Raw genomic sequence first — 72,089 nt, 5'->3', positions numbered from 1 at the left:
TCACCAGGCTCTTATCCCGTGCAGGGAGGAGACCCCCGCGGTGGTCTGCACGTTGTTCAGCTCTCCGAAGCTCATGTAGTTGTTGCTGGGGGTTGTAGCTGTTGAGTGGTGAATGGAGCCCATGCTCGCACCGGCGGCTGTGCTGTAATTGCACGCGTAGCTCGCGCCGCCCGGGCTCGGGAAGCCGCCGAAAGCCGGGTACGCTCCATATGAGAAGGGACTCACGCCCACACCACACGAGCTTGCGTCCGCGAGGCACGGCGTACCGTCGCGCACGAGCACGGGCACCGGCACGGAGACGGGCACGCGGCCGCCACCGCCTCCCATGCCTCCACCGCACGCGCTCAGGCCCGCCGCCTGCAGCGCGCGCTCCTGCCGCTGCCGCTTGCTCTTGTACCTGCGGTTCTGGAACCAGATCTTCACCTGCGTGCAGGTGAGGCGCAGCGCGCGGGCCAGCTGCTCGCGCTCGGCGGCGGAGAGGTAGCGCTGCTGCGCGAAGCGGCGCTCCAGCTCGCACACCTGCGCCTGAGAGAAAAGCACGCGCGGCTTTCTGCGCCTCCGCACGCCGCGCGCAGCAGCGGCAGCGCGAGACGCTCCGGGGCCCGGTGCTCCACAAGCTTCATTATCAGCGGCCAAGGCTGGAGAGAGAGAGAGAGAGAAAGAGAGAGAGAGAGAGAGAGAGAGGGATTTTATGTATTTTATATATTGGAATATATTGGAATGAGTTTTACATTAATAAACTAGTTATTGGCTGTTGTTGTGGTGGTGGTCGTTATGGTAAAATGAGTCGTACGCACTCATCAACAGAGACATATTTTGCTGTGCTTAATTTAACCCAAGAATGTATCTGACGTAGAGCGCAGTTAGGTATTCTGCGTATGGAGGAGCATCGTTTACGGTTAACTAACAAACGTGTTTTTAAGCCAAGGTTATTATTATTATTAGCTGTTAATGCAAGTAATGTCCAGAAGTGTTGTTGTTGTTGTTTTGTATTTTTTAATCCTCAGGGCCCCGTGTTTCTCAGCGCTGGCTCTTTGGGGTTTTTCAGCACTGTACTCATATTTTATTAGAAAACCCCAATGAACACAGAGAGTGAGTGTTGACGAGTGTTAATTTAACGCTAATTATGTTGATTTAACGCTAGTGGACTTTCTGTATATTCATTGAAGTTAATGACTGAGGCATTAATCCACTTTTAGTCTCTTAGCCTATTATTTGTAATGGTACACTATTAAACAGTAGTTTCGCAGTGTGTCGCAGGATTGATCATGATTTCGGTTAATCCTGTTTAATTAAAAAAATAGAACTATTATTATGAATAAGATTATTATATTCCTGTTTATTTATTTGTTTGTTTATATTTTTAGTATCATTTAATACATGATGTCGTGTATTTTTCATAAAAGAACGTTTTTTCAATAATAATGTCAATGTCTTTTTTAATAAATGAATACGATCTATTTATATATTAATGTCTTAGTAATTTTAAAGAACGTTTAACGAGTGTTCGGGTCACATTTGAGGCTCTCGGGGTCCCTGTTTTGTAGTAATTATATACAGCTAAAACAATGACTTGTTAAAACCATTGCTATTCAATGAGCACATTCCGTTGAAATAAATAGTATATATTTCTTTAAAAAAGGGTACAGTGTTAAACAACAGCAGAAAATGAAATAAAAATTGGATTCAAGATGTCACCTGTTTCTTTACTGTCTGTGACCTCGTTTGTTAGCTTCGTTATTCATTACAGAGGATTATATTCTCTAAATACATGTTTCAGGCTGCACTGTGTTCCCATAACGTTCTTAGCATCTTATACGTTGTTCAGAGGTTAATACGAAATAAACGTTTCACTGGTCACGTGGACAACCGGTCACTTTCTTTAAGAGAGAGTCGTTTTCCTCTGTTCCCCCTTAAAAGCTTCAGCAGTGTGTTAAACTGGAGAAGTGATTTATGAAGGCGTGTCCTCTCAAGCTTTAGAGGATCCAGTGCCATTAGCCCTACAGTGTGTGAGCATTTATCACAGAGTCAGTTTCTGTCAGGATTAACGCAGCTCTGACCTAAAGCGATTATCACTGTTATAAACACGTGTTCGTACCGTCCACCGTCCTCAAAAATGTTAGTAAAGAATAATAAACCTAGCGCTATATGCCCTTACCTCCTTCGATGCAGTGCCACTACATTCCATCACATTACAGCTCATTGTTTAATGACGTGAACGTGTACAATTCCCTCTAAATACATTTGTGCACTGCTGTACACACGCCCATTATATTCAGTAAGTTACACACTGTTCAAAATACACCCTGTATAATTCTACACACTGTGTATCATAGGCCCTGCATTCAACTGGATCCTAAGCCCGCTCACACGTGTGTACAATAACGCCAGGTGTATGTTTATCTGTTTATTATATTTTAATAAATACGCATTTTATTAACTGAGCCGTGTCTTGTTAATCTTACAATCAGCAAGACAACGTCCTGTAACATGTTTTTGAATCTGTGTGTTGATACATTTTTTTAAATAAAGTGTATTAAATAGGTTTAGTTTAAGACGGTTCGATAGTTTCATTGTCACACACCGTATAAAATACCGGAACCAAAAATAAACAAACATTACCGGAACAAAAGAGCACAAATAAATATATTGTTGTTTCATAATAATGTTACAAATATTCAGTTTAATATTAAGTTTTGTTACTTTAAAGCATGGGTCAAACAGGTTTTAATTTAACATAAAATCTTATTAAAAAACAAAAAACAAATAAACGTGTAACAAAAACGTTTTCTGAAAAATTACCAGGTAGAATCAACGTTCTGAGTTTTTCTTCTTGACCTCAGTCAGATCCCAGTAAACAAGGAACGTCCCTGGACGTTCAAAATAAGTCTAAAAGTAGTCTGTCCGTCACGGACATATTTTAAAAATGGACGTCCAAAATCCATCTTAATAAGTTAGTTAAGTGGTGACCAATCGATAACGTTAGTGAACGTCCAAAACGCGTTTTATACAAGTAATTTATTTCAGGACCAATTAATAACGTCAATGGTCCAAAATACGTCTAATAATCGTCTTTTCAATGTCTGTGTTTGGGCGTCTTTTCAACTTTCATTTTCAACCTTAAGAGAACGTTGATTAGACGGCAGTCATTACGTTATTTCAACGTTGAATCAACGGCTAAATGTTTACTGGGATAATCCATGACCATGGTTGAGTCTCTCTGTTCTCATGATCCGAACAGACTACGGTGAGTTATGTGTTCGTCAGACGCCTTAGTTTGGATAGATTTTATAAACACAAATTCATTTGTACATTATCTTGTGTCAACAGTTCATTACACACATGCACTGCAAGCACTGACCGCCTGTAAATTAATGCCAGAATATACAGGCATTAGTTTAATTATACGTCTGTGAGTGTGAAAGCTCGGTACACACTCTCTCTAAAGTACTGTTAAATCCGCTATCGGTATTCAAGTTGCAATTATTATTATTATTATTATTATTATTTCTTCATATATAATAATACAGCAAACACACACAAATAACAAATGAAATACATTAAATACAACTTTATTAAAAATATATAATGCCTGTTAAATAGAATATATGTTCTATGTAAATATTTGTATTTCTCGTACTTGACACTGGTCTGAGTCTAAGAGAGTTTTCAGTCATGGCAAAAACATATTTATAACCGCTTAAACCGTGCTATGTTTCTGTCTCAGTCCAAAATGCTTTGTGTTCATTTGAAACTATTCTTGAATCTGAACAGAAATCAGTTGATGGTTAAATGACATATTTTTATAATTTCTCGAATGCTCATTGGTGTTAATCAACATATAGCATTAATATATTCAGTATGGTTAAGCCCACTATTAAGAGCTTGTATATTGACAAAAACAACATTTCATAAAGAGGCGTATAATGCGCTTTGGAAAGGAAAAGACTTTTACTTGTTTTTAAAGGAATGTACACTTTAAAATAACTGTACGTTTAAGGAGGATTCTTCGAGGGCTCTATTTCCCGCGGTTCTATGTCGAGCCTATGCTTACCATGGTGGAGTGGTTCTTCATTCACATGGAGCTTCTTTAGTCTTCTATATAGAACCTTTATCAGAGATTCGTCCCCGTGGAATTATACAGACTCTGTCTGCGTTCGGAGTCGTTCTGAGGTGTTGATCTTCAAAGACTTAAGGTAGATTTTGGAAGTGTAACCAGAAAAAGGCTAAGCTTTTTAAAAGCACCTTTAAAAGTCAAAACACTTTAAAAAAAAACCGTCACTTTTCAAACGAATGTTGTGTAAAATAAGAAAACGTGAAGGTTTGGCAAAGAATGACCATTTATAATTCCAAGGGGAAGAATGGTTATAGCGCCTTCCTCTGTGGATGTAAAGTTGTAAGAGTTGGTACTAGAACTGTGTTCAACGTGTTCTCCATCAATTTAAAGAACCATTTCACAGAAATCAACAGAACATGTGTTTTTTTTTTATAGAGAGCTCTAAACCGAACGTTTTTAAAGAGGGTATACATCTTTTCCCTCTTTGTACGGCTCTCCTCTGCTAACTGTCGGATCGTGTACGTTCGCTCACCTTTGGTGTCTTTGTCGTGCTGCGCGTGCTCGCTCTTGTCCGCTTTGTGCGCGGGCTCGCCGTTGATGAACTCTTTGCTGTAGAGAGACTGCGGCTCGTAGCACAGCCCAGTGTGGCGCGCGCCCTCCTGCTGCTCGTGCTGCTGTTGCTCGTGAAGGTCAGCTGTTGTGTCCGCGTGCTGCAGCTCGGTGAAGGCGGAGAGCACGCAGCACGCGCTGCTGTGGGCCTGCTCCGCGCTCAGGATGTCCCTCACCGAGAACGGAGTGCACGAGAACACGGCCATGACGAGCTGCTCTGTTCAGCGCGTGCCACTCAACACCGCGCGGGGCATCCGCGAGAGGGTCTTCTACAAATGTAACTGGCAGTAATAATAATAGTAATAACAATAATAAAAATAATAACCCCTCAACAACAAGTAAACAACAACAACAATCACACGCTGTCAGTGCATGGACACACTGTGGACCACCCGCTTCCTTCTTGAGCCCTCAGTCCTTATTCCGGGGGTCTCCTGAACAGCGAAGAGGGCCTGCTGACTCTGTGTCCGAGTGTGTGTGTGTGTTGAGAGAGTGTGTGTGTGAGAGTGCCTGTAGGTGAGGAGGGGCCAATGGGAAGTAGTTTGTACACCCCTCTGCAGTGGATAAATCCGGCTGAACCGTAGTAGACAAATCCTCCGCTGATGTCTATAGACAGATAGTTTACGTGACGTGTGAAGGAGACGTGTTTACGTTAATGGATCAATTATTTATTTTCACCTACTTTGGAGTGTTACTGTTGGCCCATTTATCATCATTTCAACACGACGTAAAGAGTTGTTTAAAACTGTGGTACCCCCCCCCCCCACACCCAGGCACACACACACACACACACACACACACACACACACACACACCTATTAATACACACATCAGTGCTATCGTCCAAATATAATATTGTATCTCAATTTTTTATTGTTTTATTGTTGTTAACTCGTTTTCTGCACAACATTAATTTAATCAAAAGTTGATGGTGTTCATTTCATGTCTCAGTCTCTGATTCTGACTGAACTTCGAATTATACGTTAAAGGAGAAGTCTTCTATCTGCTACACTATTTTTACTGTGTTATAACTGTGTTGTTACATTAATCGAAGCTTATTAGTTTGTTCTACATTTCCAAATCAAACCATTTATACTTTTTAAAAAATCCTTTGTATCATCGGCAGTGCATTATTTTTGAAATTTACATAATTGCTTAATAATTAATTACTATTACTGCTAGTACTGATAATAATAATAATAATAATAATAATAATAATAGTTCGTAACCCTAATTTCAACAACAAACAGTATTTAGGAGCCTAGAAGCAGTTGTCTTTATAAATGATTCTGAAGAGGCATAAAAGATCCTGATACATTATCCTGATACACTTTTGAACAGTGAATCGCATAATTTTATTAAATTATTAAAAACCCACATCACTGCCAACTTTTACAAACCCAGTTTCCAGAAAAAAACGTTCTAAAGTGTTATTAAAAACTATGATCTGATTTGTTCATTCTCTTGAACATTTATTTAAAAGTTCAAAGCAAAGACTGCCAATGTTTGTACTCGTCTTTTGCAAACATAAACGCTTTAACCGTAACACACGCTACAAAGTTGGGTCAGAAGCATGTTTACCACTGAGTTACCCCTCTTTTCCTTTTAAATTACACATTATAATCCTTTGGAAACAGAGGATAATTATAATTGCTGCTTTGCAAGTGGTTCTTGCCATGGTCGTTAGACCTGTTTTAGGGGAGATGTAGCCCCCAAATTCTTTCATTTTCAGCAACGGTTCCCTCGGTCTCCATATTAACAAAGACAGTGGGGTGCACTAGGACCTGGGGGAGCTGCTGCTGTTTGACGCCGTTGACTATCGGTCTGTATTTCTTTCTTGACAGAATACGTAGTGTTGCCAACATCTAACATACGAAATCGTCCGGTATTTGGACACTAAAAAACGCCTTTTGTTCCGTGTTTTTGAGGTCACACTGTTACGGCGATGGTTTGAGACCGAAACACGCAGCTCTCTCAGACGGAGCGCTTTTCATTGGCCGCCTTTATGTAGCCAATCAGCAACCAGAGTGATCTGTCCATATTTCAGTGCTGCAGCCAATGGAGTCACAGTCCCTCCTACAGGGGGTTGTTTTAAGGCGGAACTGAGAGCAGCAGGTCAGAGGTGAAACACTTGAAACTGCAGCTCTGCTTTAGATAGAACGTGTCCTGGAGAAACTACATTATATTCTCCCTCAACACATCACAGGTAGATTACACAAAAATCACATTAGATAATTGAATTTCATATAGATTAACAAATAACATTAACAAACTATTATTAATGAGGACTAAGATTCTCTCACGTCAGATCTTATTGCAGTTAATAAACAATTTAAAATAATACTGTTATTTTAAACTGGTAATACAGTATTTACAAAATACATGGACAGACTCTGCTTTGACATTGTTCATAAAGGCTACTGACAGGCGCTGACAGTCCCAATGGCAGTTGGCTTAAGAAACGTCTGACAACAAAAATGTTTGATCTGATTGACTACAGTCAAAAAGGATTTACAAGTGCAGACTAGTCCCCCGGCCTCTGCGTTCCTTATTTAGATTTCAGAAAGTTGGCAACCTTACGCACGCAGTGTATGCTGGGAGAAGGTGTAGTGAGTTTCCTGACGGTGAGTGTCATTTCAAGACAAAAATAAAGAAAATTAACTTTATGCCTGTTACAATCATTAATTAACCAAATTGAAAAGCCACTGATGCAGCAGCTGAAATAGCGTTACGCAGCAGAGGAAACCTGATTATTGATGAAGGTGAAGTAAACCTAATGAAAAAGCCAGTTAAAATGTTCCTGCATTAAACACTGCAGTATTTATGGGCAGACTGAACTGACGTTTATGTTCTTTCCTGACGTCATGACTGTGTATTCTACAGATAGCTGTATATAACGAGTTAATAGTTGTTCACAACTCAGTTTTGTGTTTCTATCTGTAGATTGATATTCAGTTTTTATTTTTTTATTTTTTGTAAATACAGCAATGTGGCACTTACCCCAGACCCCTCTGGTTAACACTTAGCCCCCCTAATCATTCATCTCTAGTGACGTTCCTGGTTATAGCTGGTTCACCTCAGTCTGTGGTCCCCATTGTCTGACCATTCTCTCCATGGTGTGCCACAAGAGTGAGACACTGCCTTGATGACAGTATAATTCGCTTTAAAATCTCAGCATATGGCTCTACAACCAATGAAACCTTCACACACCCAGTTTACCAGTGTCAGTGATTAGGATGTAAGTGCTGCATTATAATTGTGAGTTATTAACAGAACAGAATATAAAGTGTAAACCTATTATTACAGCCACAGCAACCTTAGTGTTGAGGTGTGTAGGATTTAACAGTAATTTTGGTGGCTGCAGGTAGGAGGAGAGTGTGGTGGGCCCTAGGTGAAGCTCTAATGGATTGGCATAGGATATTTAACATCTTATCCTGTGTTTAATTATAATTACTCTTTCAGTTAACTCTAACCAACAAAATACTCAATTAATCACATGGAAATGCCATATTTATCTGTGTGCTTTTCAGAAATATGCCCAAAATTATGTGGACACCACTCCTAATGATTGACTTTTCTGCACACCTATTGGACACCAGACTTTAAATCCAGCAAATAGCATTCCAATGTCTTTAAACTAACACTGACAGTATAATGGGCTTGTACTAAAGGTCTCAATGATTTTAAATGGGGCCCTGCCATTGGTTGCTAACTTGGACTGTGTGTGTGTGTGTGTGTGTGTGTGTGTGTGTGTGTGTATGTTCTAGCCAGACTGGTTCCCCTTGCCTACCTCGCTGACTCCTCTGAGGAAAGAGGAGCGAGGGGCAGTAATTAGTGCTGTGGGTGGAGGGGGAGACAGTATTATCATGGGTTTTTATCAGTCAGAGGATGTGTGTGTGTGTGTGAGAGAGAGAGAGGGAGAGCACGCTGCAGGGGAAATGGCCCTGTGTCTCCATGGTGGAGTGTTTATAGTGATGGAAGGGACGGAGTGATCTGATGGATGAGTGCACAGACAACACTGCCGCCTCCAGTCCTCCACCAGCCACAAAGTAAACTCAGAGTCTCCACATTACCACAACGGCTTTTATCCACAAGGGACACAAGAGAGATGACGTACTGCTGCAGCACCTCTTCTGTTCATCAGCTCCTCCACTACTACTGTCCTCCTTCTCCATTCATTTACTCCTCTCTTCTTCCTTGATGCATAGGTTCTGCTTCTTCTCTGTTCCACACCTCCTTTTGCTCCTATGCTCCACTCAACTCCTACACTCTTCTTTCCTTTATTTATCCCCCAATACTCTTCTATTCATCTACTCCTCCTTTCTTCCACTCTCCTCCTATTCTTCTGCTCTACTGTTCTATAAAAATAAAAATAATAAACACATTAAAATAAAATAAAATATATAAAACTAGAGCTAGATTTTGGCAAATTTCCAGAGACATTGAGTTGTGAAAAGCACCTATAAAATCAACTATATAAAGTCCTGCATCATTAAGGGAATGTATAAAATTAATATGTCAACAAAAGCCACACACACCAAATTCCCCCCGTTTAAATTTCCAGTCAAAGACATGCTTTACATTTGTCATAAAGCGGGTAACTCGGCTGTAAACATAACTGTTTACAGTGTAAGTGCTGATGAAAGCAGTCTGATTCCTGTCAGTCTGAGGTGGGTAGTGAACGGCAGACTGAGCTATGGTTCGTAGGAAGGTGTGAAAGGTGGAAGCTATTGGGCTGAGCTCCCGCAGCCATTGAGATAAAGCACACGGAGCCATTTCTGCTCTCAGACTGATAATCTCCTGTCCAGGTCACCCAGAGGAAGTGGTCAAGCGCTCTTATCCTCTCCTTTATCTGCTGAAAGGTCTCTGCTGAAAGACAGAGACTCACACACAGGAGCTCCTCAGCTTTACTTCACGGCCTCCACCATGTGCTTTACATACAGAAGGGGCTCATACCGAACCGCTCCAATAATCCACAGAGCTCTGAGAATCATTACATTTACATTCACAGCATTTAGCAGACTCTTATCCGGAGCCCCTTACAAAAGTGCTTTGTCATCTACTCAGAGGCTGCTCTCAGCCAGTGCAAATAGGTTAGCGTTTAAAATATCCTTCATTTAATGATACTGCTAGATACAGAAGCCACAGCTGATACCTACATAGAGACAAATACAAAATAAATCTCAGACAGTCTAACAACAACAATCAGTGCTGACTGACAGTGGCGAGTCACGACTTCTCATCTGTCGCACAAAGCCATCTCAGGCATCTCAGGAAAGATGAAACACTGTGAAAAACTGTTTAAAAAAGTTATTAAAAGTTAACTCATCTTCTTTTATTTATTTATTTATTTATTTATTTATTTATTTGTTTATTTTTTGGGTAAGTGTTGTTGCAAAACAAGCACCTATTTATTTATTTATTTATTTATTTATTTCAGTTACACAAATGTTTGACTTATTTATTTGTCCATTTTAGATGAAATAACTTTTATTTCATTTGTTTATTTTTTTAGTTATTAATTAGAAACTTTAAAAACCCCTATTTACTCGGTTTTAAAGACTTAAACATTTGGCCACTTCTACGTTTGTTATTACTTTCAAACAGACCTCTTTATTTATTTATTTACTTAAGTTTTTTTTAGTTAATCATGAATTTTTGTAAATATTTATTGACTTATTATCTGTGTATTTACATTCAATTGTTTGTTTTGTATTTCACGGATGTTTCTGTTTATTTAGCTATTTGGTTAAAATAATAACATCATGTTATAACACAATGATCATGTTATAACAAAATCTTGTACTTATTTACGCTACTAAAGAGTATCTTTATTAATTACATATGTAAACTAATTAAATGTATATATATATATATATTTAATATATATATATTATATCAAAATTCAAATCACTAATGATGGCCTTCAGAGTATTCACTGGTTCTGCTCCCATCTACCTCAATAGACTCTTAAAACCATACGTTAGCGCCCGCCCTCTGCGTTCCTCAAAGGAGCGCCTACTAACACGACCAACAGGTCAGTCGAGGCTGTTCTCATCTCTGGTACCACGCTGGTGGAACGAGCTTCCAAGCACTATCAGAGCAACAGAAACCCTCTCTGCATTCAAGAAATCATTGAAAACCCAGCTCTTCCGAGAGTATCTTTTGCACTGAATGTCTTTCTTAATAATGCACTTATTACTTCCTGGCATACTGCACTTAATGTAAGGTATTTTGCATAATTTGTGCTGTAGTTCGAATGTTAGCTCCTCTTTTGTAAGTCGCTTTGGATAAAAGCGTCTGCCAAATGCATAAATGTAAATGTAAATGTAAAATATATACAAAATATATATGTACCAGGACATAGTGTATTTGCATTACATCCCAAGTGTCTCTTTACAGAGAGCATGAAAATCTTTTTTTATATTTTTATATTAACTTATTTATATTCAATTTATTCAGTACATATCAGATTATTCAGTGCATTCATTGTTATAACAGCAGGCTACTCCAACACACCTGTTACTCTTAAAAAAAAAAAAAAATCAAAACAAAAGAGCTTCATTAGTGAACTCCCAAACATCCATCACATGCTCATTCTCAGAGTGTCAAGGACAGTCTCGATGCCCACCCAGCTTCCTGATTCACTGATATCATGCTAATACTTTTTATATTCAGTCATTTTTATGTGATTGTCACCAGCCTTGGCCTGCACTATTTCTGCAAGAGCCATTTACCTTGAAAATAGTTTCACAGTAAATCCCCACGAGACCTAAGAGGTTCACTTACTGAATATAAATAAAAATGATTTTTTTTACATTTTTACTGCTTTCTGAGTTTTCTTTACCCACCAGAATGAAACACACTACTTTTAGTCTGCATTTAAAACTAAATATTTAAATGAGCTTTTTCTCAAAAGGGGGTTTAAAGCAACACTAGATAAGATGTGATATTTTTGCTCCTGGGCTCCCCCTACAGTTGAAGAGAGTAATTCACTGTCCTGAAATCAAGGTGGAGGGAGGGGTTGCTTTCCTACACTGTTAGAATATTTGTAACTGTGGTGGTACCTTTCGCTGTGTCTGTGCCCTCAAGGGGACACATTTGTACCTTTAATTAGGGAACATAATTGTATCTTATTCTATTTTAATTGTACATTTTAAAGCAGGTAGGGGTTCAAGTCACCGCTCCGGGTGACTGTCTGTGAGGAGTTTGGTGTGTTCTCCCTGTGTCTGCGTGGGTTTCCTCCGGGTGACTGTCTGTGAGGAGTTTGGTGTGTTCTCGCAGTGTCCGCGTGGGTTTCCTCCGGGTGACTGTCTGTGAGAAGTTTAGTGTGTTCTCCCAGTGTCCACGTGGGTTTCCTCCGGGTGCTCCGGTTTCCTCCCACAGTCCAAAAACAAACATTGGTAGGTGGATTGGTGACTTAAAAGTGTTCATAGGTGTGAGTGTGTGTGTGTGTGTGTGTGTGTGGCCTTGTGAAGGACTGACGCCCCTCCAGGGTGTGTTCTCTTCTTGCGCCCAATGAATAAATGATTTCATAGACCGATTTCATCTCCAGGACTTATATTATGTTTTTATTTATTTATTTATTTATTTATTTATTTTACACAGTTCCATAACTTAACAATATTCACCTCTCCTTCTGTAGAAGAGAATGTAATGTACCTTTAGGGAGCACAACTGGACTTTTTTTTAACACTGTTATACCTTTTAAGGTACATTTACAGTCTTTGTACCTTTAGTGACCAATAATGTAACTCTGTCGTACCTTTTTTTTCTGAGAGTGGACACACCTCCAAAAGTTACACTGTGTGGTTTCTGCAGTCCTGAGCCCTGAGTAGCAATGACAGAGGCTTTGTTCTCCATGTTACAGGTCAGTGAAGAATCACAGTGATTTTAAAGCTGTACATTTTTGGTGCTACTAAAAATTCTTTGGGCGATGCCATAGAAGAACCACTATAACCATTTTTGCTAATACATTTAAAAGAATAAAAAACATTAAGATCGAGTGAAGAACCCTTTGTGGTACATTTATTTTTATGAGTGTGTTCTTTTAAAGTGTCTAAAATGTTACTTGCTGTTGATGTGGTGTATCAGGTCATTGCTGGAATGTTGCTTTGTGTTTGCTAGAGCCCAGGTGGTTGCCATTTGCATTTTTCATTTTTTTTTTTACATTTATACTTAACATTTCCAATACGTCGGTGTGTCATCACAGTCAGCAACACGTCTCAGAAGAAAATTAGAAAAAGTGTGTGTGTATATATTTAATGTTAAAATTTATCTTAATATATTATTTCTGACCAGAGTCCTCACTCAGATACTCATTCAGAATCATTACCTGTATCCTAGCAATGTATAGCTGCCTTTGGAATGTGTCTGAAATGTGATTCGATTGCATGAGACAGCGTGGGCGCCAAGACATCATGATAACTTCCTTCTTGTTTTAAACAGTGTCCCGGGTGGTTGCTATTTTCTATGTTTAAAACTGTGTAAGCTTTATCAAGGCAACATAATGATTAATTTTTAATAAACTGCATAAAATGGACTAGCCAACACAATGGACCACAGAACGCATTACATTAAGATGCCATTAAAAATGAGAAACAATCAGAGTGAATTTGAACCGAGTCTTTTGTCATCACACAATTTGTTCTCCATTTGTCAGGGGATGGTTGTTTTTGTCACTGGTTCATGTTCAGATGTTTGGCAGTAGATTACAGGGTCTATTAATGGGCAGAGAGTGACATGGTGGCTCCCACTGGGAGTTAGATGACCTGTTCTCTGTTAGATGTCAGGAAATAGTTTTGACTGCTTGCTCACATTCGACTGATGTTCAGCTTCTCCTGTTTCCAAACAGGCACAAAGGCCTTGCACCTAGAGCCTATTAATCATAATTAGCTGATAGGGGATCCTGCGGGGATTTTTTTTGCTCGTGGAGCGCATGAACTTGCAGATGGTGTTTTCTTGACGGGTCTCAATTTTTTTTTTGGGGGACCATTGCTTTAAAGTTGGCATATAAATGCAGCAGTTGTGTCCATGAAATATTACAATGCAGTTTCATGGAGACTGGACACTGGAGGAGAGGCCTTGGTGGGGCTCTTTAAGGATCTGTCAGAGACAGGATACATTTCTCCCCCAGTGGACACTTCCCTGTGCAGACACTGGAGACAGCAGCATGGTGGAAAATTCAGCCTTGGAAGGTATATATAGTTATGAACAAATCTGGGTTCAGGGGCAGCCGTGGCCTGGTGGTTAGGGAACTGGGCTTGTAACCGGAAGGTTGCCGGTTTGATCCCCAGAGCTGTTAGGTCATTACTGAAGTACCTTTGAGCAAGGCACCTTACTGCCCCCCAGGCATGGTGGCTATGGCTGCCCACTGCTCCGAGCATGTGTGCTCACTGCTATCTACGTGTGTGTAAATGTGTGTTTCACTGATTCAACACTGTGGGTCTGAAAGCATGTGGAGCAGTCAAGACCTTTTTACTAAGAAAAAGAAGAACATCTGGTAATCAATCAAACAAAGAAGCAGCTAGTTTTATCAGATCAATGGAATGGCCACCCTAGAGCTCATATTTCTACATGCAGAAATGCAACTGAATTCTAAGACTGAACAATGGAGCACTGGAAAAATATACATTCATTCACTGTCTGTAAGCGCTTGTTCAGGGTTGTGGTGGGTCCAGAGCCTACCCACTGGGCGCAAGGCAGGAACACACCTTGGAGGAGGCGCCAGTCCTTCACAGGGTGACACACACTCACACATTCACACTTATGGACACTTTAGAGTCGCCAATCCACCTACCCACGTGTGTTTTTGGACTGTGGGAGGAAACCCACGCAGACACTGGGATAACACACCAAACTCGTCACAGACAGTCACCCAGGTGCAGGACTCAAACCCACAACCTCCTGGTCCCTGGAGCTGTGTGACTGCGACCCTACCTGCTGCACCACTGTGCCGTAAGTTGATTTAAATAAAAATGTATAAAACTGAAAACAAGTTCTAAAATGAATGGAATAGTGGGTTATGATTCAGAAAGAAATGTGAACACAAAAACTTCATGTTGATTTTTTTTTCTGTAAATGTGTTTTCTGCTATTTTCCTGACTGTGAAAAATCAATTGCTTATTCGTAAATTCTGATTTGGCTTGAGATAAATTAAAGTGTGGTCAGTGACTTTCACCCAGTAGTGTACTACCTTGCCATAGACCTATATTTTCATAATATCATTTATCATGATAATTCTATAGGTGTAAAATTGTTAATGCACATTTACATTATCGTCCAAGGCTAACCTAAGAGAAACGAGAACGAAACCTGGACTTTAGAGCAACAGGATAAAGTCACCTCTTAATCTTTAATTTAACATTTAATCTAGACATTTTAATGTGAAGGGTGACTCATTTCAAGCAATGCAAAGACAGCCCAGCATCATTGAATTTAACAATTGTATGTTCAACTGTTTGGAATTTCACTTATAAAACTGTATATAGAGGGTCAGACAGGCGCTAACACACTTCCACGTCCTCTCCAAAGTGCCGTGCAGTGTTTGACCGGGAGTGTGAGGAACATCAGCGCACTGTCCATCACCCGGCCGTGTGTTTAGTTTGTGTCTCCCCTCTCTGGAGCCTCTGCTGTCTCTTTTTATATCCACCAAGTTGTGTCTGATGTCAGCAGGGGCTCTGGAGTCGCAAGTGTAAAAATCATCAGAAGCTCTTCACTGGCTTGTGTGAGCTGCCGGTGGTCTGTGTCTTATGGGCTGATTTTAATGTATTAAGATCTTTGGGGATTGGCTGGATGTAAGTTTTGACGAAAAGGTAAGAATAGAAACATCACCATACTTTCACAGTCCATGATGTGATTCATTCATTATCTGTAAGCATTTATCCAGTTCAGGGTCGCAGTGGGTCCAGAGCCTACCTGGAATCATTGGGCACAAGGCAGGAACACACCCTTGAGGGGGCACCTGTCCTTCACAGGGCAACACACACTCACACCTACGGACACTTTTGAGTCGCCAATCCACCTACCACCTACCAACAGTGTTTTTGGACTGTGGGAGGAAACCGGAGCACTCAGAGGAAACCCACGCAGACACAGGGAGAACACACCACACTCCTCTCAGACAGTCACCCGGAGCGGGACTTGAACCCACAATCTCACAAAAAAACAATAGTCCACATTTAAATAGACCATGATAAACTAGGAACACAATTACTGAACTGTTTGAATGGGTTCTTTTTTTATTGTCTTCCTCTATAAAGTTACAATATTGAAGATGCATATTTGTCTTTGGATAGCGACGATATGTAACAGAGAAGTTTAGGTATTTGGTTGTATAGATTATTTTGTTGCCAATTTCTATCCTGGTGAAAGAAATGTCTGTGTCCTCTTAACTGGGGGAGAGAGTGTTTAATTGAAGCTCGTCCCACTGTTTAACAGTGACCCTAATTCTACGAAGTCTTAGGGAGACCCAGCTCCTAGTCTTTTCTTATCTGCTAAATACACTGCCAACTTTCATCACAGTCCTTGATGCTGAGGTTTCAAATTAATCTGACAACCATATGACCCTTCTTCAGAGAAACGCACCTCTTCAGAAGAAAATATTTCCCACATCATTACTAATTAGATTAATAATATAATATTTTTAAATGTGTGTATCCAGACGCATGCCTTCTGAATGGCCTATAATTTTGTCAACAGGCCAGAACACTCACCAAAGCATGAATGTTTAAAGTCCACACAAGGATCTTGACCTGCAGTGGAAGACGAATGGCACTGACCTGCTTTGTCTGTTAGAGACAGTATGATAGTATAGAGTAGTATGAAGGAAAAATGACTAGTGCCAAAGGGGTTTGCATATGGACCCAGGGATACATGGACCCTGGAGGAAATACAGCCATTAAACATCTAAAGCAAACCTTACATTGATCCATTAAATAAAATGTATGTGATTTCCTCACATTTTAAAGAACTTCAACAATATCCCCTCTTCTGAAACACGGTCCAGTAACTACACAGGCCAGTGTCTGGCTTCCACATGGAGTGCACTGCACTGAATAAAGCCTTTTCCACAGCTCTGTCCAAGCATTTACACAGAGGTATTCACACCAAAAACCTTTACATATTTACAACTGGATCACCATCAGGTCACACTATATGACCAAAGGTTTATTTTGAAATCAAGGGGCGTTAATACAGAGTATGTCTCCTGCTTCAGTACTTACTCACCCACCACAACCAACTCTTTCCATCCATCTGTCCATTACTTAATGAATTCATTTGTTCATTCATTCGTCTCCATCTCAGTGCATCACATCACGGGCTTTTTTACACAGTCAATCCAACTACCAACAGTTTTTTTTTTGTTTGTTTTTTTTTCTGTTTGGTCCGTTGAAGGAAACCAGCAAGTGGAAACCCACACAGGCACAGGGAAAACACAGCAAAGTCACAGAATGTGACTTGAGGTGGGGATTGAACCCACAAGCCCAGGATCCTGGTGCTAAACAGCACTTTATTATCCAAATAACTATATTCATAGTGGAAGTCCTTTATGTCCAGGGTTTTTCTCTTTGGAAATATATGAAAGTAAAGTAGAAATTGAAGTAAACAGGGTGAGAAAATACCATTTTCAGCCACGTATTGAAATGCCCACTAGGGTGCAGTATGGTATCGTTGTTCTTCCGGCACCGTTGCTCATCTTTAAGATTGGGTATAGCAGTGGTTCTCAAGATCAGTCTTAAAGTGTTTGATGTTACCTTTTGCTTGTTGTATAGAGCTGATTATGCTTTATAATTGTTTAGTACGTTCCAACAGTCATTTTCATAACAGGTAAAACACTAAGAATTACTAATAGGGCAACAGGACCACAACCCACCCATGTTTACATACACTCTCCCAAATTAATCTTACGCCTCACATCTGTGTGTCACAGGCTTGCTGCAAAATATTGCTGGTCTTATTTTGCGTACTGTTTGCTTTTATCAGTATGACTGTTATAAGAGGAGTATGTATGAGGACAGAGTCATAGTTTCTGTTATAATAACATTTATTGTGTCCTCTCTCTTCAAGGTATCCCTCTAAATTCCAAGAAAATTAACTCTAAATAACTTATGTTGACTGCGCTGGGTTTGATTCTTGCCTCAGTTCACTCAGAGTCCAAAAACATGTTGTTAGGTGGGCTGACTGTGTGACACTGTCCACAGGTGTGAGTGTGTAAGTGAATGGATGGGTGTGTGATGCCCTTCTCCAGAGTGTGTTTCTCTTTGCACCTAATGATTCTGCCTAGTCACTTGACACACAGCTTCTTGGATCAGAATGAAGCATTTACAGAACATGAATACATGATTGTGAGATGCAATTAGCACTCAAGGGCAGCAGGTAGTGTGTCAGTCACACAGCTCCAGGGACCTGGAGGTTGTGGGTTCGAGTCCCGCTCCGGGTGACTGACTGTGAGAAGTGTGGTGTGTTCTCCCTGTGTCTGTGTGGGTTTCCTCCGGGTGCTCTGATTTCCTCCCATGGTCCAAAAACACGTTGGTAGGTGGATTGGTGACTCAAAAGTGTCCGTGTGTGTGTGTGTGTGTGTGTTGCCCTGTGAAGGATTGGCGCCCCCTCCAGGGCGCTTACAGATAATGAATGAATGAATGAATGAATTAGCACTCAAAATCCAAAGTCCCTAATTGTTTAAACAATAAAAAATAAATTACACCCATTTTACAAATTCAGACTTCTTCACAGTGGTATACTCTGGATGCTCCAGTTTCCTCCAAAAACACAAAGTGTGAATGTGTGTGTGTGTGTGTGTGTGTGTGTGTGTGTGTGTGTGAGTGAGTGTATGTGGCCCTGCAAAGTACTGGCACCCCCTCCAGGGTGTGCTTCTGCCTTGTGCCCAGTGTTTCCAGACAGACTCCAGACACACTGGGACTGGAGAAGCAGTTACAGACAATAAATGAATGAATGAATGTTTGCTCCTTAGCCTTGTGCCCAGTGATTCTGGGTAGACTCTGGACCCACTGCAAATCTGTACTATGCAGAAATCATTTTAAAAAAATCAGTGTTCGTATAAAAAATTTGTTGTGTTTGAAAAGGTCCTTAATTTTTTTTATTACATCATACACTGACACATAGAAAGTAAGATACATTGTGTGTATCTTACAGTCCCAGCTTGTGACATGTTGGTGTAGTTCAAAGGTTCTCAACCCTTGTCTTGGGAACCACTGTCCAGCACTTTTAAGGTATTCCAATGCTCCTAAAACATCTGATGTACCTAATAACCTGAAGTAGGTGAGATGGAGCGAGGAGAAACCTATAACATGCAGTACAGAGGCCCAACAGGACCATAATAGAGAACCACTAGTGTAGTGTGATTTAGGAGGTACAGCTATGCAACAGTTTCTTCTAAGAACTGCACAGAGTCTTCAGTATGACATCCCGGCTAAAAAAAAAAGGCTGTGGTGTTGCTGTAATGTGACGTAAGGGTGTTTATCCTGACCTGCTCGACGCTCTGCAGAGAAAGGACTCCAAGGCCTAATGGAAACCTGTGTGTGCGTCTTTTGACTGGCCTGACCAGATCACCCACACCTCCAGCCCAGTAAACTCAGCAGCTCTCAGAAAGACTACTTTGTTGCGGAGCTGGACCGTCATATTTCAGGTGCAGCACCCCTGGCTGAAGGAGCATCTGGAGCTCTGCAGAGCTGTGCCCACCATGGCCTTGTAAAGCCTGTTTATAGATCTCCGGCCCTGTCACGGCAGATTCCAGCCAAAGTGTAGGGGAGATATTTTATGGCGAGACGTAGAGAGAGTGAACATTTCTCAGGCCTGAGAACCTCTAGTCTTAGCCGCAGATGATTTATATTGTACAGTTATATGCAAAATTTTGGGCAACCCTGGACAAATTACATATTTTTTGTTTATATTTAAGTGAACATAATGAAACGCCCTCTGCAGAGAACACATTTTAGTACTGGTTAATGCATGTTTACTGTTTATATGCTACATTTAAACATGGTTAACAGAAAATGCAGATTTGCAATTAAATGTGGCCTTTTCCCAATGTGTTTATTTCACCAAATAAACACAATGTGTGCTTTAAATACAATGTAAGAGAATGTTATGTTCAAAATTATTCCTGTAGAGAAAGTTTTAATGCATTTTCCCAGAGAACATCCAAAAAAGACTGTAATTTGACGATTGGTTTCCCAACATTTGTGTAACACTGTATTTACAGGATATTGTAAGCTAATTACAATACATATTCACACACATAACAACTTAAAAGAGTGCTAGCCTCAATGCCTGCACTCTGGGAGAAGTTGTTATACCCTCAATGGCTGTCTGCACTGCTGTGTGTACATACTTTCATGGGCTGTATTTTATTAAGCCAATTGGGGAAAAAAAACCTTTTAGCTAAAATCTAGTCACCTGCTCTACACATTTAAACCAAAGTTAGACAGGTTACCTCCAAGTGGTCCTATTACACAAACAGAACTACACTTATATACAAGAAAAAAAAGTTAAAATCAAGACTCAGAAATATATATAGCTTCCTGTGAGGCTTTTGTGCAACTACATGAGCTATAAATGGTTAAAAAGTACACATATTCATGTATTTTTTTAAATGGTAATATTTTTAAATAAGTTTTCATCACATCTGCAGTAGACTGAAATGTGTCAAATGTTTTGTTTTGGCAGAGAAGTGATAATTATCCACTGAAAACACAGGCTGAATCCAAAATAACTCTCTGCTTCATATTTAGTAATCTATATGGGTCATGAACTTATATACTGTATTCTATCCAGCATTTATGTTCAGCCATATGCTTCAGAAATCCTTATTTAGATTTTAGTGCACCTTTTGACGTTAGAAATGACTATGGCACAAATTACTTAAAAGTAAGTACGTTGAGCTTGTTACAAATTGCACGGGCCAAACATTTCTGCAGCTGAATATAAAAAAAAATCATTAAACCAGAAATCATGACAGTCTTTAATGGGCTGCTAATTGTTTTTCAGTCAGTTAGACAAATTCTTTAAATTTGAAATGCAGCAGAGAGCTCTTGCTATAAGTAATAAGGGAACACCTTACTGCCATCCTTAAATCATAAATAACACTGGCTTCTAGTTGCTGTAGATCTGATTTCAAAATAATATTACCAGTCGGATTGCTGAACTGGTCCAGAACCAGTCTTCCTACATATATTTAAATTTTATAATACTAGTTTTATTCCCGCCTTGCGCCCAATGATTCCAGGTAGGCTCTGGACCCACCGCGACCCTGAACTGGATAAGCGCTTACAGATAACGAATGAATGAATGAATGAATACTAGTTTTTAATATTTTAATGTGTCTTAAACAAAAAACAAACACACAAACAACAACAACAATAAGTTTACTTACTAAATTGTAAAGCATGTTAAATGATATTTATATATGAAAGGTGCTGTTGCCTTGCCGTTCTAAGAATGGGCTTGAACCAATCAGATTCCAGTATTTTAAAATTATGTTAATGAGTTTACCGTTACAGTTGGACCTGGGCTTGACCGAGAAGACGGAACTTGTGCCGTTGGTAGTTCGATAAAACGGGAAAAAAATGTTAGCTACCAACGTTAAAGTGGTTTACTTGAAGCGCCAGTTAAACTGAAACGGTTCAGCTGTTTTAAAAAAAAAACTTCTGGTAAATTTATGGTGGAACAGAAAATTCCTACAAGTCACCGTGTAATTTTTTGATTTTTTGTCCCAGCTCCTGCCGTTTTCATCCACTTTTTTTGCAGACAAATGGATAAATTTTGGGTACAGTTAAAATATTAATTAAAAATCGACATTTCCATAACGTATCACTTTAATGTTGTATAAGTTTTAAACTGGGATATTTTAGGTGAAACGAATAACTCTATTTCGAAGCTGGCCTATGTTATGACTGTTCGTCTTTTAAGGTGGAACCGAATACTCCAGAACCCAGACCCTTCCAGGTAAGTTTATTTGTGAGTGTTTTAATGTGGGTTTAACTGCGAACAGAAAGAGTAGGCTGGCTTATTTGCATTTCCTTCTTTATTTTAAATGCTAGCTACATATTTTTACGTTTTGTTTAAGGTGGAAATGAAAATGTTTACTTAACAGCTGTGGCTGTTAAAAAAAAGCACCACCCGTTGCAGTTCTACACTTATTGTCCATTTTCTGAGCTCCACTTATCATACAGACTGTTTGTAGTTCTACAACTACAGTAGCTATCACTATGTCTCTTAGTTCTGTATACGCTTTGCTTGCTTTCCCTGTTCTTTAACAGTCATTGCGGTACAGTGACACTGACGTGTTGGGTGGTAAAGGTGGATCAGACACAGCAGTGCTTCTGGTGTTTTTGATGCCACTGTCGCTTCTGCGAAAAGAGGACCTGGAATCCTGTACAGCCGCTTTGTGACAAGGCCAGCTTTAAGAAAAAATGCTTTTTAAATAACATTTTCTTATGAAGCAAAAGTAAAATCCTTTCCAGAATTTCGTTCCAACTTTATTTAAAATTCTTATTTACATCCTCAACCTGAACGTGCCAGCTCTGTCTAATCTGATGCAGGATCTGTTCAGGTAATAGATACATTTATTTATGTATAGCACTGCATATTTGTGAACACACTTTATGGAGCATTTTTATTGGTCCTTTTCTCATAAATGTTTTGTGCAATGTAAAGGACATCTGTGTTTAAATTATGAAGGAAAATAAAATAGAAAATTAGGCATGTTTTTTTGGATAGCGACAATATGTGGAATTTCAGACAGAGAGATTGAATATGAAGAAAAATGGCTCTGTAATCAACTGTCCCAACACATTTTGCCAAAACAAGTTTTCCCTGTCAGTCAAACAGCCCCTTCTTGTCAAAGTAGTTGGTTCTTGGACATGATGAACAACAAAACCCACCACAGAGCTTGGTGAAAGTCTGAAGGCTGGCGAGTGTAGAGAGCTTTTGCTGCAGTCTGCTTCTGCTACTTCTGCAGCTGCCACAGAAGAGCCTGGCGCCAAGGCTGTGCCACACACACCCTGACAGCTTTATGTGCCAGTTTAGAGGAAAGCTCTTCAGATCATGGCCTGCTGGCTCCTGCTGATCCTGAGCAACACTCTCTTTTTCCTGTTAGGGAGAATGGATTCTTAGAATCCGCGGCTGCTTGGACCCCACTGTAGCATGATTAATGTCTGTGTACTCTCTGGTGTGGAATAATCACCTCTGGTGTGTAAATCAAGACGCTGTGGAGTGTGTGGTGGGTGGATAACATACAGACTGCCTTGCTTGGTAAATACAGAAAAACGTATTTTCAGAAATGCGAGTTTAAAATTAATTGGGGTGTCTAGCACCATTTGATAAAGTTTTGTTCTATGATGTGATTTTATATCATAGAACAAAACTTTACATGGATAGTACCAGTCAAACTTTGGACGTCCCATTCAGTGTTTTTTCTTGTTGTTTTTTTTCTACGTTGTAAATGAATACGGAAGACATTAAAACAATAAAGGAACACATATGGAATTATGTAATAAACAAAAAAGTGTGAAACAAACCAGAATATTTAATACTTTAGATTCATCAAAGTAGCCCCCTTTTGTTTTGATGACAGCTTCGCACACTCTCACCGTTCTCTCAATCAGCTTCATGAGGTCGTCATCTGGAATGGTTTTCAGTGAACAGCTGTGGCCTCGTCAAGAGTCAATTTGTAGAACTGCTCACCGCCTTAATGTGTTTGAGGCCATAACATGGTTTGTGTAGAGGTAGGGGCTGGTACATAGTTCTGTACAGTGAATAGCCCTATCCCACCAATGACTAATGAGAATATGTTTCCAAACTTATCTATCAGTATGATCCAAATACGGATGAACAGGGCTATACAATATTCAGTGCCTCTGCTGATTGGAGCTGGACAGCACAAGAAGTTCCACTGCAGTTCTGTAAGTTACTCAATACTTAAGTAGTTTTTTTTTACCTGTTAGTTCTGTTCTTTTGCCAAAGCTATTTTTGTGAAGTTATTACAGCATTTTGCTCAAGTAACAGCACTGTTTTATGTAAGTGTTCCGCTCTCTTCTCTTTTTAGACATCAATAGCAAACATCTATTTATTCTCTAAACTGTTCAATTTGCTCCTCTAAATGTTTTAATAAAGCCAAGTCTAGTCAAAGCTGCTGTGGCCTATTCTCAAACGTATTATCAGTAATAGCTTTTTCTTCTTTTGTGAGTTTAACCCAGTTTCTGGCTCTAACACCAGTTTACTATGGCTCCAACAAATGCCTCTTTTGAGAGAGAGAGAGAGAGAACGAGAACGAGAACTGCTATTTTTTAACTTGGAACCAGCACGGCTGTCTGAAGAGTTGGCAGAAATACAAGAAGCCTGGCTTTCCATGACACTCTGTGAGCTGCTGCGTTCCTGTGTCAAACTAATGTGTTTGGGGTTAAGTCCCAAGCTGTGCATAAGTGACACATTAGTGATATAATCATATGCACTTCATCATTCTGTGATTTGAGAGTGACTGTGATTGCTCCATGGTAAATGCAGTTTGGTGTATGACTATACAATTAAAATGTTCCCTTGAAGACCCCTCAGTTCTTACATACAAGTTCAAGATTGACTCACTGGGGGTCATGCTTATTAACAGATGCATAAAACATTAGTTGTTTGCCTGTTAGATCTTTTACTAGCCAAATAAAAATGGCCTCTTTGGCTGAAAGATGAAAGCAATTTTATTACAATGCTTGTATATACTCAATATAGTGATTACAAACGCTCTTTGTTTCTTGTGTCCTTCATTGTTGAGCAGGATAAAATCTAATCACAGTATAAAATCTAACCCCCACCCTAAATGCACAGAACACAGCAAAATTTTACAATGACAAGAAGTGACAAATGACAGTGACAGAGTGGAAAGCTTGAACAATAAATAACTCAGCTAAGATGAGAGTATATTTACCACCTTTGTATTCAGATATTATGATGCACCTAAAAGTGTGCAGCAGTTACATTCTTGCCTAGGTGCAATATAACTGCTATAACACTGGAAAAGACACTTGTATTAAGAAGCTTAGATGCCAGAATGCTGGACTTTTCAATATGACAAAAAATTCATTTCTATATACTGTGTAGGTAATTTCATATCAAGATAACTGCACATTACAATGCAGCACATTTTCACTAAATTCAATGAACAAAAATGTATTTAAACTGACCACATAGACATGTGTTAGAAATACAACAGTCAAAAGGTACTTACTCATACTTGATCATTTTTCCCTTTATTTATATACTTGGTACACATTTTCAGTTAAACATATTACAAAATATAAAATTATAATTATATTTATATAACATAAGAAGACTAAATAAAAGTTACTCCAGTTGTTGCAGTGGTCAGAAATATCATTTTAGGCCTCACATAAACATTGATATTAAATATGTTTAATATCAACCAATCCACATTTGACTGTTGTATTTCTTTAATATCAAAATGTAAACATGAAACACATTCAAGTTTATAGTCACTCACAATATTAATACAGAACGTTTAAGTAAACAAAGCAATATAGCAAACAATATAGATATTTGGCAACAGTGCATGCAAATGTGTGCCTTGTTTTGCTCAATCACAGGAATAAAAGCTTTTCAGTTAATGACATCTAATATGTCATAGTTTTACTACTGAACGCCAACTCTGATGGGGTACATGTGACAGAGATGCACAAATATTTCTTTGTTGGCTTCACCACTAGTGGGGAATGTGCACCATACTGCCTCCACATTCCACTGGGATTGTGCCTGGACCTACCTTTACAATTAATAGGTACAGGTTGGGCTCCTTTTCAGTTTACTTTCTGCTTGACTGATGGACTGTTTGGCTTTTCTTTTGCCACTTAGCAGAAAACTCTGGTTCTTCTCTAGTAGCTGTAGCTGATGGAAGGGGCTGCCTCCACTGACAGTGCCTCTCCAGTTTTGCAATATCTCTTGCCTTTATGTACTCCAGCCCCTTTTGTATATAGTGGTTTGAACCGAGAGTCAACAAGAGAAGCTGTGTCAGACAGATCTTTAGTGGTCAGGTCATCACACTTTTCATTTGAGTAGTTTAGAATGGCTTCAGTTGTCTTGCTGAGACAAATGCCATTGTGATGAGACTTGTGTGAAAAAACTGAGTACCAGTTTTAAGTATGAAACAGTATTGCACTTCTTCCCAGACAAGGCATCTGTAAACTCAATGGTAGGACTGACGTTAGTGTTGTCACAATACTAAAATTATGACTTTCGATACGATACCTGCCTAAGTATCTTGATACCAATACCGACACTATACCATGGCAAAATAAATAAAAAAAACATCAGGAGAAGTAATGTACTTTCTCTACAAGCTTAGGGCAGTTGGCAAAATCGCTGGTATCAGCCTGTTAAGTGTGACGCCACATGTGACCTTTCACCATTTCTGGATCCAATTGCACCTTCGTTCCTGTAATGTATATTCATAAGAGGTGTTTACTGTTTAAATAAAGCTGAATGCCTCAATCAATTATGATCTCAGTTCAGAAGTTCATAAAAAGGAATAAATTCAACATTAAATTAAGCAAATGTGTCTTTGGCAGCACATTTTTGCACATTCGCAGCTCATTCTTGTTTGTGTGAGCTGCCGTTTGGGCCAGCGGTGCTGCTCTGTCTCTGGAGCAGACAAGCCGCGTCCAGAGAACTGTCTCTTCTGCTCATGGTCAGTCCCGGTGTTCTAGGTGCTAGGTAATTTTTTTTATTTATTTAATTTTTTTTAAATAGCGCTAGAAGGTCTGAAAAGTTGCAGAAACTACCGGCAAAAAAAAGGGGGAGTTGGCAAAGCACTGCGGGCACAAACTGCCCCTCTGTGGTACTCATTGGAAATATTGTCACTCCTGTTAAAGTATCCATACTAATTATATGGGGTATTGTACTGTTTTTAATTAAAAAGTATTGAGATACTTTTCTTGTATTGGTATACCATGGAACACTAACTGACACTATGCCTACTGTTAGAATTCCAGAATGTCCAAAACCTGCCAAGTTTGGACCAGATGTCCTGTTTTCTTGTTGATGCAAAAGTGAGCTTTCTCTTGCTGCATGACACTTTCTGTTATTTGTTGCAGAGATCCCCACCTGGTAGGCGTGTCTGTGATCTGAATTTAAACAGGCAAACTCAGTTCTGCTTGAGCCTTGGCCAGTGCATGTCTTCTCTTTCATGTATTAGAGAAGGCACTCTCTATATTTTTGCAGATAACTGCTAGTTCCACTTAGGTTAAATTCATACTTTGCTGTTTGAAAATAAATGTATCATCACTGCCACACAGATCCAGCATCCTGAGGTTTTTGGTTTCATCCCCACCTCGGGTTACTGGAAGGAGTTTGTATTCTCCCATGTATGTGTGTACATTTCTTCCAGGCGCAGTGGTTCCCTTCCACCAACCATGATAGTATGTGGATTGGCTGTGTCACATTGTCCATAGGTGTGAGTGGACTGTCGCCCTGTCCTGTGTTCCTTGCACCCAGTGATTCCAGGTAGACGCCAGACACTTCACAACCCTGAACAGGATGAAGAGATTGCTGGAGATGAATGAATAATTTATTGGTACTTTATGGAGGTGTGCACTGGGGGTCTAAATAATCATACATTTTAATATTGGTTACAGAGTCAGGGGTGGTATCATGGATTTAAAGCTTTTAAATAGGCATTTAATATTCAGAAGCTGAGTGGCAGGCTTATATTTCCATTTTCGTCTTTTACTATAAAAGCTTATAGGTGGGAGTGGGGGTTAAAAAAATGGGGGGGGGGGCAAACAAAAACAAAATAAAAAACATGCTATTTGGGTTTCAAATTATATTCTATGGTTGTATTATACGGGTAGACTGAGATTTGTGGTGAGTTTTAGCAGCTTAGAAAAACTGCAGCATGATTTGTTTGGTAGCAGAACAGGATTTACTTAAATTTCACCCCATTCATCAAGATTTTAACATGGATGTAACAAAATAACAAATGGCACATTCAAGGCAGTATGAGGTATACCATATGGTTTATTATTACTGAAATATGTTATATATTTTACATTGTTTTAGACACTCATCAGTGGCTAAGTGAAGATGGTGGCCAAAGCACTCTAAACATGTTCAGTCATTTAGTTGAAGTACAAGGATGTTTTTATGGCCTTATCCATGTTGACACAGACTACATGATATTCATGCAGTTCCCAAAACTCAAGAGTTTCCCTGAGACAGCTGACTATGATTTCTTTTGTGTGGTTGTCAGGAAAATATCCTGTCAATAAACACCAACTGCAGAGTCTTGGAAACCATGCATCATTAGGTTCATATAGGGATTTGTGTCTGTCTCACCTACATATCTGTTGTTTTAGTAGAGTAAAATACCTAGAGCATTTCGTCCTCTTTTGTAGCATGTCACTCCTGATATAAATTTGGAAACTCGAAGAAAGTGTTCTTGGCTTGACATTGTGTACCTTGGTTTTGAGTGTTAGCAGCAACTCAAAAAACCTCCGTTGTGTAAATTGGAGCCATGTTTTTGCAGATGTTAAGTTGTAGTGGCAGTTGTTATCTCTTTCCATCTTTGTGATTCTTTGCCATATAGTGTGCTGCAAGCAAAAGCTTCTTGCAACCTCTGAGGCTGGGGATTGTTTTTAGCACTCAACTACTTTTTCTGGCTATCCTCCGTAGATTATCTCTATGCTGTGTGAGATGATACTTGTGTAGGTGGTAAAAGAGGTTAGTGGTGTTCTCTGTGGTGGGAATCGTTCTGCAACATAATTTGTAAAGTAGTGTTTTCATTTAAAAAAAAATAAAGGTGCATGGAATAACAGTAGCCTTTTAGGTAAGGGTCATCTTTTTTTGTCTGTTCTGTGTTGTGGTCCCTTTCTACCATGTTTGTATGTGTTGTTTTAAGATGTTTTGGTAGTGACATGATACTTATTGAAATATCACACAGTCTATATGAAAGACTGTGGAGGATCAGTGTGAAATATAGAGTGAGATTTTTGTGGGGGTCAATATTTTCTCCAGGTTGTAAGGACCCAGTATATCACGTGTGTGCTTCAGTAAGCCGAAGTCTTATGGTCCTTTGCTGATGTTGGCATTAAGAAGGCAATAAAGGGGGTAGACAGTTACTAGTCTCAGCCATAGACACTGACAGAGTATGATATTTTCAGTGTGTTAAGTTGCCCCTCACTGTCAGGATTCTGCAATTTGCATTCTGATTGGCTTTCAGCCTCCTTCTGCACGTTATGCCAACTTATTAGATTTGTAAATGGTCCTTTTGCATGTCAGTCATATTTCCTTCTGTAGTGGGCCGTTCTTGGCTACATTTAAGTGGTGAAAGCCATGATAGCAGCAGATTGAAAGTTCAACACATTTTTGCCTTTGTGAAATTCAGCTTAGATCCAAAAATCCTAATACGGGCATTAAGCTAACTGTAGAATGAGAACACAAACATGTCATGTATGGCTCTTGGACAACTAAAACACAACCAGTTAATATAACTATCAGGAGTTACCTCTACATTTCTTTTGACGCACTCAACTCAGAAAGTCAAATTGTTAATAAAAAAACATTCTCTTGGTAATTATTTTTCTGACATGATTTGTAGGCAGCGTAAATGCTAGTCTCATTTAAGTTCTGTTAAATAAAGTTCTACAACAAATGTAGGATGTCCTTGGAGAGTAGAATGTCAGAAATATATTCCTTGTCAGGTGCAGGACTGGACTTTACTGTACATATTGTATTTAATCAACAAATATTTAAAATTGCAATTAACACATTTCCAAATTTGAAACCAACAAAAAAAAAAATATGTTACATATCTACAGTTTGATTGTAGTAGGTGCATTAATGTGACAGATACAACAAGCATTCTATATTTAGTATATATACTATAATACATATAGTATATCTGTACTGCATACGAAGACTATATTTATACATGTTTATATAAATATAGATATACATGGATTTATATTACATTGCATAAAGAATAAAATAAATAACAAAATATCCAATCTTACAGATGGTATGATTTGAGAAACAGAAATGCTATGTTAGAGCTGAACCATAACCACTGCCATGTAGACAACAAAATAACTATCCAACATATGAAATCTGCAGTATCAAAATGAGCTACATCACAAATACCCTGCAAAAAATGTACAGTCTGGTAGTGCTGGAATGACTGGTAAAGGAGAAGGGAGAGGAGGAGAGCTTCACTGTGTGAGCACTGCACTGAAAAAGCACAGTGTGTTGAGTTAACTTCATTCATATGTCTACGTTAGTTTCCCCATGAATAAAATTAGTAACTGGCTCAATGTGTTTTATTATTACAGTCTTTAGTTTTGGGCCACTTATTAGTCCAAACATCACGAAACGTTCACATTTGCAGAATGTTTTGCAAATGACCCATTCATTTTATCCCAATATGGTAAACCCTGTTTATTTGTTTTTGTAACATTTTAAATTCAGCAAATAAACTGTAATTGTGAATAAAAGTGTTCAGAAATGTGTTTTCTATAGAAAATATTTTAACTTATTTTCACTTGGAAAATCATCAGAATGTCTAATGACCAGATGTGCCTTAACTTTCTATATCACTATAAAGTGCACTATGGTGTCACTGAATGCTTGTGATATGATTACATTTTATTCATGTGGAACAGAAGTATGCATTTGAATCAAGTAAGTTCAAAGCACTTTTTTTTTTTCTTTTTTAGTTGCGCCCTTTGTTTTCATTGCAAAGTCTATGCTGGGAACAACCAGGGTGATGATGTCATGGGCAGGACTGTAGTTTCCTGTCCCTTCACCTCCGGATGTCAGTGGTCTCAGGGTCCTCTTGCTCAGCCATGGCAGCGTCCAGACTAACCCTCCGAGAACCCTGGCCGCGGCCCCTAGGATGGGCTCCGGAGCCCCCTTTTCCAGGCTTCTCTTTATCTCCTTGCCGCGGGCCTCTGGGGTGATCATGTTCGGGATGCGATGGTCCAGCTGGACGTCGTTCAGGACTGCCCGCTGGTGGTGCTGAGGGGCAGAAGCTGAGACTGTTGCACAGTGCACCCCAGTGCTGCTCACACTGTGCTCGCACACTGCGACCAATGGCCTCCTTCACTTCTTCTCCACAGCCCAGTAAAATATTCACCAACTCCACGTATGGCCTGAGGGCAACCAGAGCTATAGTCATATTATTGAAAAAATGGCGGTCAGAATACCATATATTATCTATACATACATGTTAATACCATAAACCTTGGTAACTATCATGTTATTAGATAACTGTGCTCTTAATTGACTAATGTTCCTACATTTTACAATTATGTTGGCTTCTACTGAGATGCTACACACACAAGTTGATATCGGTCTAATTAACTGTTACCAACTTTTGTAACACAACCCTATTTGAGCTGGACTTTGACTGGGCAACCAGGAACTTTCTCATCACAGTTCACTACACCTGAGTCAAGGAATTTCACTGTGGAAGTGGAGTTGACCGGGCGTAAACCTGATCACTTTTCACCATGGTGACAGTGTTTGACTAGGCCTGAGCCTAGTCGGTCGTGTCTGACCAGGCCTGATTTTTTTTAACCACAGATGTGCAGTTAAATGGCCCATGAGCTGGGGAATTTCTCACTGCAGTAGCGGTGTTGACCAAACCTAAGTTGGGGACTTTCTCACCATGACTGTAGAGTATGCCTGGCCCCAGGGATGAAACCTATAAATCAGTCCCTGATAGGCGGGGAGTTAAGTATGTCTTGTTTGTTGTTGATATCTAAAGTATTCATGAGTTGAGAATGATTTTATAAAAGTTTACAATTATTAACATACTATAATTATGATTTATGTGCTACCGATTCACTCGCCAAAATATTTGAGTGTAGGGGTAGAAATTTCAAAAAAGCAAATGTGAAATATTTAAAACGATCACGAATATGCATTTTTATTTTTCTTAGTGCATGCTATTTACTAGAAAGCAATTTAAATGATCAAATATAAGCATGTGGGTCCATCCTATTAGACTGAAGTCAGTGGTGATGAAGTGGTAGCTTTTAATATGAACATGCCCATGCTCAAATTTCTAGCCTACACATAAGTTAGTTATAACCTCTAGGTTTTGTATTATAAGTGGTGGTGTGGCAGACAGTAGGGAAAAAAAGTTCTATTTGAGAACATATTTAGCTGAGCCAAACCACTTTGTGTAGCATATAGAGTAGAATGTTAAAGTTTGGGCACCCTTAGCCAAATGACACATTTTGTTGTTTTACTCCAATTTACAATCTGTGGCTAATCAAACATAAAACACATTTTTGGCAAATCCCAAATTCATGGTTTCTTTTATAAATTACATTTGGAGTCAAAATTATCAGTATGGCCTGTGCAAATGTTTGGACACCCTAAGTGTTGCAAAAACTCAGTCATAAAAATCAATCATAAGGCATGCCATAAATTGTAATTAGGATATGTCAGCTGAATCCAGTTTCCAAGCTTCATAAATTCTTTAACTCTTCAAACCTTGTGCTAACACTAAGTAACCATGAGCTCCTCTAAGCAAGCATCAGAAGATCTGAAAATGAAAATAATTGATGCCCACAAGGCAGGGAAAGATAGCCAAGCATTTTCAGCTTGTGGTTTCTACAGTGAGGAATGTTATTAACAAATGCCTATTCAGGGGGACTGTGGAGGCTAAGGTGAGAGCTGGAAGACCAAGAAAACTTTGAGAGAACCGCTTTTAAACTTGTAAGATTGGCAATTCAAAGCCCCCATATGACTGATAAGCTGAGGCAGGAGTGGTTATCCACTGTTCAGCATTGCATGCGCAAACATAATTTCCATGGAAGAATGATTTATTATTTAATTTTTTTCATCTTCTGTAACCATTACATCCTATTCAGGGTTGCAGTGGGTCTGAAGCCTACCCAAAATCACTGGGCGCAAGGCCTGCCTGATCCTACCAGCAACCACCTCACAAAACAGCATTTGAAGTGTGCTACAGAGCATCACAAGATGAGTTTTGGACTCAAGTGTTGTGGACCGAAGAAATCTAAATGGCCACAGAAAAAAAGAACTGCATTTAATCAAAAGAACAGCTTGCCAGATGTAAAGCGGTTTTGTTGCCAGTGGCATAGGCAGTATTGCACAGAAGGAATGAAGGATGGATTCGACAAAATGCCAGCAAATCCTGGAAGTAAATAACAGTCCATTTATTAACAGGCTTATGCTGAAAAGAGGAAGGCTTCTACTAAAGGGATAATAATCCAAAATATACCTCAAATTCCACCATGGACTATCTAAAGGGACTCAGAGTGAAGCTTTTGTAATGGCCCCCACAATCCCCTGACTTTAACATTATATACAGTTTATGGATAGTCATTATACAGGTTGAGTGCAAGCTGACCAGAAAAATGCCTCTTAGATGTAGTTTTATGCATAGAATAGCGGTAAAACTCCAACTACATTAATTACCAGAGTAAATGAGCATTAGGATTTGCCAAATGTGTGTATATATATATATATATTATTAACTCTAAGCCCTTTTCACACATACACAGTAACCCAGAAATGTTCCAGAGTTTATCAGAAAGAGCTGTGTGTGTGAGCACAAAACACCTGCAATATTTTACTCAGATTTTACGCAGATTCTAGACCACAAACCCCCTAGTAGAGACTCTAAGTATAGTCCGAGTCGGCATGTGTGAAAAGAGTTGTTAAAGGGGATGGCTACGATTATGGGGAAATGCTGTTCACTTGTTTGTGTTCAGAAGTGCTATGTCTTTTATGGAGGAGCACTATGATTGAGCATTCACTGTTTGAATTACCACAGAGACTCATTTGGTACTCAATTTGTTCATTTTTTTGTAGCACTTTAGGTGTGTGATAGACTTTCAAGTGGTTAGAATGGTCTCCTGAATTTAGAGTCAGCTCCTTCTACAGCAAAAATAACTCAATATTACCCATCTATGGAGCAGAAATAGAGCAATCATAAAGGGGTGGAAAGTTCACTTCTCTGCTACAAAAGTCTTCTTAATTCATGCTTTTCAACATTGGTGGTCTCTTCAATGTCTAAACTCCTCCACTTTTCTGCCATAAGCAGAGATAGAAAGCCTAGCATAATGGACCAAGGTACTTTAATTTTTTTTTTTACCCATTTACAGACATTGGGGCTTCATAAACATGCAAACAGACTGTAGAGCTAGCCAATTCTTAGGAAACATCCTCAAAATATTGCCTTTAATACTCTACAGTTTCTCCTTCACACACTGAACAGCTGCAGCACACAGAACATTTCCCTCTGAGAACACCTCTGACACACCTTCTGTGTGCTGCACGTGTGAAAGGACAACTCTGGGACATCTCTAGTTTATTACTAAATTTAAATAACAATAATTTGGCCAACGTGCCCAGGCCATCCCATACAAATTAACACACAAATGTATGGCTACAGTGTAATGAATGCATTTCAAAGGCTAAGCACGCCGATTTTTACGTCCCCAATTTGTTCACCTCCCACTGCTCTCTGCCATTTTTGTTTCCCTTAACAGTTAAGCTTCTTTGAAAATTAGATTTATCAAAATAAACATAGGTATGTGGATTAAACCAAATTAGAAATTACTAATGCTACAGTCCTCTCAAAATTAAGTCTTCAGTTCCTGGAGAACATTTTAGCATAAAGAGGTGAAAGTGGTGTGAACGTGGTACACATTTCAAAGTCACTTAATGTAGAAATAATGGTCACATTCATATTACAGAGCATTATGTAACACCAATGCCATTGGAATGGAATGTGACATCTGATTTTTTTCAGTGATGCTTCACCACAAAACTGAACCTTTTCCACTCTGATCTGAGTCAGCTTCATTTGTGTTCCTAGATTAGATACACATTATCCTCACTCAGTATGAGGTGTATAAGCATCAGCCAAACTGAAGGTAAAATGTGAAAATGGCACAGATGATGAGAAATATGGGTCACCTTCAATGTAAAGTGTCAAGACAGAAAGATCGGCTGTGAGAAATATCAGAACAGAGCAATAAGGCTCATAATCTGAACATGGGCTGTAGTGAAGTGGAACCCTGCTGCTCAGCTGCTGTTCTACTTTCATGCTCTCAGCGAGAGGCCTGCAGCCTCAGACTCTGCTCCTTGCTGCCTCACGCCGCCTCACAATGGCCGTGAAAGAACCTACTTTTTCTGCCCTAAAGGCAGGATCTCCAGCTGGGCTACACTGCAGCTCAGCGCTCCATTAAAGAGAAAACTGCAGTGGAACGTTATGTCACCCCACCAGTGACAGCATGTACCTTTTTCATGAGACCATACAAAGAAGCATTTAACGACCAAGCCCTAATGGTTCCCTCACTTAGACCATTATTCAATTCCATATGCAAACACCAGGCAGAAAAACAAATCCACCAAAATATTGCCATCATTCTTTTGTGGGCCTTTATTTAGCCGCAGCCGTCTTTTTCGGGTGGAAAAGTACCCGTTAGCTAATTGGGATATAATCTGCTCTAACGTACAGTATATGGCAGTTTTGGGTGCTCAGTGTCTGTCTTTGTTTTATACAGACAAAATCAAAGGAACATTATGCAGTAATAGCTGAGTGGCATGTTTGTTTGCATAAAAGGTTCATGAGCTCGCCATTAAATGGCGCTTTGTGTAATGAAACGAGGACATGCAGGGAGCAGAATGAAAGGGTGGCCTGTAGCTGCGTGTTGAGCAGCACTCACCCTTTAGGGAATAAGTCCTGGAAGTGGATCATCTCCACGATGACATTAACGTTGTCCTTAGCCGCCGAACACAAGTTGTGTTTCATGTAGCATTCGCGCTGCAGCTGGAAAACCATGTCCTTTATGGCAAGACATTTTCGACTGATGCAGCTGAATTTGTGCCTTAGGCCATGCGCCATGCATTTAAGTGCATCTTTGATGAAGGACTTTCCCTGCGAACACAAAAGATTCACCTTTGTTACCACCTGACATCATTGCAATTATGGCCCCAACTGATATGAAACTGTTGTAGCTAATAATTATGATAATCAAAATTAGCAATTCATGTAACTGTATACTCCACAATCTTCTCAGCTACCACATTCCTTAAATCCAAATAAATAACAGAAAGTCTTGCACAGTGATGTGCTGTAGCCCTGTTGAAATAAACATGAATTATAGGCAGTTATATCAATGAATATCAATATTACTTTGGGTATATCTATACATCGATCTGGCCCCAATAGCACACAGGGCATGTTTAAAGAGATTAATTTACTCTTTTAAACAATGTATAACGTTCTGTTTATATCATAAGACCAAATGTTAAAAAATAATACATATTTTACATTCATAAACTCTTCTTGATTTTCATTAAGCTGTCTACAGTTATCTGTCTCACAGTTTTCTTGTCAGTTTTAACATTAAGGAAATCATCGGCTACTGAACAAATGACTGACACATTGAAGTAATATGACCTACCCACAGAATAACATCAACACTCCCTGCTACGTCAGCACCAGCTGTGGGTTTTGCATTTCAGTAGCAGTTAGCAGCTTCATTTTATGTCTCTGTGACAAATTGTGGATTATTAAAACACATATCTGTTAATACTATGTTACTAAAATAGAAACAGCCAGAGTAACTGCCTTTGCTGGCGCTTTGCCAGTTTCCAGCAAGCAAACTTTTGTTTTGAATTCAAGCATAAAATTCATTTGCTTTTATTCATGAGTGTCCCTGGCAAATTTTTTATATTTGAAAGTGTATAAATGTTTTATTTTAATGTAAAAATGCAAAGAATATAACTGAAAAGCACGAGTGCAGCTGTCTTTAAAAGTTGGGACCCTTGCATCTGCTGGCCTAACATGAACCACTGCAATTCCTGAAACGCACGTACGTGCTCATCTATGTTTTAAGGTTATGATCCACACTGACACAGAGCTAACAGCATCTTGAGACTGCGTTTCAGACTGCATACTCTCCGCTGTCTATCCACCTGCACCTCGTGAAACCTGAGCTGAGCCTGAAGCACTGCCAGTCACAGAGAGCAGTGGAGCACTGAGGGGCACCAAAGAGAGAGAGTGGCAAAGAGGAAGCACTCAGGGAGAGAGATACAGAGGCATGGAGGAAGCACTAAGCAACGGAAAGAAGCAACCAGGCGCTGCATAGAGAGAACATCATTGAGGAATCACAGAAAAAGAGACAACAAGGGGCCACAATGAAGGATCATGTAGAGTAAGACAGTAGGAGATCAGAGAGAGAGAGCAGGGCAGTTAGGGATCACAAAGAAAGTAAACAAGAATGAAGGGCTGTGTAGGAAGATGCAGTGAGGGAACACAGCGATGGAGACAACTTTGGTTGCATGAGAAGCAATGAAGAATCAGAGAGATAGTTAGGCAGACAGAGAGACCATAGAGCTGAAGAGAGGCTGCCTCTCAGTGTGTTTTATTGTATTATACTGAATGGTAATAAAGGAAAATGTGCTGTATTATATGGTGACTGGCATGCTTGTGGCTATTGTGCTGGCTTGGAAGCTAACAATCGTTTGGCTATAAAGTGCTAGATCAGCACATATGTCACTGATTTTCTATTCAGTACTGTACAATTCATATTTAAATGTATAACTATTTTCAAAACCAGCATTTTCTCAAATTAGCTTTACACAAATCATTGTCCTAGCCCCAAAAGGGCAAACCAATTTCAGCAACTGAATTTATTTGTATCAAATAAGGACACTATCATAGAATTATTTCTTGATGTAATAACCTTTATTTTAAAGCTTGGCAGATTTTTAATTCAGAATTGATAATCAAGAAATCAATATCATAAATGTAAGTACTGTAATTTGTCGTAAGTACAATATTTCTGTATATAACCCGCTGGCTTTTTTTTCTTCTTGATTTTCATTAAGCTGTCCACAGTTATCTGTCTCACAGTCTTTCTTGTCAGTTATTATAGAGTTCATTCATTCATTATCTGTAACTGCTTATCTAGTTCGGGGTCGCGGTGGGTCCAGAGCCTACCTGGAATCATTGGACGCAAGGCGGAAATACACCCTGGAGGGGGCGCCAGTCCTTCACAGGACAACACACATATTCAATCACACCTACGTGTGTGGACACTTTTGAGTCGCCAATCCACCTACCGTGTGTTTTTGGACTGTGGGAGCACCCGGAGGAAACCCACGCGGACACAAGGAGAACACACCACACTCCTCACAGACAGTCACCCGGAGCGGGAATCAAACCCACAACCTCCAGGCCCCTGGAGCTGTGTTATTATAGAGTTAATAACTTTTATGTTAAAGCATGGTAGATTTTAAGAAGAAGAAACGGCTCTGTAACTGCCACTACTCCCAGTATTATGGTGGATTCACACTGGAAAGAAATCTTGGTGAAAATAACAGAACTGAAAGTGATTACTCGATTCATACTTTGCTGTCACACGGTGTGGATCATACATAGCAGAGCTACTCTGCCAAATTTTCCGTAGCTTTCTGAGTTTTCCTCCAGAGCTTCTGCAAATGTTATATGCAATAAGGAAATATTGTGAAATGGGTCAGGCATCTTTGCATTTCACTTTCACAAAGAAACTTTACATGATGTACTGACTTATGATCAGGGAGGGGCATCATAGTTAGCAAGATCTGAGTGGGTTTTGCTTTGATCACAATCATGATGTGATTATTTATATGGCTGTGATGCAGTGCAGAGACACCAGGTAGGACGAGCAGTGGTCCCCGAATAATGGCTGAAATGTCCATGTCCGCCTGATGACACCCACTATCAGCCTTGGGGTGCAAATGCAGCAGACAGTTCTGGGAGAGCGTAGTGTACAGCCACTTTTCAGACCAGCTTTGGATTCGACATTAACAAATGTCCAAAGCAACCTTTAAAAGCAGTATCTTGGACGGACCAAATGTCCAAACATCTAGCGAAACCAGCAGTTGAGGAGATAAAATCGCGCTGGGCATACTTCATAGCAAAAAGATTGATTTCATATTTAATTCTCGAGGTTTGTGTTTCATTTCTGTCACATAGAACTTGTCCTTTATGTTTTGACAGCAAAGTAATTGCATGCTGCATGGGAGCTGAGGTTTTCTCAGTGCTATGGATGTGTAAAATAATCTATACGTGCACTGGTGTAAGAACCTCAGGGGTTGGTGGTATAAAAAAAAATAGTGGACCCTAATGCCTGAATAGGAGACAAGAGGAAGAGGAGAATTGTGGGGGATTTCATTAAATGTCTGCAGTTGCAGGGACAGTAGCGCAGTACAGCTCTTAAACACACTGTGCCGCATGCGCAGTAGGAATGAACTGGATGTTAAAGCTAGAATGGTCCAAGCGTAAAATCTCTGATATATTTGGGCTGTTTTTGTGGATTCAGGTTTTTATGCATGATTTCAGAATTTGCAAGATGTTCAGTACTTGCCATGACATTAACAACCTATCGCGCATTTCAGCTTCACATTGAATACATGTATATTACAATGCATCTGTAATGTTGCAGCATATGACAAATTCAGTATTTAAGTATGTTTGGCTTTAATGTGTAGTCAGAACACTACTGTACTCTACCTGTGAGTCAAACTTGCCGGCGTTGTGCAAGAAGGTCATGCAGATCTCCTGCAATCCACGTATTTCACATGAGTTGTTTTCGAAACATTCAAACACGCCACAGCCCACATCACCAGCATTCACCAGACAGTGCTGGATCTCAGCTGAAAGAGAGAGAGAGAGAGAATATGATTTGTCACTTGGAATAAGTCTAGAATGACCCTATACTTAAGTTATTCCACTAAGCTTATAACCTAAATATGCCTGCAAATATACAGACGTATCCAGGACAAATAATACGTTTCGTAAATAATGTGTCTGCCAGTTTTAGTATACAGTTTCAGTTTATTTTCAAGTGCTTAATAACTTTGATTAAAAATGAATTAAATCAAAAAATCTAATTAAAAATGTGTCATAACTTCCTCTGGAGGCTGTACAAACTTATTTTCACTGAAAATATTTATCCAGGAGTTTTCAGTATTTTGCACACAGCTGTATTTGGTAAAACAAATTACTCCCGATGCCTTTTTATGTCGGAGGCTTTTACTGCTTGAGAGGCTTGCTGAATTTAGCGAGAAATTAAGTTAAACAGCACGTGAGCGTAATGACACAACCTTTCACCTCACATGCTTGCTCGCTTGGAAGGCGCTTGCTTAGGACCTATTTTGGGCCTTGTTTCTCCCCTGAAAATGTAAGAACTGTATTTAGAGGACAAATTTAGCATAGAGGGAGCTCTGATGTAATTAAGGTATGCTATTAAAGTCCATCAAACTGGGAGGCATTTGGCAGTGGATGCCAGAGCTGTGGAAAAGCAAGGTTAACTGTATATAGGCCAGGGATGAGATTGCCTTTATGTCACTGGGAGAATGAATATGTTGTGGGACAGAAAAACAAAACAAAACAAATGTGATGTTTGTTCTGCATCATGTTGGAGACTAAAGTTCATTACTTCATTATTAACTGCATCATGCTCAGTGCCTGCAGTGTAATTAACAATACATTATAATCCTAGATGAAAAAATACAATATAGGGTATCAGACTGTATATAGTTGGAGAAAGTGTATTAAATGAAGACACCACTGTATCATATTTATAATATGTATTTTGTGTATCTATACAATTAAAAAAGCTCTCTGTACACTGGATCTGGCCAATGTACAAGGATTCATTGGAGAAGACTTTCTGGTATTATGCAATTTCCATTAACAAACACAGCCAAATATGTTATTTCAGGTCTGTCTATTTACAGTAAGGCTCTTCTAATTTTAAGTATTAGCCAAACCCTGTCTGAGATCATGGTGAAGGTGATTCTTGAGAAGCATCACGTCTGCATTCATGGGTGAAACAAATTAAGGCAATGTAAAATGGACTGTCAAAAGGCCATATATTAACCTAACACCTAACACAACTCTTTTTAATTAGATTCATAATAATTAAGTCACCAGCATGGGAAAGGGCTGTTGTGAACTGTGAGAGAACAACAACCTCACACTCCCTTTTTTTTTTTTTTAGGCTAGGAATCCTGTTCAGCTTCAGAAGTGGGCCAAAGACAGCCGACCTGAACCATCCACCCAAGATAACGACGATTGGCCACTTGCACACGCGGTCAAAGCAAACAGCAGGTTATTAGTTTGACTGAAGAAATGGTTGCTGTCAACAGAAGGACCCTCTGTGATGGGGGTGGGGGCAGTGAGCTGAACTTTTGGAGCGCTCAGGAAAAGTGAGCCGCTGTCTGCACTGCTTGTGTTGGCATTTGTGCGGGAATGTGCTTGGATCGTACGAGCTGGCCACAGCGTGCATTGAATTACACAGCGCTGTGACCGGCTGAGGGACTCCTGCATGCAAATCTGCTACAGATCAGTCCCTCTAGTGTGCAGAAAAGCCATGCTTCACAATCTTACAGCCAGGGGGATGCAAGGGGAGGCCCAAGAATCACCCCTCCCTTGGAAAACTGCCTCCCTTCACATCCCCTGTGGATTAGTGCGATAGATTCCCTGACCTGATAAACTGTTATGTGATATACTCTGAGATCAGGGTCAAATAGAAATAGATTAGTTTCATCTGTATTTGAGATTTATTTTCAGGGTGCTATGGGTGTATAAGGAGCCCTTAAGTCAACCAGCATTACAATATGGTTGTATTAAGCAGTCCAGTGTGTAGTGTAATCCCATTTTACAGTAAACAAATATAAAGCCAGAGATATATATCCCAAAAAAAGGTCTGATTACACTATAAATCAGACCAACATATAACAATTGGAACAATTGTCTGTAACCAGTTCAGGGTCAAGGTGCGTCCGGAGCCTACTTGGAATCACTGGGCGCGTGGCGGAAACACCCTGGAGGGGGCGCCAGTCCTTCACAGGGCGACACACACTCACACATTTACACCTTTGGACACTTTTGAGTTGCCAATCCACCTACCAATGTGTGTTTTTGGACCATGGGAGGTAACCCACATAGGCACGGGGCACCAATCTCCTCACAGACAGTCACCTGGAGTGGGACTTGAACCCACAACCCCAGGACTCTAGAGCTGTGTGACTGCGACACTACCTGCTGCACCACCCCCATATAAGCAGTCTAATTACAGAATTAACTAAACCCACAGGTTACAATAAAGGCTTAATGTCCTAATACACAAACTAAACACAGATATTAAACTTAGAGGCAAGGTGCAATACATTTGATAGAAAAACTGCCAGTAGAATCACAGTGTGCATTAAAACAAATGAGGATACATGACGCTTAATTACACGCTATTTAGAATTATGGCTACATGAACATATAGGCAGTTTAATCACAGTATAAATCAAGCAAGTTACAGTCATAACTGTGTGAACACACAAGCAACCTAATTACACTCAAAATTAAACCACCGAGTTAAAATTTGGGGTGTATGCGCAAATGCACATCCTCCTTTCACTATAAATGAAACCAAGTTACAATCTGGGCTGTGTGAAAAGTCTGATTATAATTATATATGTATAAATTGAGCAAACAACTATACAACCAAGACTAAATGCACAAATCAGCAGTGTGATCACAACATAAATAATAATAAAAACTGATTAAAATAAGAGACATATCCTAATAGACCGCCATGTCAGAGTTTACAAGGAACAAACCAGTTACAGTCAGAGCTATGGACAACTAGACAGTCTTATCAGAGTTTAAATTAAACTCAAGTCTTTATGAGCAAAAAGAGTCTAATCCCTGTAATCCATGTACTACCAGGATATTATGTCACAGCCAAGGCTATGTAAGAAACGTGTAGTCTAATCACAGCATACATTGAACATTGAAGTACCAGTCTGGGCTGTCTGAACAAACGAGAAGTCTAAACACATTGTAAGACGAGAGATCTGAAAAGCCCTTTCCCCTGGGTTGAAAACATTTTTACACTATTCAAGCTCCACTTACAGCCAAGTGAAGCTCAGGGCCAAGAGAAGCCCGAGATTCAGCCAAAGTTAAGCTTACATTTAAAGAAATCCCAGGGCACGTCTCACTCCTTTCCCCTGTATTCTTTTACTCTCTAAAAGACATGCACAGAAAGTGAGTAGCCAAGTAGCTGGCCCAAGGGCAGAGGCTTTAGCGTTGATCCACTTTACCAAATAGACGTGTATGCAATGGGAGAGGTCATTGCATCACTTGGGCTGTTCCTTCCTGCTACGATATAAGTTGTAGCAGTTGATTAGTTTTGCTTAGAGCTACGGCTGAAGGCACGGTTTAATCGGGCATTTTGCATGGAGTTAGCATTATGTAGATACACCTCAGTATTGCTACGTCCACCAGAAAAGAGCATTTCTAACGTACACAAACACACACATACGCCTCAGAGAAACGCCACCGTATGCATTACCTATCTTTGCCTACCTTGTGCCGTGCTATTAATAGTTTACGAAGAGATTGAGTTGCAGTCTCCGTTTGGCCGCGAGCGCGCGCGTGCATTCACGGTAGATCACCTTCCTCCCTTCAGGAATGGAAAAAACGCAGTGACATGCGATTCAATGCAATGCAAGGCGATGCTACGAAAGAAGGTGCGTGTTTATTGGCACGCGCGAAGAAAAACCTTAAACACCGAGTCTTGCGAGAACACGTGCCTGGAGGCGGAAGGCTCCCCATTTGTCTCTGTGTGTGTGTGTGTGTGTTTAGCGTGCGTGTGCGAGGGTGCTAAAAGCATTAAGAGGCGCCCATGATTTCCCTCACGTCCGCGTCCACGCGCTCGCGCGGATGCTTTCTGCCTTGTAAACCCAAATAGAAAGGTCCCCCCAAGGGTATTTAGTTAAGGCAATGCTTGCATATACACACAGCCCCGATCATCATCTCAATGCATAACGTGTCCTTTGCAAGGATCAGTGGTTCTTCTCAGAGATGAGAAGATAGGAAACCTGTTGTAAAAGGTTCTTTAAATGCTTCTGTTTGTTGCACCCACAAGGGTTCCACTATTCCTACGAATGAATGGGAAAAAACACCCCTCTTTTTTCTGTACAATAGCTACAGAGCCCCTTTTCGGCTGAGGAGAGCGTACCTGTGTTGTGCAGCGAAAGTCGTCCTTTCTGGCTCGCCGTTTTCTCCGCGTGTCCCTCGTGCGCGTCCGCAGTGTCCGTGCCGCCGCGCGCAGTCGACACGGAGAGCACGAGCAACAGCACCGCGACCAGCATTGCTGCATAAAAGAGAGGGAGAGAGGAAGAGAGATGTACGATGTGTTACCGGACGCGAGAGTTTTAGCGTCAGTGAGCGTGGAAGCGCGCGCGGTTTGCCGCCTATATCTCGCCGCGTGTCACTGTTTGATGAATCGGTGAAGCAGGTGTTGTCAGCCGCCGCGCCGTCAGCCAATCAGCAGCGCCGAAATCCACCTCCAAGTTTGAGGGGAGTGTCAACGTAGAGAGGGAGAGTGAGTGGCGGTGGGGTTGGTGGTAGTAGTGGTTGTGTAGAAGCAGCTTTAAAAACCCACACTCACTCCCTTACGTCGTAGGTATAAAAGAGTAGCAGACAGACAGCTCCAAACTCTGCCACTGCGTTCTCTACAGAAGTGAACTAAGCTTGTACTTGACTCAGAGATGTGCGTTGGTCCCACCCACGTCTATGTTTTGCATACAAGTGGCATAAGGGGAAAAGTTAAGGTATGAAGTAAACTATATGTATTGTATGTTTATGTTTTTATGTAATTGCCCTTAACGTCTATATATTCGTTAGTTATCTAGTAATTAGCTTTTTAGTTCCATGAAAAAAATATATGAATTTTTTCCTGAAAAACTAAAATTTGTCACTAACATCAGAACCTCACTTTCAACTGAAATCTTTCTTCAAACGTGAAAACAGGTGTTACTCATAAAGGCTTAGTTTTCCTAACAACTGCAGCAATCATAATGAGCTGATGCTTTCTTTATATACCCTTTATACACTTCCTAGAACCATTATGACATGAGCTGCAGGATTAGAACATGATATCCATACTTAGAACTTAATGAATGCCACTCATATATATATATATATATATATGGCATGCTCATTCAGTCAGCATTTCCTTATTTCATTATTTCCTGTAGGCTATAATGGCAAAGGTGAATTAGAATGAAAAGAAAGACAACGTGTTTCAGCATGTGAGTACCGTGCATGTATGTATGGGTAAAATAAGATTTTAAAAATGGAAAGAAATGCAACGGTGTGGAAGATAATCACTTGTAAGGCACTGATCAAGTGTTAAATAGAGTTTCATTTGTTTTAGGACGATGAATACTCAGAAAGGTTCAAATGCATCAGATTACACTGTTGTGCACCACTGTTTATGGTGCCTATGAAATGATTATCAGTGATAGACTTTCAGTCATTGCTTAAGTAATTCATTCATTCATTCATTGTCTGTAAGCACTTATCCAGTTCAGGATCGTGGTGGGTCCAGAGCCTACCTCGAATCACTGGGTGCAAGGCAGGAATACACCCTGGAGGGGGCGCCAGTCCTTCACAGGGCGACACACACATTCACTCACACCTACAGACACTTTTGAATCGCCAATCCACCTACCAACGTTTTTGGACTGTGGGAGTAAACAGGAGCACCCAGAGGAAACCCATGGGGACACAGGGAGAACACACTACACTCCTCACAGACAGTCACCCGGAGGAAACTCATGTGGACACAGGGAGAACACACCACACTCCTCACAGACAGTCACCCGGAGGAAACTCACGCAGACACAGGGAGAACACACCACACTCCTCACAGACAGTCACCCGGAGGAAACTCACGCAGACACAGGGAGAACACACCACACTCCTCACAGACAGTCACCCGGAGGAAACTCATGTGGACACAGGGAGAACACACCACACTCCTCACAGTCACCCGGAGGAAACCCACGCAGACACAGGGAGAACACACCACACTCCTCACAGACAGTCACCCGGAGGAAACCCACGCAGACACAGGGAGAACACACCACACTCCTCACAGACAGTCACCCGGAGCTGGACTTGAACCCACAACCTTGCTCTGTGAGCTTGGTTCACAGAGTGTCATTGTGTTGGCTAACTGGCTAGCTCTGTTAGCCATTTGGCTAGCTCTTGGTCAAAATGAGAACATGAACTTGGCACTCTGGGTTTCTGTTCTTTTACGCTTAACAGAAGAGCTTCAGTCAGTGCAAAAAGTTTGCAGTGCCCTCTGGTGGAGCACAGACTTTAGGGGTGTCTTTTTAAAATTCAGACATAAAGTATTTAAGTGAGTATTAGTAATAGCAGTAAAGCTAATCTGCACATTATCGATTGTCCTAATATACAAATCATTATTCACAACTTTCTCAACAAATGTATTAATTCATGACCATCCCTAGTAATTATTAGATTATTACATTCTGTGTTAAATTATTCGTTAAACAGAAATGTCCATTGCACTACACGTCAGTGAATTTTAAACCTCTCAGTCATGTCGTTCATTTCAAATATTTGCTTTGTTCTAAAAGCGTGAGCTCAGACAGTATTGACTCTCATCTGTGGAGGAAAGTCTATTTCATCAGCAGATCTAGCAGTTCTGTAAGAAGCAGCTGTAATTGTGTGGTGTTGGAGATTAAAGTAACTTTATGTTTTAGTTGCTGTAATAGCACTCTATATATATATATATATATTAGTATGACAGTGGTTATTGGAATGGTGCTGGATTTAACACAACCCCTAATCAATGTAACTGCACAGAGATACAGATTGATAAACCATCATCCAGAGTCATATAGGATCAAATGCTTAACTTGTATTGGTCGAAAGAATATCTCACTTGCCAGAAAAAAACGAGTGGATGCATATGGAAGCGAACAGATCATCTTCTGCCTCTGTTGTGTCACTCTAGCTGGTGTGTGCCAAGTTCACACAGTGAAGAAAAGGGGACAACTCTTCGCTAATGGTTGGCAGGGATTGCATCATTCAAACCACCCCCCCCCCCCCCCCCAAGGCAGCTGCTCCATTCACACATCCATACACAAAGGCCATGGGCATGTGTGCACATCTGACTGAGTCACAGCCACACGCACAGACACATTACACAAAGTCAAATAGCCCAAAGACTCCTGCCGACAGTATAAGGGCACACCTAAAACTACCAACATACACATTTTCTACGCTAGTGTTATTTTACGGGACCTCTGAGGCATCGGTTTAAGACACGCCTCCAACATGCGTAAGAAACACATTTAAAATAGTATAATCTTAAAGACTTTACATTTCTGCTTAAACTAGTCATTGATATGTAAACAAAGTCTGATAATTGCGGTGTTCCTCACATCCAGTCATTTTAATGAAGGAATTCACAGAAAAGTGCAGTTAATCCCCGTTAACTAAAGAGCAGATCTTGATTTTCCTGTTCACAGATCGGATATTTTGGGCCCATATAGGATACTATCTAGGCCACTCTGGGTTATTATTGTTCCAGCTGCATTTCTTGGAGGATTCCATTGATCCTTAAGTGAAGTGTGTGTAGGCGGAAAATTAGCCCCAAAATTGAGAGCTTTAAGCAGACAGCCAAGCCCTTAATGAAGGAATGTTCTGAGAATACCACAGAGCATCTCTGAAAAACAGTTCCTTTCATGAGGACTTTGGTTTAGGAAGAGAACTGATCCATGTGAAATGTTCAGACGGTCTGTTAAGGTCTTGGTCTAAACACGGTACAAAAGAAAGGTGCCAGGAGAGATTTCTTTGGACTGATACAGTGGATCTTCCAGGAGATCACTCTTTCAGAAACTGTGAAGAGTACACAATCTTTTCAGATTTTCTCTTAAATTACATGTTTAAGCCAAGACTTTTTAAGGAATGGTTATTTTAAAGAACGTAAGACAGTGTTTCGTCCTATTGGTTTAAACTCTAATTCACATCTAAAATCTTGAAACCAATTGTTATGGGTCAGATTCCCATTGCACTCTTATTTTAAGGAGGACATAGTTTGAAAAACACTATGATTTTTGTTTTTTTTTCAGTGTATGTGCATTGAATTTGGGGATATGCAGCTCCTACCAATGCACAAACTGTGAAAGAAGACCACCTAAGTCTGAAAACATGGGATTAAACAAGCCGTTCGTATTCTCTGCTGCTTCCTACATCATGTGCGGGGATTTTAGAATTCTTCTGCCTCCTCATCTGAGTCTCTCCAATCACACTGCTGGACCTGTGAGACCATGTGAGAGCAAAGGCGTGGTTAAATGAAGCAAAACAAGTGCAGGGAAGTAATTGTTCTTTTTAAATATGGAGAAAAACAAGACTGGAGAAGATAGAGAAGAAAGCAAACATGGCTAAAATCTACAGCTTCTGCACCTTGCTCCCCCATTCCTCCTGTTCTCTGGAGCTGGACTGAGCCGTGGCACGTTCTTCTTTAAAGGAAACAGACGCTGGAGCTGGTTGTTCTTAGACTGGGGAAGACTGCTATTGTGGTGTTTGATCCTTGTGGAATTTTGACCAAAGTATATTACAGATGTTGCAGTAAGATCCCAGAACTGTGTTAACTTGTGGGAAAAGTGGAATATAACCCCTTTAATGAGCAATTTCCTTTCAGGATGCTGTAGCCCAGGACTTGGCCTAAAGAGGAGTTTTACCAGTTGTTAAACATTTCTGCACCTTTCAATTACAGAGATTTAAACATCATTTCAAAAAGGGTGGTTTGAAAAGGTGCATTGTTTAAAAGAAAAAGCAAACAAACAAAAAAAACCTTATTCTCAGCATCGTCTGCAGATGATGCCTTTGCCATTTTATTTACGAATAAATATATGATCTTTTATGATCTTTTATGTGTGATGTGGAAAATGGTCAAATAATAAATCCAAAGAAATGCCGTTTCTTTAAGTGCTGTATTTCTACAAATCCTTGGATATGACTCTCTGCCATGAAGGCATTTTGAAAATTATGGTTTATCCCATAAGTATCATAAACCAATATCTCTAACTTTACGCGGCGTATTTGTAGTTATCTCACGTCTGAGGAGCTTTTCAAGACATCACCCGTTCCAGAGGTCTGGTTCCTATCATAACCACTATAAAGAGCTGTGATCTGGTACGTCTCTTCAGAACGGTGCATTTCACATCAAACCACTCTGAATGACTTATGCCTTAACCACTTAATTATACAGAAGTTTTGAAAAATTGCTGGAATTCTGCTTTAATCCCTGTCTAGGAAGCCAACCCTACATGGGCCGAGAGCAGTGGATTAGTTGTTGGAGGTGAGCTCTGCAGAGCTGTACATGTCCAGTATGCAGGGCTGTTGACCACTGGTCTGGAATTACTGAGAAACGCTTCACTGCTCAGGTTTCTCGGGGGACTCAGAGTGCAGTTGTACACAAATATTTGCTCCTCAGATTTGCCTCTCATGTTGAAAAGTGACTGGGGCTTAAGCTGTTAGAACAGTTTCACATTTTATGAGGGTGTCGACGGTCATCCACTTACCGAAGATACCCTGGGTATAAAAAGCTGAGGATTATGACGCTTCATTAAAAGAGTGGGAAGAGTGGGTTGGCTATGCTCTCTGCTTTCCAGGAAATGTTTCAAGAAAAGAATTCACGGCTGGGGGAGGCGTTGGCTCCACTTCCCTGTGCTCTGCCCTGGACCTCCTGGGTTTTTAGAAGGTGTGATTCTCAAGACCTGCTAATAGAGAGATCAGAGCTGTTTTTTTTTGTTTTTTTTTTATAAAGCCTCTCTTGTAACTCCATAGGTTTTCGTCTGGGTCCTGGGAATCTCAGTTACTTGAGGTTTGTTTGCTTGCTTGTTTATTGCTCAAAACAGGCTTGGCTCCAAACCAAGATCAGACTGAGGCTGCATCAGAAATAAACACACATTAGAAGTGTGTACTTGTTCATTCATTCATTCATTTATTATCTGTAACCCCTTATCCAGTTCAGGGTCGCGGTGGGTCCAGAGCCTAACTGAAATCATTGGGCGCAAGGCAGGAATACACCCTGGAGGGGGCGCCAGTATTTCACAGGGCAACACACCACACTCCTCACAGACAGTCACCCGGAGGAAACCCACGCAGACGCAGGGAGAACACACCACACTTCTCACAGACAGTCACCTGGAGGAAACCCACGCAGACTCAGGGAGAACACACCACACTCCTCACAGACAGTCACCCGGAGGAAACCCACGCAGACGCAGGGAGAACACACCACACTTCTCACAGACAGTCACCTGGAGGAAACCCACGCAGACGCAGGGAGAACACACCACACTTCTCACAGACAGTCACCTGGAGGAAACCCACGCAGACTCAGGGAGAACACACCACACTCCTCACAGACAGTCACCCGGAGGAAACCCACGCAGACACAGGGAGAACACACCACACTCCTCACAGACAGTCACCCGGAGGAAACCCACGCAGACACAGGGAGAACACACCACACTCCTCACAGACAGTCACCCGGAGGAAACCCACGCAGACACAGGGAGAACACACCACACTCCTCACAGACAGTCACCCGGAGGAAACCCACGCAGACGCAGGGAGAACACACCACACTCCTCACAGACAGTCACCCGGAGGAAACCCACACAGACGCAGGGAGAACACACCACACTCCTCACAGACAGTCACCCGGAGGAAACCCACACAGACGCAGGGAGAACACACCACACTCCTCACAGACAGTCACCCGGAGGAAACCCACACAGACGCAGGGAGAACACACCACACTCCTCACAGACAGTCACCCGGAGGAAACCCACACAGACGCAGGGAGAACACACCACACTCCTCACAGACAGTCACCCGGAGGAAACCCACACAGACGCAGGGAGAACACACCACACTCCTCACAGACAGTCACCCGGAGGAAACCCACACAGACGCAGGGACAACACACCACACTCCTCACAGACAGTCACCCGGAGGAAACCCACGCAGACGCAGGGAGAACACACCATACTCCTCACAGACAGTCACCCGGAGGAAACCCACGCAGACACAGGGAGAACACACCACACTCCTCACAGACAGTCACCCGGAGGAAACCCACGCAGACACAGGGAGAACACACCACACTCCTCACAGACAGTCACCCGGAGGAAACCCACGCAGACACAGGGAGAACACACCACACTCCTCACAAACAGTCACTCGGAGCGGTAATCGAACCCACAACTCCAGGTCCCTGGAGCTGTGTGACTGTGACACTACCTGCTGCGCCACTGTGCTGCCCTGTAGTTGCTCAATACTATTAAACATTTTCTTGTTGTTCAAACAGTCTTAGCATCTCCATATATCTTATTAGTTTTTTTGTCTAGTTTTGATGTTTTAAAAATGTGAGCAGCATTTTAGTGTCAAAATGAATTTTCCAGATCAACCGTGTTATAGCTAGCTAATGGCTAATGGCTAGCAACAGTTTAGCTCTACAATTAGGACAAAAATGAAACAGTTCTGGAATATTCCATGGTTTAATGACTAATTTTAGAAGATAACCACGAGTAACGATACATTCGGAGGGAATATGTTAGTGGCACATCTCATTAGTGAAATTATATTATAGTAAGGTTTCTCTCCGGAAATGCCAAAAAAATACCTCTAATTTAACAGTCCACCAGTGAATGTCCAACTGTACATGAGTCAAATAACAACAGCACAGTGCATTCAGAAGTAATCCCAGCATCTATCAGGTAATAAGAGATTTAACCTTTGTCTCTCATTTATGTTTTTGATCTCAAGGCAAGCAATCGTGAAAGTTCTGAAATGATTTCAGTTTGTTACATTAACTTATCGGCGGTTAAGCTTTTTCTTTCTCCTGTGGCTCTGGTGGAGGGTTTTTCTTTTTTTAGAGATACAAGGATCTGTTCCAACAGCAACAGTGTATAAGTGGTATGTAGGTTAAGCATATGATGCTCCACCATGTTTTATGTACATGAAAAGTTATTTTCACTCTGTGGCACTGGTTTTAGACAGGAGATGTGCAGACTGGACTGTTACCTAGTAGATATTGTGTTGTAAATGCTAGTTTGACCCTATACAATACCAGCATTTACCTACACTGCAGGGTGTCTACTGTGTATTACCACAACTCAGAAAGCTCAGCGGAGGGGCCATAAATTCGTGCTTTTTGCACCCCCGTGGAACCGGGCCCGCTTCCAGAGTAACTCACGTGCAGAATTCGGTGTTCCAGTAGTGAAAACACTGCGGTGAACAGAAACACTGCGGCGCACAGCGCAACACAGCACACGAGCTTTCCTCAGCACGCTGCTGGAGCTGAATGGGCGCCTGTGGGAGGCTCCGCCCACAACGCAGACACACCCACGGTCTCGGCCAATCACAGGCGAGCTGGAGACGGCAGCCGGGCAGAGGCGTGTGTCACCGCAGGCGGCAGTCTGCAGGGCTGATGGACGGCAGATGATGGTCTGTCTGTATATTTAACTGCACTCAGAGACCGCGAGCAGCATCCCCGCGGGAGGGTGTGCCAGTATTGCCTGCTATACCTGTGTCTGCGTGCTGTCCGTCTGCGCAGCGCTCCTTGTGCTCTGAAATGTGAATGAGGGTTATTAATGCGCGCATATAACGGGTGTAAAAGATCTTGAAATGGAGAAATAATGACAGAGATCTGGAAATAAAATGTAGTAATGCATTTGTTATAATGTTGTGATTATCCTAAAATGCTTTATATTTCAATATTGACATTTAAAGATATAAAGTCAATAAGTAGTGGCTGTTTTTATTATTATTTATTTATTTATTTATTTTTTGGGTGGGGGGTTCAATAAATACTTCGACATAATGAGAGGGAGTTCTCACTATTACTACATCTGAAACCATGTGTTCAGCCATTAATGGCGTTTTCCACTGCATTGTACCTACTCCACTCTACACGGCTCTACTCCCTTTTGGTCCCCAGTACCTGGTGTGTTTACCACAGCTCCCCCAGAATGTAGCTGGTGACTTCGCAAAAAAACGCTCCTTCTCCTTGTGTAGTCACATTATATTTTTGTGTTTTTTTTGTTCTTTATTGCATCATCAGCTCTTACTGATTATTATTCGGCCACCGCTCCAAAGAACGTTTGAACCTCTTCGAAAGACCACAGTGTCATTTTATCAGCTGCTGTTGTAAGTCGGATAAAAACAGATGTGATCTTTACTGTAGCTTGGAGATTTAAAAAATGGCAAGCTTGTGATGAGTGTCTGCATTTCGTTGTGTTTGATGAGTCTCTCTGGCTAATCCGTGCTCTGCAAGGTCTAGACACTACGTTAAGTCGTTACTCAGTTTGCTTGGAACCACAAGAGAGCGGGGACTAAAAAAGTAACCAATTCCAGGGACCAAGTACAAGTGGAAAAGCAAAAATACCGAGTAGATGTGAGTTGAGTAGAATAGGTACCATCCTAGGGAAAAACACCATAAGTAGCTTCTATGCTTCTGCATTTGTTTTGCATAGACGTATATAGGCAAGGTGGCCCTACAGGTAGTGTGGCTGTGTGAAATTTTCCACAGGCGTGACTGAATGAGTGACTACGTGAATGTGATGAACTGTGATGGACTGGCACCTTGTTCAGGATGTGTTCTTACTTTGTGTCCAGTGACTCCGGTTAGGCTCCAGACCAACTGTGAACCTTAAAAGTTACATTCACGATTTTTATCACAATACAGTTCTGAGGATGTTTCCTCACCATTTGCTGCTCTCCAGACTGTTTACGTGATCAAAACTGGTCTAATGTGTTGAAGACGCTAACTGCATGAAATTAAGCATAGATTGAAAGTACTACAAAATTAAACAGCTCAAGTATCAAATGGGTTCCTGTGGTGATTCCCTTCAAACACAGTTCCACTTTAAAAGAGGCAGAGCTTCTAAACTTAAACAAACCAGAGAGCACTGCAGTTCCCCGCAATCATAGATGTTCTCTTTAAGTGGTCAAAGGAGGTGAATGAATGAATGAGTGAATAAATAAATACACTAATTAATGAAAATATGTAATATATTTGTATATTACATTTTTTGTATCATTTTTTTTTATCTCCATAGTCCTATTGTGTTGAGTTGTCTACAGCTTAGTTTAAGCATATTATAGTTCGCAGCTTAAGCATACAGTACTGTAGCTAAAGAGGGCTTCATCTTCAGTAACCACTTCATGCTTATCAGGGTCATGGTGGGTCTGAATCCTATCTGGAATCACTGGACACAAGACAGGAACACACCCTGGACAGCGGTTAAACCAGGATTATTTTGTCCTGATAAACTAGTTAAAGAGAATGAATGAGTGTGTCATGTATAGCCCGGTCTAGTGTGTTCCTGCTGTCTGTCTCATTTGTCTCCACCTTTGCTCCTCCCTCTTGTGCCTCCTTTGTGTTCCTGCCCCCTCGTTATCTGTCCCAGGTGTTTCTTGTTTGTGTAGTGTTTTTATAGTCCATATCAGTGTCAGTGTCCATGTCAGACGCTAAGTTTTGGTGTTCTGTTTAGTTTGAGTTCTGCGGTTTAGCCTTCTTGTTTAGCCTTGTTTGATGTTTATCTTATGGTTTAGTGTCTTGCCCCTTTAGATCTGTTCTTGTTTAGTGTTTAGCCCAGTGTTCAGTGTTTAGCCCTTGTGTATAATGTCCTAGCCTTTGTGTTTAGCCTTGTTGTTTATAGTTTAGCCTCTGTTTTGTGTTCATCTGTTAAGTGTTTAGCCTGTTCTGCTTTGTTCTTGTTTACTTTCTGCTTTTAGTCTTGTTTAGTATTAGTCCCTTTGTGTTTAGTGTTCTTTGTTTTTGTTTTAAGATCTTTGTATTGTTCTATGAGTTAAATTAGTCTTGCTAAGTGAGTTTAGTAGTCTTTGTCTAGATCCCTTGTCTCTCTGTTTAGTTCCCTTTTTGTGTTAATTAAAAGTCTCCTGCGATTACCTCCTCCCTGTTCATTGCTCTTTGACCTCCCCTACATACCACCTCGTGACAGAGTGAATAAAAGATATTCATGTATTTACGAGCAGATTTGGTGTCATTTCAGATATGCACAAAAAAAGAAACTTGAAATATGATTTGTGATTGCACAAAAGTACAATAAAATTGAGACTCCACATTTAAAGGCCTAGTTCACAACTGAAATAAAAAAATACTTCAGTCTCTTCAGTTCTGGAAAGTAGTCTGATGCTTTTACGAAGCCCTGGTGTCTGTAGATGTGTGAAATAAACAAACTGGCTTCGTTTGGTATGCTAGTCCAATGTGGAAAAACGTGATCCCAAATGAGGATATTGCTCTATTCCTGCTCCATAGTTGGGTAATATTGACTTATTTTTGCTGTTTCTGATCACTTAAGGTGGAAATGTCTCCAAACTCAGGAGACGGCTAACTGCATTACCGAAAGAGCTACAAATCTGAACAACTCGAGTTACAAATATGTTTCAGTGAATACAAACTTACAGAGAAGTTAAAGTTCGGCCACGTACAAGTAACTCCCCCCCCCCCCCCCCCCCCGAAACAGACCGATCCACCTTAAAAGACGCTTGGCTTCAGAAAGTAAACAACCAGAGAGTATACTGTTCTTTAACTCCCCCGTCTCCACATATCTGGCCTGTCTAGAGGATCAAACTGGCAACTTTTCAGTCCCAAACCCGCCTCTCTAAACTTTAAGCTATGGCTACACTTATCCAACATTTCAGTGGGAAAAGAGAGAGAGAGTAAGTGTGTGTGTGTGAGAGAGAGAGAGAGAGAGTAAGTGAGTGGTAGGGGAGATCATATGTGCCAGGGCTTTTCTCAGGATCAGTGACCGAGGAGAAAATAGCCACGAAGTACACAGACCCTGATTTATGTTTGTTGATGTTGTTGTTTACATGTGCTTAATTTTGTATGTATGTTTATGTATATATTCTACATGGCCAAATGTTTACGGACACCTCCTCATCCAATTTTGTGTTTCAGACTGGTCTCAGGTTAAAGTTTATCCCTGTTTGTGGCAATAACGATGTCAACTCTTCTGAGAAGGCTTTACTGGAAAGATTTGATGGCATTTGACCTTTAAACATTAGTGAAGTCAGGGTCTTATATGATGCGGCTGGGTTTTACACTCCTAGCACACACTTGCCGTTGAGCATGGTGACATTATGGTTATGTGCTGAGTGTTCCAGTTTTTTACTGTGTGGCCACAATGGGTGTACCTTAAAGTGGCCAGGTTTACTACTCAAAGGGAGGCCTACAAAGCCTTGTACATATAGTATATGCGTGTGTGAAGTACAGTTGTAAAGCAGTGTCTACTGTGCTGGCAAAAGTCCTACCGTGTCTGAGACATGAAAGCCCATTCCTCTGTGTAAACTCACCTGATTCGTGAAAAGAGCTCTTTTTTACAAGCAGAGCCCCCAAAGCGCCAAGTATAAGGCTTTCATTCCAAATAGTGTGAAAATAACACCGCGTTTTTATTGACCTCGAACAATGTGCTATTATTGAGCCTCTTTATACTGTGATTTATATTGCAAAAGTTTTGGCAGTGCAGATGAGGACCATGCATTTCTTCAGTGTGGCTTTCTTTCTTGCAGCAGCACAATGGCTTCAGTGTGTAGGCTTATATTTATCAACACAGTGCAAATAGTCTTGTAATAAACCACACACAAAAAAGGTTTCTGGCCAAATTCACATTCAGAAATTTAAAGTATGTGAGTCAGCACAATTTGATTTCTTCTGTATACCTTCTTGTGTGTTTCTTAATTGGTTCCACCAACTGCCACTAAGTACACCAAGGCAAAAACCTTGTAAAATTCAACCTTTCTTTCTTTCTGCCTTTCATTTTATTGAAATAGAACTTTACAAGTTTATGAGACTGCAAATTGCACATAATGCTGATCTTAATTGCCATTTTGTATTCTACATTTTGTATTAATTCTTTGATTAACTTAAGATTTACTTGACTTTAGTTCACTGATTTATGAAGTATTGTTAAAACATGAAAAAAGAAAGTTTTAATACCCACATTAGCTGGCTGCCATGCTCTTACCCTGATTCTTGTCTTCCAGCTTTGTTTTGTTTCCTGGTAAGCCATGTGCTGGAAGAGCACATGGCTCTGTTTTGTTTGTCCTGGTCTTCCCTTTAGCTCCGCCCTAGCCCCGCCTTGTAATCAGTGTCTCCACTTGTGTCTACTTTGTTGCTGCCTTCCCAGGTGTTCCTTGTCTGTGCTCTTGTATTTAGCCCCCCCCCCCCCAGTGTTTCTTTGGTGGGCATTTCCCATCCCATCCCTAGCTTCTTGTATATATTCTGTTTGATTAGTCCTAGGTTAGTCTTCAGTCCTATGTCTGTTAACTTTAGTTCAGTCTTCTTTGTACAGTCTGGTGTATGTCTGTTTCAGGATTTTGTGTTTCTTGTTTTAGTTGTTTCTCTTTCTAGTTGCTCTCGGTTTTGTTTCGTTGACTTATCTTTAAATAAATTAACTTTTGCATTTGTGGACTCTGTCAGTCCACCCAGTCATGACACTGGCTAGTTTACCGCTAGCAAACAATTTATTCGCACGGAAGTGTCCATTTTGCCTTTTGCTCATGTTCTGTAACTGCTTTGTCTTGATCTGGGTCATGTGTGAGAAACAAACCCAGGACCCTAGACACCACACGTTGTGACACTGATCAATATATTTGTTTGATGTAATTCCAAGTTCCCACCACAGAGTTTAGTTGATCTTATGTATAAATACAGAAGTGGATTTTATGTTGCTATTAATGGTGAGAGTAGCCATTTTAGTTTGACCTAATGTGTTGAAATTGGAGGTGATAGTACCATCCATGCATTTGAGGGCATTCATTCATTCACTGTCTGTAACCTCCTATCCAATTCAGGGTCGTGGTGTGTTTTTGGACCGTGTGAGGAAGCCCACGTGGATGCAGGGGGAACACACCAAACTCCTCACAGACAGTCACCCAGAGCAAGGCTCAAACCCACAATCCCAGGACTCTGGAGCTGTGTGACAGTGACACTACCTGCTACGCCACCGTGCCGCCCTCATTTAATGGTTTATTTGCCCACCTAGATTAGGCAGAATTTCTGATCTCGGTTTTGTATCCACCAAGAAAGGAGGCCTTGTGTATTATTTGCTAAAAATGTTATAAAGTGTGGTTCACATTGCAGTCTGATAATCATCGTATTGTAAACACTTACACTTACAGTTTTCAATTGCTGCGCCGAAACTGTGGAATAGCCTACCATTACAGATTAGGCAGGCTTCTTCACTTTCGGTTTTTAAAACTTATCTTAAAACCCATTTTTATTCCTTGGCTTTCAACTCAGCATGAGACGTTTGTTTTCTTTTATTAATTTTATTAGTGTTGTTTTTATTTAAGTTATTTATTTTTCATTATTGGTTATTTTATTTTGTTTTAGTTTGTTTTATAAACATCTTTTGTACAGCACTTTGTTTTAACTGTTGGTGTTTTTTAAAGTGCTCTATAAATAAAGTTGAGTTGAGTTGAGTAAAAAAGTGAAAAGGGAGTGTAGTGACTCAAGCTTGAAGCCCTGCACCTTGATTGCAGTGTGAATGAGGAGAGGGGTTGATGTCATACTGTTTTGGGTTTATTTGGGGTTGGACACACTCTGGGCACTGAAATGGGACAATAGCTCATCCTTGGCAAGATGCACCCACATAATGAGCCTGAAACTGGGAGAGAACGTAGACTTCGTGGTGGGTGGCTCAAAAGTGTCATAGCCTCATTGCTGGATGGAGGAAGGTGGCCGCGGCACTGGGAGGTTATGGCATTGTGAAAAGTGTTTATTATGCAAGAAGGATTTTGCATAGTGATGAGGCAGATGAATCCGTTTCTGGGTTATTCTCCTGCATTATGTCCAATCCCGTAATGCCGGACTTCGCGCTGCTATATTTATCAGGGTGAAGGGCCAAAAAACGATCAGCCAACACAGTGTGACACATTTATTCCTCATTAGAGCTGAAAGGAGTATTGTGGTAGGCCGGAGCCCTCAGCAGATCATTAAAACCTCTCTTTTCTGGCTTGTTTACTTTCTGTTAATTAATAGGTGATTGCATGCCCCGTGACCCACATCCAGCGAGGATGTCGGCCATGGCTTAAGTATTAATTGACAACATTCAGAAAAACGCACGTAGTGTAAAGCATGACGTCTTTTTCCCTCCTGGCTCTCTTTCTTACACATACTCTCTTAACCCTCTCTCTCTCTCTCACAAATGTATACATTCATTGTGGTGAATTCATTACCTATATATAACGATGCAGTACTTACCTTCGCATTCAACAAGTTGTAGACTGTTCATTACCATTGCAACTCTATGTACTGTAGGTAATGACCCCACAGTATTTAAATTAAGCTCAAGGTAAGTTCAGTTGGTGGCTCTTGATAAAACCAGTGTTATGTGAGTTAAAGGCTAGACCTTAGTCACTTAATTTTCTTGTTCAAAGCTGGGAAGAGCGATGCATTTAAAATAATGCTACTGAATAATTGAAAGCAACGAATGTTCTCAGAATGTCTCTTTAAGATCATACAATAAGATGAATTCGTTTGGGAGTTGAATTTAAGCCATGAAATATAATACACAGACAGTCACCCGGAGGAAACCCACACAGACACAGGGAGAACACACCACACTCCTCACAGACAGTCACCCGGAGGAAACCCACGCAGACACAGGGAGAACACACCACACTCCTCACAGACAGTCACCCGGAGGAAACCCACGCAGACACAGGGAGAACACACCAACTCCTCACAGACAGTCACCCGGAGGAAACCCACTTGGACACAGGGAGAACACACCACACTCCTCACAGACAGTCACCCGGAGGAAACCCACGCAGACACAGGGAGAACACACCACACTCCTCACAGACAGTCACCCGGAGGAAACCCACGCAGACACAGGGAGAACACACCAACTCCTCACAGACAGTCACCCGGAGGAAACCCACGCAGACACAGGGAGAACACACCACACTCCTCACAGACAGTCACCCGGAGGAAACCCACGCAGACACAGGGAGAACACACCAACTCCTCACAGACAGTCACCCGGAGGAAACCCACGCAGACACAGGGAGAACACACCACACTCCTCACAGACAGTCACCCGGAGGAAACCCACGCAGACACAGGGAGAACACACCAACTCCTCACAGACAGTCACCCGGAGGAAACCCACGCAGACACAGGGAGAACACACCAAATCCTCACAGACAGTCACCCGGAGGAAACCCACGCAGACACAGGGAGAACACACCAACTCCTCACAGACAGTCACCCGGAGGAAACCCACGCAGACACAGGGAGAACACACCACACTCCTCACAGACAGTCACCCGGAGGAAACCCACGCAGACACAGGGAGAACACACCACACTCCTCACAGACAGTCACCCGGAGGAAACCCACGCAGACACAGGGAGAACACACCACACTCCTCACAGACAGTCACCCGGAGGAAACCCACGCAGACACAGGGAGAACACACCACACTCCTCACAGACAGTCACCCGGAGGAAACCCACGCAGACACAGAGAGAACACACCACACTCCTCACAGATAATCACCTGGAGGAAACCCACGCAGACACAGAGAGAACACACCACACTCCTCACAGACAGTTAAAAGCAATTCATAAACTTTAATTTTGGGACATTCAAACCTTTTATATTCAGAAATAATACTTTTTTGTTTGCTTACAATAAAACTCATGGTCTGGGTATGTATGCATTTATTTATTTATTGTGTTTTTGTTTCAGTTTTGGGTAAATATTTCTTCCAGTCAGTGTATTTTTATGAAGGGTTTTATATCATTTGTAGTCTGAAATCCCTGATTTCTGATGTTGGTGGTCAAGGTTGTGGTTATGTAGTTCATGGCCTGTGTGAGATGCTATGTTAGCAGAAAGTCTTATGGATTCTGGAGGGGGTGTGCAGCCTGGGACAGGAAGGGGAAGGAAGGCTATTCACAAATGTTCTGTACCCTCTGCTTCCCCGCTGGGATTCAAGGCAAGGGGTTAGATCAGCTTACAGCCCCTTTTGTTGAGTAGCATGGCAGTAGACTTCTCTTCTTCCAAACTCATGCTCACATTCTCTCTCTCTCTCTCTCTCTCTCTCTCTCTCTCTCTCTCTCTCTCTCTCTCTGCCACACAATCTTACTGACACACAAACACACACTAGTGATTGATTTGCTGTTGTTTTTTCAGGGGTGATGATGAAGATTTGCAATCTCTCTCCCTCTCTCTCTCTCTCTTTTTCAAAAACTATAACTAAGAGTGTTTTCCCCAAGTTTTTTAGTGAGTAGTGATGCATGTGCTGTACTAGCTCCATCACTCAGATGCTCATGTGCCTATGATTCTGTCAGGTGTGTGTTTTAGCCCCTTGTCTTGTGCAGCTCTTTCCTTTGCTTTCCTTATAGTGGCTGTAGTAAAGCTCTGGTTGAAACAAATTAAGGATTTAAGTGATAAAATCATCAGATTTTTGTAGACCAATTTGGAATCTATAATTAGACTTGCATCAGACACAAGCTCAGCATTTTCTTTCAGTCAGCATTCGTCTAATGAATGTAAAACCAATCCTGGGATATTTCTCAAGCAGCACTTTTAGTATCTTTCAAAACTCACATTTTTTTCCCCCTTGCGAACAAATGTTCCCTTGTTTTCCCTCCTTGTTAAACAACATGTTTCTTCTATAGCCTCTGGCCCAGAAATAGCGAAAGCTGGGTAGTAGTTGGCTCTCTACTGAAATCTACTACAACTGCATTCTTCTCATTACAAGTTGAGTATTGTGAGGTAAGCTGGATATTATTGGGCCTTCTGAAGAAAGCTGCTTGGTAAGGATTAGAAGAAAACACAGCTGTGAATAGAAAAGAAGGAAGCGATATGGAGAGAACGAACTTAAAGACGTGGAGATAAACACTAAGAAATTCTATTAAATCTGGCAGCTGGTGTAAAGTAAGGTCATGGAAAGGAAACAGAAATGTATTTAAATATATATTAATTATTTTAATTAAATGACACATTCAGTATTTACAGTGAATACAGTGATGAATATTAACAGAGATTAAATGTTAAATAACAATGTACAGTAATGAAGAACTGTAATAGATTAAAAGAAAATGGTGTGACATGAGGAAGAGTTGTTGCACTCTCCAGCTCTGAAACAGCCTTTAACTTTCCCAGCAGCCCTCTCACTCCAGCGCTGGCCCTGGTCTGAATGTTTTCCATGCAGAGTTGTAATTTCATAATGGCTGGGAATTCAGCAAATTGATGTCAAATTCTAGACTGTCAAATGAGCCTGATAAGAGAGCAGACTGGCTCTGTTTAATGATAGGTCATTCGAATCAAACGGATTCGCAAATGCATCACGAGACACTCTAATGGTATAACAGCTCAATAAAAGCTGTGGCATCCTCGCAACAGCGCTTGTTATTTTGTTTACACAGACTTTTACTGGGGCTCGTGGAAATTGACTCTGTAATCTCGATCACCCAAGTCTTTGTTGATGTTCTTTCTTCTGCTTGCTGGAACACGCTGTCTTTTTCCGAGGGGCGGAGAGCTCGGACTTTGTGGCAAATGAAAGGAGCTGCTTGGAGCGTCGAACCTCTGTTGGAATTTTGGGAATGCTTCCTCATAATTATGACATCCATGGTGTTGCAGCTTGTGACTCTCTTTCCTCACCTCCGCCCCCCACACAGACTGTAGGACAATAACCAGGCACAGGTCAGCACAGGGAGACCAGAATGGAATAAATAAATCAGCTTTGCACTTTTTCATCATGCCACAAATGTAGCTGATTGGTCAAGACCTGGTCGATGAATTTGCTTTCTTTCTTTCCATTTTGCCCCTTTACCTCTTAATGATTTTGCTCCAATAACACTCTTTTTATTAAATGAAGAGTACAAGTTAAGTGGGTTGTCTCGTCTTCTGGGAAGAATTTACACTTGATGTTGGAATATTTCTGTTATATCGATATTGTTAAACATTCAAAACGTTCATTAAAAAATATTGACAAAATGCAGGCAATGAAGGGTGGCACCCCACAGTCCACAGTCCGGTTTCCTCCCACAGTCCAAAAACACACGTTGGTAGGTGGATTGGCGACTCCAAAGTGTCCGTAGGTGTGAGTGTGTGAGTGAATGTGTGTGTGTGTGTTGCCCTGTGAAGGACTGGCGCCCCACCCACCGTGACCCTGAACTGGATAAGCGCTTACAGATAATGAATGAATGCAGGCAATGAAAGTCAAGCTTTAATGGTGAAAATGAAACTCTCCAAATAGCATGAGTCTAGAGCCGCAAGAAAGGTGGAGGCTTTAGTCACATGAGCCCCTAACCTGGAGGTGAGAGTTCACTCCCCATCGTTACTTCTTGCTGACACTTTACACTGGAGTTCCTGGCCCGAGGAACACAGCTCACAACGGCACAGCCACTTAACACTGACCACTTCCCTCGGTTCTTCTCTCTGTTTTCACACCTCAGTGTTACATCTTTTCTTTCAGGAGCTCTGATGAGCACTCAGTGATAGATTTGTACAACAGGGTGTTTGGGGCAGTATTCAGACACGCACCTACAGTTTGTATAATCTCCACAGAAATGCATGAATTGAAATATTCTGGGGCAGATTGTTAAGAGCCCTCTCAGCAAACGTGGTGTAATAGATCTCTGAAGTGAACTCAATTTTGATCTTTATTCCTTTATACATTTGGAACTATGAACTTTCTTGTACTTTATGAACAACCTTTCATTCATTCATTTTCTGTAACAATTTCATGTTTGTTCATGGTCACAGTGGATCTGGAGCCTACATGGATTTACTGGACACACCCTGGATGGGGCACCAGTCCATCACAGGTGAACACACACTCACCTAGTCACTCACACATTCACACCTGTGGACAATCGTCCATGGCCAATCCACTTACCAGCATGTGTTTTCGGACACTGAGAGCTCTCAGAGGAAACCCATGCAGACACAGGGAGAACACATCAAACTCTTCCCAGACAGAGACCTGAGTGACCTGCAACATTTAGCTTTTATGCCACTGTGCCACAACATTTAATGATAAATAGACTGGTTGAGAATTCAGATTTTGTTTAACACTAAGGTATGTTATTAATAAATTAATCTGAATGTAGATGCAAAACAAAACAAACTAAGGATACTGTTTAATAAGCAGAACACGGAGTTATTTACAGAACCTTAAACTAGGTGTCCATTTTTGTCATGAAGCTGTTTATCTTAGTGTATCAGAGGATGTATAGCGTTATTGTATGGGCCATGTCAGAGACATACCTCACATACCCGACATACCAAATGGGCAGCCATCTGTTGTCTCTTAACTTCCATGGCAGGGTTTGCAGTGCATGTATCCTTACTGCTGGATTGCCAGGTGAATACAGGATGAGAAATGGTGTGTGGTCCGCATCTGATTGTGAAATTATGAGAAGCACAAAATGAGTGTGTGTCTGTATGCACTTAACTGTTTGTAGGAGCCAGGTGTTGCCAGGTTAATAAACTACATGAACATTTACACAGACTTTTATCTGTGTAAATTTGATGTGGGGTCACTGTTTCCCTTTTTAAACAAATTATTTCCCTTTTTTCATTTCTCCAATCCAAAAAGGTCTGTTTGAAGCATTTTCATAAGGAAAGAAATACCTTAATTTCCAAAAGAACCCTTCATTTGTGTGATTTTAATTGGTTTATTTTAGGAACCCTCCACTACAAGGTTCTTTAGGGAACCAAATGCGGTTCCTCTATGGTATTGCTGTGAAAAACCCGTTTAGGCACCTGTATTTTTAGACGTGTAAAAGTAGCCAAAGATTCGCTTTTGGTTCCAGAGGTTAAAGGGAAATTGTACCTATTTTTTTTATTCCTGCATAATTAAATGTTTAAGATGTAAACAAAGTCATTCAGAGTGGTTTGATGTGAAAGAGTTAGAACTGTTCTGAGTTCACAGAGCTCTGTTCACAGTGGTGTTGATAGGAACCAGACTTCTGAAGTGTTCAGTGCCTGCAAAAGTGTGTTACATAAAGCTTTAGCATGAAATGCTTTTGAAAAATGGCAGCAACATTGTTTAATGGTACTTTTGATATCAGGTTTTGACATATACATTTAGAAGACGGTCGTGGTGGTGATACTCTAAGATACGCAAGATACTCTCAGGCAAAAGGTATTTTACACCTTTTAAACTATTATTAACATTAAAATTGAAACTTATTCAGCTTTCCCATTGGTTATACACTGAACAATCACTGGATTAAGATTACACCTACCTTGTATCTACACTCAATATACTGTACATTTTATCAGCTCCACTGTCCAAACAGGAGCACTTTGTAGTTCTACAATTACAGACTGCAGTCCACCTGTTTCAATGCATACTTTCTAATCCCCATTTCACCCTGTCCTTCAATGGTCAGGACCCCAAGAAGACAAGTGCAATTTGGGTGGTAGATCATTCTCAATGTTGCGGTGACACTGAGGTGGTGGTGGTGTGTTAGTCTGTGCTGTTCTGGTATGAGTGGACCAGACACAGCAGTGCCACTATCTTTGAAAGATTACAAATTGAAACCCTGGTGATGCCTCAGCCATCTGTGGCAGAGAGTTTAAAGCAGCGTTTCTCAGCATTATTTGATAATGGTACCTTTTAAAAGTATACAGAATCTGAAGTCACTCCAAACTAAAATATATTAAAAACATGGCCTGACACCCAAAACACACACATATGCACTGGCAGTTGTTATCATCAGAAATTATTTTAAACATTTTTGAAATAAAATTACGACAACAACAGATCATTTCATTTTTATCGAATTAATGTGCTTGAGAATAAAATGCATCTTTGGCTGTGTCTGCTGATGAACCCACTGTCCCACTCTGTTGACCAACGCCTGCAGTGGAATATACTCATTAAATTACTCACCGACGATTACTAAATGCTGAGAGATAAAGTCGGGAAATTTCTCAAAATATTCTGACTTCATTCACAAAATATTCGTACTTTATTGTCTGAAGTTTGCGCGTGACCACTCAGTCAGCCACTGCTTATTCCCGCACATGGACACACTCTTCTTTTTTATTTTTTGGCTGTTCTGTGCACATTCCCGAGAGTCAGACTCAGAGCTAGAGCACAAGGGAGGTGAAGGTAAAGCAAGACCCATGAGACGCAGCTGCAGCTTTGTTTTTGTGAAGCATGTGAAGGTGCATCATACCCTAGTCGACAAAGTGAAGGCAAAGTGCCACTGTCCCCCCACCAATACGTCGACAAATTAAATTGGACACCCGCTTATCTATGTCAGTGCTGTGGAGCTGAAATATTTCAGACCTAACGGCAGTTTTATTTCTGGCCACAGTACTATTCTGACTTTTATCTCAAAGCTGTTGTAGATGCATTTCAGTGTTTTGTAACTATTGCTTTTGATTATGGCAGCAAGGCCACAATATATTTGGCAGCACCCCTGAAGAAGCCAGTGGCAGTAACTAAACTGAGGAGACAAAAGGGGCACATTCGTTTTGGTTATGAAGGTTGGGATTTGATTATGGTTAGGGTGTGCAGGTACAAAGAAAGCAATGGAAATAGGCCTCTGAAATAGAAATACAGTACATATATGTTGGGGATTGCTTCCCTCTCTCTCTCTCTCTCTCTGCTTACACTCTATCCTTGCCGCTGCTCTTTCCTATTGTCCTTTTTTGGAATCATTTACAGTTTTAGGAATTGACCTGTCCAGTCGAGGAGCATTCAAGGACCTTGAAGCAATTACTGTCTTAGGAGAAAACGGTGGGCCATGATTACATTTCAGACAGTTCAAGCAAGTGAGGGAATGTCTATGCAGGGCTTTCTTTGTATTGTTCTAGCATGCTAATAATAACAAATGTTGTTACAACTAGCATTAACATGATTTACACGGTGCACAATGGCATGCACTGACCTTTGCTTCCATAGGCCTTCAGTGACATCATGTAGGCCCGTGTCTCCCTGACGAGTACCCTCTGAAAAAGGCTCTTCGTTACACATTCAAATCAAATTGCAGTATCTGTGTTCACGAGTCTTGTTTCACCCACTCTTTGCAGAAGCTGCGAATCACTGCTTGGAGTGCCTAAGACTGCCAACATACTGCAATCATTTACCAAACAGGTTATTATGTAGCTACAGCTAAATAAAACCGAATATATCTGCAGTTTGTTGATCAATGGCCTGGATGTAGGCCCTTGGCTTTTCTTATGCCCTTAGCAGGGAATGCTGATGAGTTATGCTGCTGTAATTCTGGCTTGCTAAAGCTAACCTCAGATGTTAGTTCTAAATTGCACAGTCCACTGTAGTAAAGTTAACTTATTGCCTAACACCCTGATTAGTGCCAGGGGCGATTAAAATGCCTCACAATGATTTCTAGAGTATAGCTAGCTAGCAGAAACTTTAATTAAAGTTTGTCTTGTTTATCTCCCATGTAGTCCAGATATATCATGCATAAGGTACACTAACAATGTAGGGCTTTATCAAGTGTCTTTTAGCAGAACTGAAAAAAAGCATGAGTTGTGCTGCAAAATCAAGGTATTAATGACTATAAGAACATAACAGTAACAACATATATATTCTTTTTTCATGCAACTCACACTGGTATGAGAGCGTAAAGAGGGTGTAAATGTGTAGTCAATACTTTAGTGCTTGAATACTGCACTCTTAAAATAAAGAGGTTCTTCAAGAATTCATCACAAAACATATGCTAATAATAATGCTAATATAGAGCTATTGTTTTCACTAGAGAGCCATTGAACAAAGCTTTTTTAAGAATGTACTTGAAATGTTACTAGTTCTGCCTATGTTTGAATCTAATCCAGGTTTTAATAACTGATTGGAAAATCATGTGTTAATTAACAGAAAGTTTAACAGTGAAAACTGATCACTTTGTTGAGAATCGCATGAAATGAAACAAAGAGCTGCAGTTAGGCATAAACCCCCCTCCCAACTCATTATTCACTAACTACATGGACTACAGTGCAATTCCTGGTGGTTCTAAATAAAATTCCTGGTGGGTTTAAAATAAAGAGGGCAGCAGAGACTGTGGTGAATGACCACAGTTTCTGACTGCACTGATGGGCCGTGAGAGTTGAACCCACAGCTGAGTGCTGAGGCGCTAAAGAGGCGAATGTTCATTTACAGATTGCCGTATCCAGACATTAATCAACAAGTTAAGCATGCTTTTAAAGTCACTTAAGTTTACATTACTGAGTCTTTCGTTTGTATTGGGGGGGGGATTTAGAGATATTAAAGCTATCCCAGTTCCATCTTAGAGGAGACCTAGTGAGCACACACTATTCCACCATTTTCCCCAGGGTCTTGTATCACGAGCCTGAGGTCCACAGATGTGGCTTTTCAAGTTATACAAGAGCCGAGTGATTCTGAATGATTTTATTGAGCAATAAAAACATTAACTGAGCTACATGTGCAGCAGCCCTACACACGTCAACTAGGCCATCTGAGAAAAAGAAGCTCTAAGCAATTTATCTGAACAGAAAGAAATTATTTGTTTGAACAAAACTAACATTGGAATAAAAAGAGGCAAATTAGCAATACACTATGATTTTATGTTTTGCAAGATTGTACCTTAAGGATTTGCATTCCTCAGCTCAGTAATTGTAGTATTTACAGTTACCAACCAGTGCTGACCTTGGCAATGGAATATAATGAAAATTTGTCTGGAGGTCTGGAGAACTAAGGAGCAAATTTAGCTGCATAGCAGTGGCAGAGAGGCTATGAATATCAATATATAATTCACAGGTAAAATCCCATTGAAGTTCTAACAAAAATTGAAATTTATATATTAATATTCTCCACTAGCATGCCACAGTGACGCAACGGGTAGTGTATGAATGACTGTGTGAGTGTGTGGTGCCATGTGATGGACTGGGGCCCTGTCCAGGGAATGTTCCTGCCTTGCACACAGTGATTCTGTGTGGGCAACAGACCCACTCCACACCTGAACAGGATGAAATGGTGTCAGAGAAATAATTATTTAATTTAACACCAGGGGAACTAAATGACGACAGCTGTGGCATGATGGTTACAGAAATTGGGCTTGGGATTAGGGGTTCCATTCCACAACCACCTAGGGAAATTGGGGCAGTGGGAGTGAAAGAGCAGCACTGTCTCCTCCCTCAATCTGTGGGTCAAACCCCAATTGTGTGTATTCACTGCCCTAGTGCACTATAGTGTTTATGTACGTGTTCACTGCCATGGAGAGTTAAACGTGAAAGACCCATTTTTCATGGCTTTCTAGTTAAGGGAGGTTTGGTATGATCGAGTGGTGGTATTACTGTGTGTGTGTGTGTTCTTTGTTTCTCAGAAAAACGGAGTCATCAGTTTTAGTGTTCTTATTAATTGAGGGAGTCATTGTGTTTTTCAGGAATGTTTGATACTCAGTCACGACACAGTGGTCAGTGAATCTGTTGTGAATGTCTGGACAATGCACAGACACCAAAGAGATATGACGCTTACCTTCTACATCTGCGCTCTCTGTCCAGAGTAAAACCAGGACATGATGTTCATACATTCTTTTGACCCCCCCCCCCCCCCCTTGTCAGTAACTGACTCACCACATTGGACCATGCTGTTACAATGAAACACTTTTAGAATTGCAAGCTTTTACTGCATACTTGAATATACTGTGTTCGTTCATGAATATGGGATCTGAAGTAGATCTGAAGAACATATGTGTTGGAAAAGTGCTGCTTTGAATGTATCTGATTCATATGGATATACTATGATAATCTTTCTGATGTAAGGTTTCCCTTGGTCAGTTTTCCAACCAGGGATCGAGCCTAGTTTTGCACTTCACAGCATTGTAACTGCAGATACTTTATTAAAAGAAAAATGCTGTTGCTGAGAAATTATTCAGTGTCGTAGGTAGCATGTTCCCCCAGGGCCCTAAGTGGCAACTTTGCTGAGGGATTTCTACTATCAACCACTTGCCCACTGGACCCCATACCATGAACACTGCTCCAGTCAATCTTAGTGGAGCTGCTGCCCTTTATCACACTCATCATAAACAGTTCCTTGTCTTCTGGTCAAGTTTTATCAGCCTTCAAGAACTCTAGGGTGGTTCCAGTCCTGAAGACGTCCCCTCTGGACTCCTCAGACTTCAGCAACTACAGACTGGCATTTCAAGTCTCTAAAATTCTTGAAGGTGCAGTCTATAATGCATTGTCCCTCTTTCTCACCCAGAACTAGCTCCAGGACCCCAACTGGTCTGGCTTTAAACCGGCTCACTCAACCGAAACTGCCCTTGAAGCAGTAACTGAGAAGCTGCTCCAGGCAGCAAGATAAGCCAAACCCAGTCCTCAACAACCACAGAATCGTTGGTTCAGCTTGGAAATGGTTCGAGCCTTATCTGGAGAATCGCTCTTACTCAACTAATACTTTCCTTCCCACCACTTGACACTCAGGTTTCCAGTCACACCTCGTCATGTCTGACTGACATTGCTTCTGACAGCTCCACCTGAAGCGCAATTCTAGCAAAACTGAGTTGCTGTTCATCCATGGAATGGCTGGTCCTTACAATGATCTTGCTATCTCATTTGAGAACTCCTCAATTATTCCGTCTGATGATGCAAAAGGCCTTGGTGTGATTCTGGATGGCCAGCAATCTTTCACAACCCATATTGCAAACTTGACTCTGTCATGCAGATTTCTACTGTACAAAATACAGTGTATTCAACCCTTAGTTTCTAAGGAGGCTGCCCAGGTGCTAGTCCAGTCTCTAGTCATTTTTAAGCTTGACTACTGTAACTCACTCCTGGTAGGTCTTCCATCAGGCCCCTCTCAGCTGATCCAGAATGCAGCTGCACAGCTTTTTTTCAATCTTCCGAAGTTCACCCACTCTACTGCTGCGCTCTCTTCACTGGCTTCCTGTAGCTGCCAGTATCAGGTTTGAAACTCTCATGCTTGCCTACAAAGCCAAGAACGGACCAGCACCTCCCTACCTTATGGCATTGGTCAAGAGTCGGGCTGCACCTTGAGCCCTTCAAGTACAGCTCGACTTGACTTGCCATCCATCAAGACACTGGAAGACTAGCGTCAAGACTCTTCTCCATCCTGGCAGCCAGATGGTGGAATGAACTGTCCAAACAGCGCACCCTCTCACGGACTTCAAACGCAGACTGAAGACCCATCCTTTTGTGACCCACTTAAGTGAGCATTAATCTAAATGCACACCATAACAGACTGTATTGCAATTAAACTGCGCTGAACTACTTTCTTTCTAGGTATGAGCCCTGATTAGATGCTGTGTATTGCACTTGCTAAGTTTTTGTTCTTTCTAGGTATCAGCACTGGCCCTTGTTCTCACAAGCATCTGAGCTCAGGAGAATTTAGTCTTGAACCTATAGTACTAGTTAAGATACACATTCTGTCTTAACACTAAGCACTTTTGTGAGTCGCTCTGGATATGAGGGTCTGCTAAATACTGTAAATGTAAATGTAAATCTAATTAGTCTGGCATTGCTGAACTCTCTAGGAAGAGTCTGGTACCTTTAACTTAATGTGGCCAAGAACCGGCTACTACTGAATGTAAGAAATTTAACTGACACCCAAAAGGACCAATCACAAGTCTACTGTTTTGGCCTGACATGTGGGAGGAGGCAGTCTTTATTATTCACGTTGGACCAGTATCAGAAGCGGTACAAAACAATACACAGAAGTGTGTGTACGCGGGTGTATAGCCAGTCAATCAGAATGCAACTGGCAGAATCCTGACAGTGAGGCTAGATTAATGCACTGAAGATATCAGAGTGTCCTTCTACATGTGGGTGGAACATCTTTGGCTTAAACAACTATCTAATCGACCTATCTTACAGACACTGTTTGTTCTCGCTTGTGACTGTGTTGTTAGAAAGTAATGAGGTATTAACAAAGAAGATTGATACACTCTGTTAAGAAAAGAATCTACAATTCCTACCTGGAATCATTGGGCGCAAGGCAGGAATACCCCCTGGAGGGGGTGCCAGTCCTTCACAGGGCAACACAGACACACACATTCACACCTACGGACACTTTCGAATCGCCAATCCACCTACCAACGTATGTTTTTGGACTTTGGGAGGAAACTGGAGCACCCGGAGGAAACCCATGCGAACACGGGGCGAACACACCAACTCCTTACAGACAGTCACCCAGAGCGGGAATCGAACCCACAACCTCCAGGTCTCTGGAGCTGTGTGACTGCGACACTACCTGCTGCACCACCGTGCCGCCCAGCATGTATAGTTGAATGTGTTAAATAGAAAAGTTTGTTCTCTGTAGAGGATGCATATTTTGTTCCATTTAGGAAATTATTCATTCATTCATTCATTATCTGTAAGCGCTTATCCAGTTCAAGGTCGTGGTGGGTCCAGAGCCTACCTGGAATCATTGGGCGCAAGGCGGGAATGCACCCTGGAGGGGGCGCCATTCCTTCACAGGGCAACACACACTCACACTTCATTTAGGAAGTTAACAATACATAAATCAATCAAGGATC

At 40.9% G+C, this 72,089-nt stretch overlaps 2 protein-coding genes across 2 annotated transcripts; both read right to left on the bottom strand.

Annotated features, from left to right (window-relative positions):
* Positions 1 to 4,872, bottom strand: LOC136694951 (homeobox protein Nkx-2.5-like). Its single transcript, XM_066668765.1, has 2 exons — positions 4,590 to 4,872; positions 1 to 638 (listed from the first exon to the last, which is right to left on the bottom strand). The coding sequence occupies exons 1-2, from the start codon at positions 4,870 to 4,872 to the stop codon at positions 1 to 3; spliced, it is 921 nt and encodes a 306-aa protein (XP_066524862.1).
* Positions 4,873 to 30,398: 25,526 nt separating this feature from the next.
* Positions 30,399 to 44,176, bottom strand: stc2a (stanniocalcin 2a). Its single transcript, XM_066668651.1, has 4 exons — positions 43,738 to 44,176; positions 39,228 to 39,370; positions 35,392 to 35,603; positions 30,399 to 30,831 (listed from the first exon to the last, which is right to left on the bottom strand). The coding sequence occupies exons 1-4, from the start codon at positions 43,868 to 43,870 to the stop codon at positions 30,483 to 30,485; spliced, it is 837 nt and encodes a 278-aa protein (XP_066524748.1). The 5' UTR covers positions 43,871 to 44,176; the 3' UTR covers positions 30,399 to 30,482.
* Positions 44,177 to 72,089: the final 27,913 nt, after the last annotated feature.

Source organism: Hoplias malabaricus, chromosome 4 (genome assembly GCF_029633855.1).
Source record: "Hoplias malabaricus isolate fHopMal1 chromosome 4, fHopMal1.hap1, whole genome shotgun sequence".
Taxonomy (NCBI): domain Eukaryota; kingdom Metazoa; phylum Chordata; class Actinopteri; order Characiformes; family Erythrinidae; genus Hoplias; species Hoplias malabaricus.
This window is presented reverse-complemented; position numbering and strand designations above follow the sequence as displayed.

Excerpts from the sequence above, each read along its gene's own strand:
- LOC136694951 (XM_066668765.1), bottom strand. The coding sequence starts at position 4,872 with ATGGCCGTGTTCTCGTGCACTCCGTTCTCGGTGAGGGACATCCTGAGC. Across the intron at positions 639-4,589 it reads GCACGACAAAGACACCAAAG|CCTTGGCCGCTGATAATGAA; the intron begins GTGAGCGAACGT and ends CTCTCTCTCCAG.
- stc2a (XM_066668651.1), bottom strand. The coding sequence starts at position 43,870 with ATGCTGGTCGCGGTGCTGTTGCTCGTGCTCTCCGTGTCGACTGCGCGC. Across the intron at positions 35,604-39,227 it reads CCGGCAAGTTTGACTCACAG|GGAAAGTCCTTCATCAAAGA; the intron begins GTAGAGTACAGT and ends TTGTGTTCGCAG. Across the intron at positions 30,832-35,391 it reads CAGGACTTATTCCCTAAAGG|GCCATACGTGGAGTTGGTGA; the intron begins GTGAGTGCTGCT and ends GGTTGCCCTCAG.